General features: G+C 33.6%; 5 protein-coding genes across 7 annotated transcripts; 4 read left to right on the top strand and 1 right to left on the bottom strand.

Moving 5' to 3' along the window:
- The first annotated feature begins 2,495 nt into the window (after positions 1-2,495).
- LOC107612330 (13-hydroxylupanine O-tigloyltransferase-like) lies at positions 2,496-8,521 on the top strand. Its single transcript, XM_016314088.3, has 3 exons — positions 2,496-2,951; positions 7,486-7,940; positions 8,071-8,521. Exons 1-3 carry the CDS (start codon positions 2,496-2,498, stop codon positions 8,519-8,521), a joined length of 1,362 nt encoding a protein of 453 aa, XP_016169574.2.
- A 23,242-nt stretch (positions 8,522-31,763) lies between these two features.
- On the top strand, positions 31,764-38,008 carry LOC107613168 (glycosyltransferase-like KOBITO 1). Its single transcript, XM_088497215.1, has 11 exons — positions 31,764-32,519; positions 33,137-33,286; positions 33,415-33,467; positions 33,630-33,738; positions 33,832-33,966; positions 34,054-34,098; positions 35,096-35,283; positions 35,371-35,512; positions 35,873-35,919; positions 36,012-36,099; positions 37,275-38,008. The coding sequence occupies exons 1-11, from the start codon at positions 32,157-32,159 to the stop codon at positions 37,551-37,553; spliced, it is 1,599 nt and encodes a 532-aa protein (XP_088353341.1). The 5' UTR covers positions 31,764-32,156; the 3' UTR covers positions 37,554-38,008.
- Positions 38,009-38,941: 933 nt separating this feature from the next.
- Positions 38,942-49,411, top strand: LOC107611403 (uncharacterized). Its single transcript, XM_088497217.1, has 5 exons — positions 38,942-39,074; positions 47,528-47,634; positions 47,742-47,919; positions 48,310-48,688; positions 48,959-49,411. Exons 4-5 carry the CDS (start codon positions 48,463-48,465, stop codon positions 49,120-49,122), a joined length of 390 nt encoding a protein of 129 aa, XP_088353343.1. The 5' UTR covers positions 38,942-39,074; positions 47,528-47,634; positions 47,742-47,919; positions 48,310-48,462; the 3' UTR covers positions 49,123-49,411.
- On the bottom strand, positions 48,829-55,738 carry LOC107612887 (FKBP12-interacting protein of 37 kDa). 3 transcript variants are annotated; one of them, XM_016314661.3, is made up of 15 exons: positions 55,269-55,653; positions 53,917-53,945; positions 53,782-53,821; positions 53,608-53,675; positions 52,894-52,961; positions 52,747-52,783; positions 52,347-52,434; positions 52,136-52,200; positions 51,956-52,033; positions 51,282-51,329; positions 50,964-51,017; positions 50,265-50,426; positions 50,001-50,070; positions 49,616-49,671; positions 48,829-49,341 (listed from the first exon to the last, which is right to left on the bottom strand). In XM_016314661.3, exons 2-15 carry the CDS (start codon positions 53,941-53,943, stop codon positions 49,177-49,179), a joined length of 1,026 nt encoding a protein of 341 aa, XP_016170147.1. In that variant the 5' UTR covers positions 53,944-53,945; positions 55,269-55,653; the 3' UTR covers positions 48,829-49,176. The 3 variants fall into 3 exon arrangements, with proteins under 3 accessions (XP_016170147.1, XP_088353342.1, XP_020965372.1); XM_088497216.1 differs by having other exon boundaries at positions 49,177-49,341; positions 55,262-55,738; XM_021109713.2 differs by having other exon boundaries at positions 49,177-49,341; positions 55,276-55,710.
- Positions 55,739-57,390: 1,652 nt separating this feature from the next.
- On the top strand, positions 57,391-61,532 carry LOC107612888 (uncharacterized). Its single transcript, XM_016314663.3, has 3 exons — positions 57,391-57,660; positions 58,641-58,952; positions 61,208-61,532. Exons 1-3 carry the CDS (start codon positions 57,527-57,529, stop codon positions 61,260-61,262), a joined length of 501 nt encoding a protein of 166 aa, XP_016170149.1. The 5' UTR covers positions 57,391-57,526; the 3' UTR covers positions 61,263-61,532.
- Positions 61,533-72,089: the final 10,557 nt, after the last annotated feature.

Raw genomic sequence — 72,089 nt, 5'->3', positions numbered from 1 at the left:
TGATACCATTCTTCACCTTCAACATAAGCTAGACGCTTTTCTCTGAATATCTAAATGAGTGAAGTATCAATCCGGCCGCTGTCCATTTCCAAGAATGACAACGCGACCCCTCAAAATAAAATCGATCAACTTCGGTCCTTGTCCCCTAATTTCGTAATACAACGCGGTTCCTGTGGGTATTTTTCCATTAACTCTGAACGGAAAATGCTAATGTGTCAGGTTCAGAAATGGACAGGAGTCTAATTGTCTCCAAATTTAAATTAGTTAGGGGTTTATTTGTCCTTATAATTTTTTAAATAAATTTTTTTTAGATTATTTTTTATTTATTATATTAATATTCTTTTTTTAATAAATTATTAAATATATAGTATAATAAGTACAAACTAATTAATAAATTATTCAAATTTAAAAATATCATTTATTATCAAACTAAATAAATCATTCTCAAATATAATTTTTAAATACATAAATAATAAACATTAAAATTCAGTTAATACATTAATAATAATAATCCTATGATATATATTAGTATTATGATCTAGATAATTTTTCACAATAAAGTAAAAACTAATGAACACATTACTTGATATATAGTAAAATATTTTTGAGTAATAACAAGTTTAATTTTTTATCTCTTTAAACTAAATTAATAATTCTATTTAATATCTTTGTACTAAAATATACTATGAGCAAGCTACTAATACTAAATAAAATAATTAAAATATATAACCTTTAATGAAATAATTAAATACTAATTGAAATAATTCTATTTTTTATCTCTTTAATTGAATTTTAATATACTTAAAATTTTAATTAATCTATATTATTCTTATATTGATAAATCTTTATCAATCTATAACGTTATGATCATATGTATTATTAATAGATTAATAATATTATTGATACTTTAAATTTGTTGAGTTTATAAATGGTCTCCATATATATATATATATATATTAATTATTTCATTTAGTATTATTAGTAGTTTACTCATAGTGTATTTTAGTATAAAGATATTAAATAGAATTATTAATTTAGTTTAAAGAGATAAAAAATTAAATTTATTATTACTCAAAAATATTTTACTATATATCAAGTAATGTGTTTATTAGTTTGAAAAATTATTTAGATCATAATACTAATAGTATATCATAGGGTTATTATTATTAATGTATTAACTGAATTTTAATGTTTATTATTTATGTATTTAAAAATTATATTTGAGAATGATTTATTTAGTTTGATAATAAATGATATTTTTAAATTTGAATAATTTATTAATTAGTTTGTACTTATTATACTATATATTTAATAATTTATTGGAAAAAGAATATTAATATAATAAATAAAAAATAATCTAAAAAATATTGTTTAAAAAATTATAAGGACAAATAAACCCCTAACAATTTAAATTTAGAGACAATTAGACCTCTATCCATTTCTGAACCTGACACGTCAGCATTTTCCGTTCAGAGTTGACGGAAAAATACCCACAGAGACTGCGTTGTGTGACGAAATCAGGGGACAGGGACCGAAGTGGATCAATTTTATTTTGAGGGGTCGCGTTGTCATTCTTGAAAATGGACAAGGACCGGGTTGGTACTTCACTCTATCTGAATCAACATTTTTTACGCCAAAGTTCTAAAAAGCACAAGCAATAACTCATTAAAAAAATATTTTAATGATAATAATACTGGCCATAACTCTATGGCCACTAAAATTTTTTTACAAACAATTTTTTTTGTATTTATTAGTGACAATAAAAACAATTGTCATTATAATATATAGTAATAAAGGCAAATATATAATTGCCGCAAAAACATAACTTAAATTAAAGAATTAGTGGTCATTATATTATTGCCACTAAAAGTTTGTCGCTAAAACATGTTTTTTTTTTTTTTTTGTAGTGTAACATAAACACAAAAAAACAACACTAATCTTAAAGTCGGCTACCCTAGCGATGTGTCATGTCGAGTTCATCAGTCGGTTAATGTCCGCATTATGTGCATTCGCGCGCGCCATAATCGTCGAGTAATTTGATAAAATGATTAGAAAATAGTAGAAGTGGGATAAAAGGTGAAGAAATTGATGAAATATCTATCCAAATAATGTTGTAAACGGATTTTATATATATAGGCCAGCTCCTCTCTTATTTCGTCTACATTATAAACGAAATACATGCATTTTTATTTCGTTTACACTGTAAGCAAAATAAAAAATAAGATAAATTTTTGTAAAAAATGCTACAAATGATATATTTTAATAAATAAAATATTTTTTATTTATTTAAAAAAAATCCCATACACAGCAAACTGATTTACTTCTGTATATAAATAGTTCCTCTCCTTCTATATGCTGCACTGAATTTAATCAAGTTTAATTTATTCAGTTTACACTTTTCTTTCTATACCTTCTTAATAATATCAACATTTCAGTTTGTTCATCAAACACCAATATTTCGATTCTTACTTTAATTCCCAAAAAATCACATAATAATGGTTCTCCAGAAATCATCATCATCTATGGTGTTTAAAGTGAGGAGGAACCCAGCGGAGCTAGTGCCACCTGCTGGACCCACCCCCCATGAGCTCAAGCTTCTCTCCGACATTGATGACCAACAAGGTCTACGCATCCACTATGCAGCGGTTCATATCTTTCCTTTCAACCCTTCAATGGCAGGGAAAGACCCTGCCCATGTCATCAGGGAAGCGTTGTCCAAAGCACTTGTGTTCTATTATCCACTTGCTGGGAGGCTTAGGGAAGGTCCTAAGGGCAAACTTATGGTGGATTGCACTGGCGAAGGTGTATTGTTCATCCAAGCTGAAGCATATGTTACACTTGACCATTTTGGTGTTGATCCTCTTCCTCCATTCCCTTGCTTTCATGAGCTCCTCTATGATGTTCCATTTTCTAATGATGGAATTGTTAACTCTCCGCTCCTCCTTATTCAGGTTAAATTATTTACACACACGATTGTCGTATCATTATAAAAAAAAAAAAATGAAACAATAAAAGGAAATGAAACAATTTATAGAACAAAGAAATGAAACAATAAAAAGTAAAACTAATTTAGAATACATAGTTTAAAATTTAAAGTTTAGAATTTATAATTTATAATTTAAGATTTTAACTAGTATTTTTACCTGTAATAACATTACGATAATATAAATCTTTTAAAATTATGTCAGTTTTGTCATGACATTACAGATTATGGCACAAAAAATTTATAAAATCAAATTACTTTTACAAAATAGTCATAAAAGACAAAAGTTTTCATCAATTTAGAAAACATGAGACTCTGTAAATAAAAAAATTAAATAATAAGATTTTTAGTTATTATTTTCATCTTGAAAGAGTTTAATTCTTTGTTAATAATTAATTTAATATTTATTATTTAAAATTTAAAAGAATTTAATGTATATACTTTTACATTTGATTAGGCGTCAAGTCTGTTACAGAAATAAAAGCAATTAATTTTTATGCTTGCTATTTAAAAATAATATTTTTTCTCTCTATGTATATAAAAATATAATTAGATATTAGTATAAAAAAATTTATATTGATAGTTATAAAATTAACTCAATTTTTTTAAAAATAATTGAATCTTGATTCTAACTTTTAATCACAACATTAGTATTTTCTCCAAATTATATGTAATAAATATTTGAAGGAAGAGAAGTAAAAATATAGATTAGAAAAATAAGTAGTAAAAATTTAAAATTAAATAAAAAAATATACATATAATAATATTTTTAATTTAAATTATATTATCTTGTTGATTTTATTTTTTATAGAATAGAAAGGTAGAGAAAAATAAAGAATAAGAAAAAAGAGAGAGAAAGATAAATAAGAAGAATGAGAAATGGAGTTTGTTAATTTTAAAAAGAAAAATTTTATTTTAATTGTAATGAAAAAATATCTAGTGACATATTTTAGTTTGTCAAATTATTAGTATAAAATATAAATTATAAATTATATATAGAGTGGAAGGGATGGAGAGAAATAGAAAAAAAAGAGAGAAAGATAGATAAGAGAGTGTAGGAAGGGAGTTTATTAATTTTGGAGAAAAATATTTCCTCTTAATTTTAATAAGAGAGAGTCACACATTTTGGTTATTAAATTAGTTAGTAATATATAATATAGTTATATTTCAGTTTCAATTTTAATATTTTAATTTTAATTTAATTTAAATACAATTAAAAAATTTTATGTTACATATTTTGATGGTCAAATTTGTAATTAGTCATTGATAATAATATATAAAAAAGATAGAGTGGGTGAAGGAATGAGGAAGATACAAAAAGAAAGAGAAAGCAGGGAAGAATTTTTTAATTTTAAAGAAAAAAATTTAATTTCAATTGTAATGAGAAAATAGCATGCGTGTGATATATTTTTGTTATAAAATTAATAATATATAATAGATATAATAGATTTTTAAAGGGGTATAGAATTTAATATGTTAGAATTTAAAATTTAAGAGGTTAGGATTTAGGGTTTTTTACTTAAATAAATTGTTTGCATTTCAAAATTACCTGATTCCCCTAAAACAGATTTTGCAACGTGATTATCCTTTTTGTATTATTATATAAATCGTCCTAGGGTGCAAAGGGTTATATAAAACATGAATCATCTCACCCTAGAACGATTAATGCATGAACTTGTGAGGCAAAGTAAGAGTAAATCGTGGCAGGGCTTCTTGGGTTAGAAGTAGAGCATAAATCGTCCCAGGGTAGTAGGTTTTAGGTGTTAATGGGCTAAACCAAACTGGGCTGCCACGATTTATGTGTTATTGAGACCCTCAGGAGCCTGGGACGATTTATGTGTTACTTTGTAACACTCAAAGGGCTGGGACGATTTATGCCCAAGTTATAACCCTAAGGACTCAAGTCAACGGGTTAACGGTTCAACCGAAAATTCACCGGTTGAACCGATTGACCTGGTGCAATATAATTAAAAAATAAAATATATTAAAAATTTTCAAATTTAAAATTTAAATACATATTTTCACTAATAATCCAACTTCAACTTTTTAAAAAAAATTTGAAACTCAAGCGGTTCGGTCAAACCGGTCTTATCGAGTGATATCAGTTTAAACCATTTCATTCCGGGTTTGACCATACCCAACCGGTTCGTTTCCTCATCCGGTCAGATCATCAGATTGGACCGGCTCAGAACCCCATTGCCCGATTTTTCTCTCGAACCGGTTCGGTCCAGTCCGGTCCGAACTCAATAGTAAAATCAGCAAATTTCATGGGATTCTACCGTCAGAACCATCACCCTATCATGAGCGAATTCCATAATCTATTAAGAACACTGATTTCTAACATCTTATACTAAACCAAAAACTAACTAAATCACTGTACATGGTATCCGACAACGTCTTAATAAAAAAATATTCTAAGATGCATATTCACCCTATACAATATCATCCAACATACTATATCATCCAAAATTTAAAAACATTAGAAAATTTAAAATCTTACCTCTTGATCGATAAATCCGGCAACATGCGCAATGCCATTTAAGTGGTACATATCTCCTTGGTTCGCGGCCATTACCACCGCCAGTGAGATCCCCCAACTCCACCAACTGGCCGCCGACGGCCCACTGCCACCACCCCCGGTGCCACTCAGACGCCTCTGCCCACCACCAGCTGCACCTCCGCCACCGGCTGGTCCCACCCCCGAAAACAGTTCTCCCTCCAAACTTCCTCTCCGCTCAAATATGGTGGCTCCAAGACCTCCCTCCAATCTGATGATCTGACCAGATGAGGGAACGAACCGGTTGGGTATGGTCAAACCCGGAATGAAATGGTTTAAACTGATATCATTCGATAAGACCGGTTCGACCGAACCGCTTGAGTTTCAAATTTTTTTAAAAAAGTTGAAGTTGGATTATTAGTGAAAATATGTATTTAAATTTTAAATTTGAAAATTTTTAATATATTTTATTTTTTAATTATATTGCACCAGGTCAATCGGTTCAACCGGTGAATTTTCGGTTGAACCGTTAACCCGTTGACTTGAGTCCTTAGGGTTATAACTTGGGCATAAATCGTCCCAGCCCTTTGAGTGTTACAAAGTAACACATAAATCGTCCCAGGCTCCTGAGGGTCTCAATAACACATAAATCGTGGCAGCCCAGTTTGGTTTAGCCCATTAACACGTAAAACCTACTACCCTGGGACGATTTATGCTCTACTTCTAACCCAAGAAGCCCTGCCACGATTTACTCTTACTTTGCCTCACAAGTTCATGCATTAATCGTCCTAGGGTGAGATGATTCATGTTTTATATAACCCTTTGCACCCTAGGACGATTTATATAATAATACAAAAAGGATAATCACGTTGCAGAATCTGTTTTAGGGGAATCAGGTAATTTTGAAATGCAAACAATTTATTTAAGTAAAAAACCCTAGGATTTAGGGACAACTAACGACACACTAGTAGTTAATGGTGGAGGGGCCACGACAAATAATACGGTGGTGGTGCCTGAAATTGTAATGTTGGAAGGAAAAAAAGAAATGGGACGAGATAAAAGGATAATTTTAAAATAATTGAATAAATAGATAAGATATTTGTTAGATTGTTGACTCTTAGATAAGATGTTTGCTAGGTTGTTGACTCTTTAATTAGGTTGATTCTTTTGTTTATATTTTTATGGAAATATTTGGTAATTAAAAAAATTTAATTAAAATTAAGGGCGTCAATGGATCAAATCTGATTCGCATATCTGTGATATTTATTCGAATTCGATTCAAAAATTGTGGATATGGATTCGATCTGCAAGGCTATCAGATCAGATCAGACCCATACACTAATCAGATCGGATTGCGGATTTTGTGTTGGTATCTGTATATCTGATCCACATACCCGTCTATCCGCAAAAATAAAAAAATAAATAAGTAAATATTCTTTTTATGTTTTATTTCAATTAATAATTATCAGATATGTTGTATTATTTTAATTTATTATTTAAGAAAAATATGTTTAATATTATTTTAAGAATCAAAATATTTAAAAAATAAAAAAAATGAATTTTATTGATATTTTTTAATAAAAATAAACTTTTAAAAATATTTTGAGTTTTGCGGATATATCTGATATCCGATTCTATCCGATCCGCAAATGTGCAGATCGGATCCAAGATTAAAAACTACGAATATTTGATCCGATCTGATCCGATGATTTTAGTGTGGATCAGATCGAAATTTTGGTCATATTCGATCCGATCCGATCCGAGTTTACTCCTAATTAAAATCAACTAAAATTTATTTTATTTAGTATTAATTAATTATTGCAATAATTAACGAATATTAAATAAAAAAAATTGACCTTTTTTTTTCTCCCTAACAATATCGATATTTTTATTAGTCCATCATAATTTACGAAAACAATCTTATTTTTTACTGTATGAAAAAATAAGATTTGTAGTTTGTAACGGAGATAGTGTTCATATGTTATATGATTGAACGGATTGGCAGGTGACACAGCTCAAATGCGGCAGTTTCATCTTTGCTATGCGTGTGAACCACACAATGTGTGATGGAAGTGGATATATTCAATTCATAAAGGCCATAGCAGAAATAGCCCAAGGTGCATCTAAGCCTTCCATCATGCCAGTGTGGTGTAGGGAACTGCTTTGTGCCAGAGACCCACCCAAAGTCACATTCATCCACCATGAATACAACCAACTACCGCTCGAAGATGACAACAAAAGTGTCTCCTTGAAACCCTGCCATGCTTCCTTCTTCTTTGGCTCCAAAGAGATTGAGGCATTGCGCTGCCTCTTCCCTCGTCACCATGTTCAATCTTCCACCACCTTCGATGTCCTCACTGCATGCCTCTGGCGTTGTCATACAGCTGCACTCCAATGGAAAAACCCCAATCAAGAGGTTCGCTTCATGTGCGTAGTCAATGCACGTTTTGAACCTTGCAGGTTAAAATAACTACCTCTACACACTCTCCTATTTAATTTGAACAGGGATAACTAGCTATTAAAAGAAGGGTAATTTTTATTTGATTCTCTCTGATCTTTTCTTTTGCTATTACCATTATTTTTGTGATAGGCTTAGTCCTCCACTACCTGAAGGGTATTATGGCAACGCATTTGTGTTTCCTGCGGCAGTTTCTACTGCGGGGATGCTATGCGGGCAGCCCATGACCTATGCATTGGAGTTGGTGAAGAAAGTAAAGAAAGAAGCAACTGAGGAATATGTTCACTCTACTGCCGATCTAATGGCCATTAAAGGAAGGCCTCTATTCTCCTTGACAGGATCCTTTATCGTGTCAGACATCACAAAATCTGGGATAAGAGATGTGGATTATGGATGGGGTAAGCCTTTGTATTCTGGACCAGACAAGGCCGGTGTAGATAATATTCCTGGTTTGAGCTTCTATGTTCCATATACTAACGCTAAAGGAGAGCATGGTAGATTGGTTTTAATTTGCCTCCCAGAAGAAGCCATGAAAAGGTTTGAGAACGAGCTTAATGAAATGCTTCAGATCAAGGATGAATAAAATCCTATCAAGTCAATAGTGTCCAATCTGTAGTGGATGGTTGATCTGAATATCAAAATATGCATGCATGTCAACTTAGTTTCATAACTTGTCGCATGTGTGTCTGTTATGAGGGTGTGTGCCCGCGTGTTTTTTTTTTTTTTTTTAATAATAAAGAATTGATCTGATGATAATTCATATGTTTTAGAGGAATGTTAGGACAGCAACTTTTGTGATTTATAGTCATTAAATAGTCATCAATGATAGTTTTAATGGTGTGAAATTTTATCCAATGGCTCACTTTTCTTTACTGGTTACATGATGGCTAAAATTTAACAAAGTTGCTGTCACTTAGACTTTTCCTATATTTTATATTGTGATCATCTACTGTTGCTGCTGCTATTATTATTATTAAATCGAAAATATAGATAATTTATAATGAAAATTTTAATGTTAAGGCCATTATTGCGTACTTCCCTTTGGTAACAAAACTTAAAAGGGAAGAAAAATATTGGTATTTTCTGTATGTATTTAGTTTTAAATAATTATACAAGATAGTGCTACATATACATCGGCGAGTATCTTTGCAAATCTGTCATAATAATAAAATCAGTAGTAAAAAAATTTTACTAGCCAATAAGATGGTCAATTCCCATAACTAAGTTTTTAGACAAAAAACTAATATATGTTTTCGAAAAAATTAAACAAAAAACATATATAAAAATTACCACCGTAAATATTTTATAAAGTTATAACTAAAACTAAAATTTAACGATTTTTAATATTGAAATATTAAAAATAGTTAATATTTTTTTAATTAATTTGAGTTAATTAATGGTTATTTCACTCATCGTTCTTTTAAATAAGTGTCAGATATTCAAATTCTACCTTATGTGTAGTAATCTATTAACTATCAACAAACTCTTTAAATAGAGCTCTAATTCGTAGTAAATTAGTTAGTTTTAACCTGTTGAGTCGAACAATATTGTGGAAAAAAATAGTATTTATCTTTAAGGTCTACCAAATTAAAAAATATCATAAAAACAAAATAATATTTGTCTTTAAAACAGAACAATTACTCATTGATAGCAATATTTATGGATTTTTGTTTTTGTTAAAATTTATCTAGGCCAATTTCATTTGTTGATATCATATTTATTCTTGAAATCAAAGTAATATGATCAATATTTTTACCTATTAAAATTTTATATTTTATGACATAATTTTTAAGCTGTCAAATTTGTAAACTTATGTCACTACAAAAGCTATTGGATTAATTAATATTTCTTACTAACATCACTTGTACACTATTCTTGAGTATTATCAGTTTGTGTGAAGAAAAATTATAATAATTTTTATTATTTAATATTTTATTTTATTAAAAAATAAAATATGATCAGCTAGATTGATAAATATATTTTTTTACACTAATTTATTTAGCAATAATTGTCATTAAAAAATAAATAACCATACTATCTTACAATATCATGTACAAAATATTTTTTATTTTAAAATTAATTTTGGTTAATCACATAAAATTTAAAATATTTTTTATTTTTCACTTAAATTTAAATTTAAATTTAAAATTGATTAATAACTCTTTTTTTTAATTTTAATAACAAAATCAAAATTAGTTAGATACAAAACATTCAGTATTGGTTTTAATCGTTTTAATTTTAATTACTAAAAATTAAATTAATAATTAATCATAACTTAATAATCGATAATATATATATATATATAATAATAATAATAATAATAATAATAATAATAATAATAATACATATATATACATGTAAATAATAATATATAATTTATTTATTTTTTTGACAGGGCTAATATATAATTTATGGAGGATTGATTTATTGTCTAATTTTTTTTATAAACTTTCTAGTATGTGAATATAGTAACTTTATTTTTTATTATTTAATAAATAATCTATAATTTTTTATTATGTAATTAAACTAATTAATAACCTTTATTATTATTCTTTTACCAAAAAAAACATTAATTTATACTATTTATATTTTTTTAATACAAATAAGTAAATAAGTATTTGTACTATTATGTTTATTATCCTAAATGATGCCTTAAGTTGTTTATTTCGTATATTATTAATAATATACATAATATCGTGTATATCTTAAATTCATTAATTTACCTATTAGGAGGAGAAAATTTATGCAATAAATCATATATTATAAAGATTAGATGATTTATAGATAAATTTACTATATGATCGTTACAAAAAAAATTATTTATTATATATAATAATTCTTGATATATGTAATGTCATGTATATATTAGGATGATCTATTTTAATTATATGAGTGATTATTGTTATTTTCACTTTTTTATTATATTAGTAAATAATATTTAAAACTAAAAGAGATAAAAAAAGATCATTATAAACTTTTTGAATTTGAATAAAAAAATTTCTTGTAAGTATTTATAATTTTTATGTATATTAAATGTTATAATATTTAATAGTATATTATTTATTATAGTAATGATTCAAAATATTAATTCAAGATATACTTGGATCTAGTAAGACCCCAAACAAAAGTAAGATAAAGCCTAAGTTCATTGTTAGAATCCCAAATTCAACCTAGGTTCATTACTTTAAGATCTAATACAGATAAAATCCACTATATATTGGCTCATATTGAATCTTCGTTGCTAGTTAGGGATGTTAATGCATACTTTGTGAGGGCGTGGTGGGCTCCTTTTCCGTCTCTCACTCCCAATAAAAAATAATGTCTCTTGTCCTCTTTCCATTTTGTCGCAAGTCTTCATTTAATTAAACTCTCAGGGAACGCAGATACTCATGAGTATCTGACGTGGCGGAAATTGGCCGATTAAGAAATTAATATAAGAAATACGTTGTAAGTATAGTTCTTAACCAGCAAAAATCCGCTTATCAATTTAGAAAGGTTGTCACAAATTTAGAATAAAAATACTGGGAGTAGAAATCCCAGGTCGTCTCCCAACGACTTGACAAGAGAGTGCTATTTTATTAGTCAGGGGTTTCTCGAGAATTTTTTTAAGAGTTGAAGAACAGAAAAATAAAGGATTGTGAATTAAAGCAATGTAAATTAAAAGAGATATATGTATTCAGAATAAAAAGTCTTGACCGGGGGAATGATTAATTGGAAGTTCTATCCTTGTTGAATTTTCTCAAGTGTAGTATCAAGAGGTTGTTGTTTTCACCTAGTTAACCCTTACTAAATAAAGGAAAGTTAAGTGATTGAGCTAACTCTTATTCGCAAGTCCTAATCCTCTCCCTTGGGAAGGATTAGCATTAGTAAATAGAGAATTAGCTAACAACTTCTAATTTAACTAATCACTTGAGCATTCCAACTCAAGGGTCTCCTTTTAATCAACCCCCAAGTCAAGTTGGGAGTCTACTCCATTGACAGAAAAATTACTTGCACAGAATTAAAAAGGGAAAAAAAGGAAGACATGATAAATAATAACTAAAAATTAATTAAAAGTAAAAATAGTTCTTTACATTAATAAATCCCAAAATCATAAACATACTTATCCAAACAGGGTTAATGGGCAATAAAAGAGTAAAGGAATAGGAAACAAACTAGAATAATGAAACTTCAACGGAGGTAGTGACTCTTCTCAATCTCCAAGCAAAACCATAAGAAGCATAAAAACTAAAAATCTATGAATGTGAAGAAAACCTAGAGGAAGTCGTAATTTTCTCTCTAAGATTCAAACTAAAACTAAAAAACTATCCTAATGAGAATGTCCCCCGAGTCTCTGCTTGTCCCCTGGCTTTAGTATGTGTTTCTGAGCCGAAAACTGGGTCCAAACTCAGCCCAAAATCGCCCCAGTATTTTCTGCGTTTTCTGCACGTGGCGCATGTCATGCGTACGCGTCGATGGTCTTCTTCGCGTGTCACGCGTACGTGTCAGGTACGCGCATGCATCGCTGTGCTCTTTCGCCTTTCACGCATACGCGTCAGGTACGCGCACGCGTCGCTGTGCAAATCCCCAGATCACACGCACGCGTGAGCCATGCGTGCGCATCGATGCTCGCTGGTTGTCTCCTTTATTTCTTGTGTTCCTTCCATTCTTGCAAGCTTCCTCTCCACCCTCTAAGCCATTCCTGCCCTATAAATCCTGAAAACACTTAACACACAGATCACGGCATCGAATGGTATAAAGGGGAATTGTAAAATCATGCAAGTGGTATGAATAAGTGTGCAAAGACTTGATAAAAACCACTCAAATTAGCATAAGATAAACCATAAAATAGTGGTTTATCAGTATCTATAGATATTCTTTAAAAATATTAAAAAAATAAAAAATACATAATACAATAATCATAAAATAATCAATTCAATGTAATCTAACACGGCTCATAATATATTTATAATAAAAAATGATATTTTAAAAGAAAAATATAAAAAACATCTTCCAACATAATAACATAACATAATTTTTTTGGATAAAACTGCGTAACATAGTGATGGCCTTGAAAGACAGAGAAAGTTAGTTAGTGAGAGAGACACGAAATCGAAGATGAGAATAAGTCTGAAAGAAAGAAGAATGATTTGAATTTGAAGTAGAAATTATGGTTACTAAATTTAAGAAATGGATTTATGGATATATAAATTAGGATAAATAAATAATTTCATATTCGCATGGATTTAACGGGTCCCTTGGGACAGGTACCTATATCTCCATCTCTGTCTATTTACCTGGATAGGTCCCACCCGTGAGATTTCACAGGTCTCATGTAATCCTAAATCATGAGTAATCTCTACAAATACCTATTTTGACTTTTTTTTCATCATTCTTATAGTTAGCATTCGTTTGTTTGTGACATAAAGTTACTCCAACCACTTAGTAAATCCTCAAATAATCAAAGTGTATGCTATATCATTTTCATAAAGTCACATGTATCCTTATTATAACAATATTAATCGAAGATAAATGGTTAAACACTAATTGAGTCACGTTTTTCATTATATATATATATATATATATATATATATATATATATATATATATATAAAACTAATATTACCTATTATAACTGTGTAATCATAATATTTTAAGAAATGATGTATAGACAACTTAAATATTGATAAATTTAGACAACTTTAGAAAAAAGTTAAAAATATTAAAATATTATATATTAATCTATAAGATTTTTTTTTAAAAAAATTATTCATAATCTATAATTAATAATTTTGGAATTATATATATATATATATATATATATATATATATATATATATATTATTTACCTTATATATTATTTATTTTATTTTATAAAGATTTATACCTTTCTTTTGTATTAATGATGGTGACTACAGAGAGATTTTTACCATTAAATGATTAGAGAGAAATTAAAAACAAAATTAGTTCCTGAAAATTTATTTAATTAGTTTTATTTTAAATTTAGATTAAATTATATATTCTATTTATATTTGTTTATTTATCATAATTAATGTATATAATAGATAATATAATTAAACATATTTTGAAAGAAAGTATCCAATTTTACATAATTAAAAGATAATCATGAGATTAAGACTAAGACCAAAGTAAACTATAATAAACATACAAGGAGTAAAAGTAAAATAACTAATTAAAAATGAGTAAATGATTAAATTCGTCCCTAAAAGACCATCACTCGTTCTTTAATTTAGTCCTTGAAAGATTTTTTTAAATCAAATTCGTCCTTCAAAGATTTTAAGTTGGTCACATTAGTCCTTCCATTACTTCCATTGTTGATGACATCAAAGTTTATTGATATGACACATTAAGTAACACCACAATTCATACCTGGCAATCCTAATTAGCTTCTAATATGATAAGTTTGTGAAATTATATCAAATCAATCCTAAATTGAAAATTTTTAATACCTGAAAGTCCTCAGCAATTTGGGATTAATTTGATCTAATTTCATAAACTTATTATTTTAACAACTAATTAGAACTGTCAGGTGTGTGTTGTGGTGAGTGTGGTATCAATTAATGTGCCATATTAGCAAATTTTGATCGTCAATAACGAAAATGACAGAAGAATTAATATGACTAATTTAATGGGTCCTCTTGCAGAGCAATCACCGAACCCAGTTACCCGGACCTAGGTCACCGTCATAGCCTAGGTAAGTCCAATAACCACTGACTAACCTGGAAACTTCAATTCTTAACCGACATTCAAATTCAAACATTCTCGTTATCTTATCTTATCTTAACCAATGAGATAGGATAAGATGATGACTGCAAACTATATAAAGGGGGTCAAAGACTCTCTCAAGTATATTACACAATCCTAATCCATACTCATACCTCTCAGATCCATTCTGACTTGTGCGTCGGAGTGTCGCCACCAAGACCAGCCGATCCTCAACCCTATCCACAAACCGTGCAAGTGACTTCTTGTACATTGGCGCCATCTGTGGAAAACTCCCTAGCCTCAATGGCATGACAGAAGAATTCGAGGATCGATCCTCGAGCCATCACCATGAACCTAACCCACCAACCCACGAAAAGGCGGTTAACACAGGACACCACCTTCCAACTCCTGACCAACAACACACGCGAGACGACAACCATTAGCTCGGGAAGCCCAGAGCAGGCGACAGCCTAGGAGAAAAAGCAATCCAAATAATCCACGAACTCTATGAAAGGGTACAGACTGAGGAAGGCCAGGTTGCTCCCAAAGAGCGATACTGACCAGAACATGCAAGCCACACGACCTCCAAATCCCAATCACGACGAGAGATCAGGAACGAAAGGACACTCGATTAGCATCACAGTAAGCGCCGAGACCACAGCGCTTCTCTAGAGCTAGAGCACAAACGAGATGATGACGACAAAAGGCACCAATGAGATCCCAAACGGACAAGCAACAAATACGTGATAATGGGAGCCACCCTATTCACCGAAAGAATCCTAAGGGCCAAACTACCAAAAGATTTTGAAAAATCTACCAACATATGACGACACCAAAGATCCCCAGGAACACCTAACGGCCTTCGAGACTAGAATGAACCTAGAAGGAGCCGCCGATGTAGTTTGATGCAGAGCCTTCCTGGTAACCCTAGCTGGCCTGGCAATCAAGTGGTTCAACACGCTCCCAAACAGATCGGTCGCCAATTTTGGTGACATCTCCGGGAGGTTCATGGCACAGTTTACTACCAGGATCACAAAGGTAAAACACCCAATCAGGCTGCTGGGAGTCACCCAACGACAAGATGAACCCATGTGGAAGTACCTCGACAGGTTCAACGACGAGTGCTTAACGGTCAACGAACTCACGAATTCTGTGGTGAGTCTCTGCCTGACCAACGGACTCATGAATAGAGACTTTCGGAAGCACCTGTTGACCAAACCGGTCTAGACAATGCATGAGATAAAAAATGTGGCAAGAGAATACATCAACGACGAAGAAGTAAGCCAAGACGTGACCGCCAATAAATGGCACCATGGCACCACAAAGCAATCCCCACCCAGAGAAACCCTAAAAAAGCACTACATGCTCGTCTCCACCAACTAGACACCTAAGGTGGGAAAATTCACAAACTACAGACCACTGCCAACCCTAATCATCAAAATTTATCACCAGATAGAAAAACAAGGCATTCTCCCCAAGGCACGACAATTGAAGGAACGGACAAGCGGCAACAAAAGTCTATATTGTGATTACCACCGAGGATACAGACATAAGACCCAAGATTGCTTCGATCTGAAGGACGCTATCGAACAAGCCATTCGAATCGGAAAACTCCTCAAGTTTGCCAAAATTATCCAAGAACCCAAAAAAGCTAAAAGAGAAAGATTGTCAGAACATGAAGGAAGAAACCCTAGGACGATACTATAGGCACCCCAAGAAAGTTAGAAGGTCGACCCCACCATAATAGTAAACATAATCACGAGAAAAGACGCGCCGAAAAATTCAAAATCATCACTAAAAAAGGATCTCAAGTCCTAGTTGTAAAAAACCAGGCACCAACCTCTTCCTGTCTAGCAGCAATAACGTTCTTCCCCGATGACTGCCAACACGGAACCTCGGCGAAAGACACCCCCTTTGTCATCTTGGCAAAGGTCGGGACCGGACTGGTGAAAAGAATATTGGTCGATACCGGAGCTAATTCTAACATCCTCTTTAGGGGAGCCTTCGATAAGCTAGGTCTCTAAAATGAAAATTTGCAAAGCCATCGCAATGGGGTAACCGGACTCAGAGACAACTTCCTCAAACTAGACGGTTCCATAGTGCTACCACTAACCATCAGAACCGGAAGCCAAAAGAAAATCATACTATCCTAATTCATAGTCCTCAAATATTCCACCGCCTACAACATCATCCTAGGAAGAAGACGATCAACGATTATGCGTCGTCATATTCACCAAATTCCTCATCATGAAATTCCAAGCCGGCAATGGTACCATCGACACACTATACACGATGACTGGAAAGTTGCTGTAGAGTGCGACAACACCAGTCTAGCCCTCTAGAAACATTCCCGAGATGTGGCAGGGATCTTCCTAGCCGACCTCGATGCACGACAAGACAATCAGCCATGACCGAAGCTAGAGGAAGACATGGAAAAGTTACAAATAGGACAGACCAAAAAGGAATTCACATTCATCAATAAAAACTTACCCTTCAGCCTAAAAGGTGAACTCGTGGAGTTCAGGAAACGAAATAGAGACCTATTTGCCTTCATCTCGGCTGACATACTAGGGATTGACCCGGAATTAATGTCACACCGGTTGGCCGTAGACCCCAAGGCAAAGCCAGTAGCACAAAGAAGAAGAAAGATGTCCACAGACCGGGCCTCCAAGGTCAGAAAGCAAGTCAAGATCCTACTTGAAGCAGGCTTCATCCAAGAGCTCCCATATACGACCTGGCTGGCCAACGTCGTTCTAGTTAAAAAAGTAAACGGTAAGTGGCGAATGTGGGTTGACTACACAGACTTGAACAAAGCCTACCCAAAAGACGTTTTTCCCCTTCCAAACATCGATGAACTAGTGGACGTTGCCTCGGAACACCAATACCTAAGCTTCATGGACGTATATTTTGGGTATAATCAGATACCGATGCACCGACCAGACGAGGAGAAAACAACTTTTATGACCCCCGAGGACACATAATGCTACACAGTTATGACTTTCGAACTAAAAAATGCCAGGGCCACATACCAATGGCTAGTCACTAAGATTTTCAAAGGCCTCTCGTGAATCAAAATGGAGGTCTACATCGACGATATGTTAGGCAAAACACGAGCCGGCAAGGAACTCATTGACGACCTAAAACTTGTATTGGGTACGCTAAGGGAACACCAAATGCATCTCAATCTGACTAGGTGCGCCTTCGGGATAGAGGTCGGAAGTTCCTAGGATTCATGATTACACAACGGGGAGTCGAGAAAAACCCAGACAAGTGCAAGGCTATCCTCAAGATGAGCATCCCCGCAAACATCAAAGACGTCCAAAGACTAACAGGACAACTTGCTGCTCTTTCTCGCTTCTTTGGAGCCTCAGCTCAAAAAGCCATCCTTTTCTTCAGACTCATGAAAAATGGCATTGGCTTCAAATGGAAACCCGAATGCGAAAAAGCCTTCCAGCATTTCAAAAAGGTACTAGCTGAGCCCCTCATACTTTCAAAACCAAGAACGGGAGAAAACCTTTATCTCTACCAAGCCATAATGGACGAAGCACTAGCTGTAGCGTTCCGACGAACAAAAGACACAAAGCCCCGTGTACTTCATAAGTAAAGTCTTCCAAAATGCTGAGATACGGTACTCCAAAACCGAGAAACTCGCATTCGCATTACTCACGGCATCCCGACACCTTCGACAATACTTCCAAGGCCACCCCATCACCGTCCGGACGAACCATGCGGCGAGGCAAGTATTGTAGAAACCAGACCTCGCAGGGTGGACGCTCGCCTGCTCAGTTGAGTTGTCACAGTTCGAGATCAATTTCGAACCCAGGAATGCGGTAAAGGCCCATGCTATGGTAGAATTCATAGCCGAAATGACCCCGGGGGTGAACCCGCCGAAATGTGGAGGTTCCACATTGACGTCTTGTCAAACACCAACTCAAGGGGATAGGAATAATAGTGGAGAATGAGCGTGGGGTTGCGATCGAACAATCCATTCGATACGAGTTCCCGATCTCAAATAACCAGGATGAATACGAAGTCCTTTTAGCTGGGCTAACACTAGCCAAAGAAATCGACGCAAAAATGTTAGAAGTCTGCAGCAACTCCCAGATCATCAACTACCAAATGAACAGAGACTACCAAATATGGGACTCCATGTTAGGGCAATATCTATCTAAAGTCAAGGAGCTAACCTTTAAGTTCGACGGAGTGACCATACAGCACGTCCCTAGAGAATGAAACGCAAAGACCGACTTACTTTTGAAACTCATTAACGGGAAGTTGAAGGCCCTTCATCCCTTTGCCCACTGTTTCAATTCCCGTCGCCCTCCTTGTAGGTTGAAGAACAACCCTCCCCCGCTGCCTCAGGATTCACAATGACTTGGAACTTTTTTCTGATTGTAGCTCCATCGCTGTTGTGAGTTACGGGCGAGTTTTGTAGTGATGCGGGTCTCAATCGTTTATGCCTAGACTTGAAAATTGGGGACCTCACCGGAGTAGCCAAACTGAGCTTGAAACCTTGACTTCTCACACCTTTTTATATAACATATGACTTGTGGGAGTGGTTGCTCGCTAGGCCTATCCCTTTCTCTTCAACTTTTTTATTGGACTTGGGTAGAGCCTTTTTTGGTGTGGTTTTTTGTTGGGCCTTTATAGCAAAGCCCAATTGACCTTTACCCTCTTCTAGTGACCTTGGTCTAGCCTTCTTCATCCTTATTTTGAAAAATTTTCACGTTAATACCATGCAAAAATCCTCTGCAAAATCTACCTTTCCCGCAGCCGTTACAACATTGATGGTATTCTTTCCAAATTCAAAAATCTTATCTTCCAATTATGGTCCTCAGTCCCTTGCCTGGCTTATGCCGCCAAACATTCTTTTTCACCCTTATTGGCCACAATCCCAGCTTCTTCACCATTGCAACCAACCTTGCCTTCCCTAGTGACATGCCCAAAATAATTACACTTATCGCAAATGAGATGTAAGATCTCATATTCAACATTATAAGCATAACCATCGACAATAACTCCTAGCATATTTTTATTTTTTCCTAAACTTTATAGCTAGCTCAACCTTAATTGGGTTATCCACAGCTGAGGCAATTTGCATCATTTCTTTTTCTTAATAGTACCAAATATTAAGTCCTAAAATACGTATCCAAACCACAGTTGCATCGAAAGTATCTTCGCAAAGTTTAGAGTCCGAAGACCAAGGTTTAACTACTAGATAGTGTCCTAGAATTATCCACGATCCTCCTAACAACACATTTTCTCTATCTTTTTTTAGGTCAAATTTAACCAGAAAATAAACAAACTCAACATCCAAGACTTCATTGTTACCTTGAAGTTTTCATACTCTTTTCAGTTTATGAACAAGAGCCGTATAACTAAAGTGTTTTTCTCAGCACCTTAATCACAATGGCGTCTCTATAAGGCTTGGATAACGAATCTCTAACCTCCTTGGTGAAAGTCGTCATGGGAGGCGTTACATCATCTTTTTGCCCAAAACTACCGCCATGGTGTCACCTTCCAAGGCATCAGTTATTAGAAAGGCCTTGATCTCAGAAGAACTAACCACCTTATCTCAAAAGAAAACCATGTGATTCACGCTAAAACAACCATTAGAATACACTTCTTTAACATCAGATGCAACCCCCCGAGCACTCTCCCCTTTATTCACCTTAAAGGACGATTCTCATTGTGTTCTTCCCTCACGCCATTCTCTCTTTCCTCATCGTGTATGTTTTCTTTTTTTTTCTCTCTCTTTACTTTCTTTTTTTTAATTGTCATAAAAAAATAAGAAATAATTCAAAAAAACGAAAATAGCGATGCTAATAGTAATTATACAAATCAAAATACATAAAAAAAATATATTATTATATAATAGAATTAACATGAATATATTTTATTATTAGATAAATAAAATTATAGTAAAACAAAATCACACGTAAAAAAAAGATTAAAATAACAAAAATGATAAAAGAATGATTCTTACAAAATATATATATAAAAGACTGAAAAATAATAAATTTATAATAAATTAATTTGTATTTATTATATTCAATTTAAATATAACAAATTATCTTATTTTAATTTAGTCATTAAATTTATATGATTTGATTTTGGTTCATTACATGAATTTTATGATTTTTTTCAACGTAAATCATATAATTTGTGTGTGATATAATAATAATAATAATAATAATAATAATAATAATAATAATAATAAATAACAATATTATTTGATAATTAATATCATTATAAATCTATTGTTTTATATAGGAAATAATGATTTTTTTAATCTGTATTTATTATTTAGTGCATTCAATTAGAATAAGTAAGAGATCATATATTTTTTTGTGTATTTTATAAATTAATGAATTAAAATAACTGGTATAATGAGTTATAATTAATTGATTGATATAAATTATAATAAATTGTATAATATTTAAATAAAAATGGGGTCATTAAAATTTATTGTTTTTGGAAATTACTTAATCATTAACTTAATTCTTTTAGCCTAGTAATCTAACAATATATTTTAGAATAAATGCCTTTTCCAGTCTCTAACCATTTGTACGATGGACTTTGCTCCCCTAACAATTATAAAAACCCAAATCGGTCTCTAACTACCTTTATATTTGTACAATCCAGTCCTTGCAATCGTTTCTCAATAGGTCTGGTATGCACGAATCCCCACACTTCGTACACTGAACTAGCAAGTGCACTGGGTCGTCCAAGTAATACCTGAGCGAGTCAGGGTTGATCCCACGAGGATTATGATTTGAAGCAAGCTATGGTTATCTTGCAAATCTTAGTCAGGCAGATAAAAGAGTTGTTGGATTAGGTTAAACGCATAAAAAGAATAAAGAGATCTTAACTAGGTTGATATATTTATAATGATAAGAAGATGGTTAAGGCTTGGAGATGCTTTGTTCTTCTGGATTAATTCTGGTCTTACTGTCTTCTTCAACTGTGAATGATTTCTTCTATGGCAAGTTGTATGTGATCAACGCCGGTTGAGAGGTCGAGAATGCTCCTCCAGATCTGAACCCCAGGGTTAGTGTGGATCCATTCTGATTGAGGGTGAAACTCCTGCAGTCCATTCTCCTTAATGATCCTACTCAAAACGCCACAGACAAGGTCGAATCTTCCAGATCAGAGAATACTGTGCCTTTGGATTCTAGCCTCTACCACAAAGACTCTAATCTTCCCATACCTTGGCTAAACTGATGTCTCGAGAAGTTCCCAACGAAGTCATGGATTAGCCGTCTAAGAGATGAATAATCAAGCTGGTGGTTCAATGCTTTTCAGTTACGTTGTCACACGAACCTAAGAAGAAAACGGGTGGTTGTCAGGCACGCGGTCTTAGAATGAAGAACGAAGATATATCTTAGAATAGAGAATCAAACACCAATTGAAAAGAAACAGTAATACTTTTATTAAACCATAAAACTCAGCAGGGCTTCTCCCCTCAACCTAGGAGGATTAGAAACTCATACTGATAGAAAATACAATGATAAATGTGTAAAATGTGTGTCCTCCCCCTCCTAATAAGAGGTGTAAAAGTCTTTGAATACTAAACTAATGATTAAGGATTACATTAAGAAGGGTAAAACAGTCTTTTAGTGCTAAAATCCTCTTTTGGGGCCCACTTGGTGAGTGTTTGGGCTGAGTTTTGATGAGATCCACATGTTAGGAGGCCTCTAGGGCGTTGAACATTGGCTAGGAGGTTTTTTATGGGTGTTGGGCGCTGGTCTCTTCTCCTTTGGGCGCTGGACGCCAGAATAGGACAGGAGGTTAGCGTTGGACGCCAGTTTTAGGCCTTTAATTTTGAAGCAAAGTATGGACTATTATACATTGCTGAAAAGCTCTGGAAGTTAGCTTTCTCTAGCCATTGAGAATGCTCCATTTGGGTGTCTGTAGCTCCAGAAAATCTCTTTTGAGTGCAAGAAGGTTAGATCCAGACAGCATCTGCAGCACTTTCTCTGCCTCTGAATCAGACTTTTGCTCCAATTCCTCAATTTCAACTAAAAATTACCTGAAATTGCATAAAAACATACAAACTCAGAGTAGAATCCAAAAATGTGAAATTTTCACATTTACCTATGAAAAAACAATAAAACTTAAACAAAACATACTAAAAATTATATGAAAATGATGGCAAAAAGCGTATAAAATATCCGCTCATCAAAGTCACTTATTAATGTGTCAGTAATGTGTCCATGTGGGTTTCTTTCCTTCCTAATAGGGACAAATTACCTCCTGAACCTTTGGCAAAATGCTGTCGTTCCATAAAGTGGCTTATTCCATAAAATCCCTTGCTCTCCCTCGTCATTTACATATGGCCCTAATTCTGAAAATCTTTCATCTTCCCTCCAAAAGAGCGTTACATTGAGGACGTGCGAATGTGTTGTATCACTGTGTGAAAAGACATTGACTGCATTTTGAAGATTTTTTTTTTTGAAACGGTAAAGAATACTTCGTCTCCTTTTACTTACTTTATCTATTATTGTAGTCTAGTTGAATAGTGTGTGAGATAGTGACCATAAAATTAGTTTTGATGTCTTTACAAGTGTTATACATGGTGATTATGAATGGAAGTAGTGGAGTGTGGTACGTTGGTAATTTAAGCACTGTAATTGTTTGATGACTTAGGGTTTTTGCAAAGCTAAAGTAGTGGTTTTAACTTCAAAAGTTTCTATCGTTGTCTTTACTAATGAGTTAATAATTCTTAACTGATTGACATGTAGTTGACTGATTGATAAGTATATGTGGCATTATAGTTATTTGCTTTTGATTAGCTTTGAATTTTAATTTAGTTACTAAATTATGGTTAGATTTTTTTGCAAATGTCTGTATTTGTTGTCTCTTTTTTCATCATGGTGGGAGTTTAAAAAAGATTCAAATAGAATGTTATACTACATAGATAGAAAGGTTAAGAAGTTTTTATCCTTGGATGTTGATTTTGTCAATAAGAAGGACTTGGAAGAATTCTTCAAGAGATTAGGATATCTAGAATATAAAAAAATTTATTGGCTTGATCTGGGGATAAGAAACATGCAGTTTGGACTTCATATTCTTAAAGGGTAGATATCTACTCTTTTGGTATTTGTTTTAGGGATTTGTTTATGGTAGAAAAATAATTTTATGGTTCTTTAAGGACCTATTGATAAGATTTCTAATTTGTGGCCAATGTTGCAGCCATTCAGTATTTATGTATGCGATTTTGCTAGGTAGACAATAATTTTTGTAAACAATGTGAACAATAGGGTTTAAAATTAACTCAATAAAAAAAATACTCCACCTCTAAATTATCTCTTAAACTTTAACATTAGGATAACCATCTGCACACTTAGTGAATTGAACATCCAGCTATTGTTAACTGTGCATGAGTAAATCGAATAAAAAAAAATAACTATTCAATTAAGAATAATCAACATAATCATTTGCATACCTATTGGATTGAACATCTGACATATTCATTGTTTAGTATTCTCGTTATTTTCTTATACTTTTTCTTACGTATACAATCTGACCCAAAATATTTTCTAATAGTAAATGAATCTCCTATAATTAAAGCAATTTATTAATTTGTTGGCCTATATTCTTTATTGATAGCTATATGCATTGTTATTCGAAGTATAAAAGAAATGTTTTGTGAAAAAATATTTTTTTGTTTAATACTTTTTTAATACAATTCCGATGAATATTTTCTTAATTTCTTTTGCTATATATTTATTTGCGAGTAATAATGAAACTCATAAGAAACGAGTAAAAATAAGTTAAAATTAGACATTATCTTATATTTTTTATTAATGATTTGGATAGTTTTTTTTACTAGTCTAAAAGAGAATTATTTATTTTTTTTAAATATAACTCGAAGAAAATATATATAGGAATCACATGACGAAATTGATCAAATTAATCCTTATATAAAGCTTTTTTGTCTTTTTTTTTTTATAATCTTAAAATTTTTATATTTTTTAATGTTACTAATTTTTTTTTAGTTGCTCACGATCGATATTTCCTAACCTGATAGGTCAAGGACTAATCCATCACGAATTTGAGATTCATTTAAGGGTTTATCACTGGTTAATAAATTGCTATATACATAAGGCAAAATTCGAACCCCTAACACTTATATAAGAGAAAAGGACAAATAGGTCCTTGATCTTTTGCCCCGCAGACATTTTTGTCTCTAACCATTGAAAAATACTTTTAAGTCCCTGACCTTCACAAAACTTGGACGGATCAGTCCCTGACGGAGGCATTTGGACGGATCAGTCCCTGGCGGAAGCATTTGGACGGAGGGACTGATCCGTCCAAATTTTGTGAAGGTCAAGGACTTAAAAGTATTTTTCAATGGTCAGGGACAAAAATGTCCACGGGACAAAAGGTCAGGGACCTATTTGTCCTTTTCTCCTTATATAATCTCATTTTTTACACCTTAAAAAGAAATACAATTATCTTCAACATTATAATGTTTATGTCATGATGCTGGGTTGGAATTCTAACAAAATTTAAGGGATGAGAGATAACTTGACTACTACTAGAACATGCTATTTCTTATTATATATTACGTTTTTTTTAACTATATTACATAACCATATACTATATTTTTAATTAAAAAAATATCATTTAAAACATTCGATTATATATTATTTTTATATTTATTTAATTTTTTTAATTTTATATTCACTCTTTTTTAAATTAATTATTTTTTTAATTATATAAATTATTAAAGTAAACATTAAATTTTATTAAACATCTATAAAAAGTAAACAAAAAAGATTTTATTAATAAAGTATTTACTTTTTTAATTTATAGATGTTTAATAAAATTTAATGTTTGTTTTAATCATTTTGTACAATTAAAAAGACAATTAATTAAAAAAAGTGAACATAAAATAATAATAAATTAAATTAAATATAAAATAATATTTAATTAAATATTTTAGATTATATATATTAATTAGTAATATAATATATGATTATGTAATATAATTTAAAAAACATAATATATAATAAAAAATAGTTTAATTTAGCGGTATTTAAATTATTTTTCATTTCTCAAGTCTCTTTTTTAAAACTTACATTCAAATATAATTAAAAAATAAAAAATATATTTTTTTTGTCAATAATTTATTTTCTATAAAAAATTATTAAAATACTTATTAACAAATAATTTATATCCATGAGACGTTTAAATAAGTTTTTATTTCAAAAACAAAGACTCCGAATAAAAAAATAAAGTAAATAATCAAACTAAAAGGCAAAATATAAAAAAATATTTTAATTATAACACATAATTAAATATATGCATAACATCTTTAATCTGATATTATGTTAATATTAAATTAAAAAATATAAAAAAATTAATTATTTTAAGAAGAAAGAAAGAAAAAAAATTGTAAATTAAGTTTATATTATTTTATATAAATATATTTTTTAGATACAGGTTTAATTTTTGTGATACTTATATATAATTCTAATTTTAAATTATAAATATTAGTTTATTTATAATAGTTTATCAATAGGCGTTAACGTGCCAAGTAATTCAGTCTTTTATTATTAGATGTGTATAAAAATAAATAGAAACAACATTAATTAGGATAAAATTATCTATAATTTAATTAAAATATTTTTAAGTTCAAGTTTTAAAAGTAAAAATTAATTTTTTATAAATTATATATAATAAATAATATTTTAAGTATAATTAATAATATTTAATAAAATTTATTTTAATATATATAATTTTTGCTCTTATTTTTAAAAATTTTTGAGTATGTCACTAAATACAGCACAATAATCCCTCAATTTGAATAAAGTTTAATTCAATTATGAAAGCACATTCATCGTGTATATAATACTTTAAAATAAAATGTATATTTGCAAGTGTTTAAATAAAAATTGTATTATATAATAATATATTTTTAATAAAATTTACTACAACAACATTTTTTTAATTTTAACAAGAAATATAATTATTGATAGGGATAAGTATTGTTTTGATCCCTAACGTTGAGGGTCAAAATCAAAATCGTCTCTGATGTAATTTTTTATTTAAAATCATCCTTAACGTTACATTTTATTTTAAAATCGTCTTTTTTAATAATTTTTTTTAAATGACAAAAATACCCTTTTTTTCACCATTTCATTCTTCTTGTTCTTCTTCTTCCGGGAGAAGAAATTCTCTTGTTCTTCTTCTTCTTCTGGTTCTTCTTCCAGAAGAACAAATTCTTCTTCCATTAACAAATTAAAAATACAGATTCAACAAAAAAAAAAGAACACACAACTCAAAATCAGAAATTCAAGAAATCCAAAAACAAATTCTTCTTCCATTAACAAATTAAAAATACAGATTCAACAAAAAAAAAATACACAACTCAAAATCAGAAATTCAAGAAATCCAAAAACAAATCAACAATGAATCCAAAAAAAATAACAGCAATTCAGAAATCAAAACAAGAACAAAACCAACAATAAAAATTAGGGATTATGATGAACAAATCCATTATTCCAATCCAGATTCAACAAATCAATATCAGATTCAATAAATCAAATCTAGATTCAACAAATCAACATACAACAATGATAAAATCAGTAAATAACAAATTAAAATTAAATTAGAAGTAAAAGCAGAAGCACTCAAGCAGAAGCAAAAGTAGAAAGTAGAAGACGAAGCAGAAGATGCAGAAGCAGAAGATGCAGAAGCAGACGATGCAGAAGCAGAAGCACTCAAGCAGAAGCAGAAAGTAGAAGATGAAGCAAAAGATGCAGAAGTAGAAGAAGCAGAAACAGAAATCGAAGCAAGAAGCAGAAGCGGCGAGGCGGCGAGGAGCAGCGGCTGGGTAGATCGGCGGTGGCAGGAGCATGCATGAACGGTGGCGACTCACTCTACGGCTGGGTAGATCGGCAGTGCGAGCTCCTCTTCCCGGCGACGCACTCCACGGCGGCGGCAGATGCAGAGGCTGAAGTAGGACCACCGGTGGGCTGGGTATATCGCGGTGGCCTCCTCCCCTCCCTCCTTCATGTTTCCTTTCCCCCACCCCCAGCCCCCCCCCCAACAAACAAAAACGCGTTTCCTCTCCCCCTTCCCCCAAATTGCGTTCTTTTTTTATTTTATATTTTTTATTAAAAGAAGGGTAGTTTAGTAATAAAATAAATAATTTTATTAAAAAGGACGATTTTAATATGGAAAAAAACGTTAAAGATGATTTTAAATCCAAAATTACAATAAGGACGGTTTCAATTCTGATCCTCAACGTTAAGGACCAAAATAATACTTATCCCTTATTGATACGTAGTATGATTTGGGGACTCTTGTGGATGACAAAAATGGGCTTTTCAGTTCAAGCATTTGTGTGGGACACACGTTGTGATTGACAATAGAAGTTTGCGATGAATTGTTGCTATATTTAAAATGAGGCACCAAATTTTTTAAAATTCGATAAACTATCCTGGTACTTGAAGAACCAAAAAATTCTTTCCTCATATTAGAAGCTTCTTTATTTTAGTTTGAAGTTATAAATTTGTGTAACACTCTACCACATAGAGTCTTATACTATAGTCATAAAATTGAGATAGCAAAATATTACGACACCTAAAAATAAAATCATATATATAATTATATTATAGGTTAACATTTGATTCCGATGATGGTTAGGAGGTTCAGAGGGGTTGGATTGGGGAGTATTAGATAGTCTGCCCTTAGCTAGTTGTCTATTTCATTTTCATGGTTTAGTTATATGTTGAAAGTTTTAGGATTGCCTTCGACTTTCTCAAGACAATATATATTAGATATGTGGACGCTGTTACCATTATGAGAATCTCTGGTTCTCACCCCATGCGAATTTTATAGTTTTTAGATGTATGCAGGACTTGAGGCTCCTCGTTGAAGCATGCTGGAAGCTTCTGATTAGCAAAGATATATATATATATATAATAACCTCTAAAAGGAGTTAATACAGTACATGTATATACGGTGGAGATAATAAGTATCTATATAATTACATATAACCAAAATAAAGCCCCAAAAGATAAAGATCTTCGCTAATCAGAAGCTTCCAGTATGCCTCAGCGAGGAGCCTCACGTCCTGCATCTGAAAACTACAAAATTCGCATGGGGTGAGAACCGAAAGTTCTCAACATGGTAATAGTGCACACATATCTAACATATAATGTCTTGGGAAAGGCGAAGACAATTCTAGAACTTCCGACATATAATTAAAGCTTATAAACATAACTATACCATGAAAATTGTAACTCTTGACATTCTACTCTTTATACTTATGTATTATCCTTTTCTGTTTTTTCGGTTTGCATTCACGCGAGCAATGCACTTTTATTTTTACGACTTATTGTTTAAATTTTCTTTCAAAACTCCTCGAATATATATTCATTTCACCTATAATATATATTATATATATGATTTTATTTTTAGGTGTCGTAATACCTCCTACCTCAATTTTATGACTATAGTATAAGACTTTGCGTGGTAGGGTGTTACAATCTGGTTTGTGAAACTATGGATCTATTTATATTTTAGTTTCAACTTTTATGAAATACTTATAGTTTGGAGTATAATTTTAAATGTGTCACAAATTTGAGTATTTAAATTGTTAATTTCATATTCAGTATTTAACAATTACATAATACAATATAGCAATATCTCAATCTACTATTCTAAATTTTAATAACAATATAAGAAATAAATTAAACATCACTAAATTTAGCACCATAACATAAATTGTTGTCTTCCTATAAGCTATGAAATTCAGTCATAATATATTAATTGTCTTCTATTGACATAATTTTACGCCTTAAACTAAAGTATATTTTTCTCAATTTTAGTCCACTTAAAATTGATGAAATTAGAATTGTAAATATAATTTCAAGTAAGAATGTGGTTAGGGTTCTACATTTTAGTATTACCTCCAAATGATTTTTGAATTCTCTATTTGGTCCTCATCACTTTTGGTAACTTCAATCTTTCCTCTATCTTTTTCAAAAGGATCAACCACTTCATTCTAATTAGCATTAGTTTATATGTATATGAACCAATATATTCATCAAGTCAAGAAAAGTATTTGCAATGTGAAATTGCGATCTATAATAAGCAACACTTCATCATAACAGTAATGAATTTTGAAAAACAACAAAAGTAAAGGTTTACTTTAAAATAAGAGCAAAAAAAAAAAAAAAAAAACATGTTCGAATTCTGTATGGTGCTAGATTCAAACAATATTGTATATATGCCACAATAACATGGTGTTACGAATCTTTTCTTGCCTTGATTTACCTTTTTCTTTATAATCCCAGTGGAACCTAGAACCGGATTCCAGTGCAAATTGTTTCCAACTTCACTGCTTTCCTCCACGCTTGTGAAGAAGAATCTCTGCCTTCTGTAATCATAGTCTTTTTTAGGAGAAAATTACGTTTTTACACACAATAAAGACAATGAAAAATGAAAAAAAAAATCCTAAAGAACTTTGAACCACCAGATGATAACCCATTTTATGGAACAACAGCGTTTTACCAAAGGTTTAGGGGCGATTTGTCCTTCTTAGAAAGGAGAGAAATTCACATAAATACGTTATTGATACATCAAGAAGAAGTGACGGATCCAAAAAATTTTGTGAGTGGGGCAAAATAAATATAATATGATAATAATTTTTATAATTATACTTTGTTATTATAAAATATAATTAGTTTTTAAATTATCTAACCAACAAATTAAAATACTAAAATAATAATTTAAATAATAATATAAAAATTAAATTTCATTTTTTTAAGTTTTATATTTTAAAAAGATTAAATAATTTTTTTATTATCAATATAATTAAATGTCTATCTTTTTATATATGTTATTAAATAATCATTTAAAATTTCATCGCTAATAATTACGAAATCAATTTTTTATAATATTCATATTTAAATTTTTTTTTAACTGATGTTGTCCTAGAAAAAACTAAAGTTAACTTAAAAAAAATACTAATAATTAATGAATAAATAGTATTATTTTGATTTCTTATTTTATTATTATTATTATTATTTATTTAATCATTTTTTATTTAATAGTCAATATAAAAAAAGTCGCAAAGAACTAGGTATTCATTGAAAAAATTCCGAAGAACTAGATATACATTAAATATATATATATTCTAAAAAAAAATTTTAGATGTCATATTTTGATACAATTTTTTGTAAGTAATATTAAAAAAATAAAATATTTTTATTTTAAAAAATTTATAATTTTATGTCAAGTGAATTTTTAAAAAAATTTTTAATTGTGAATGACTAAATTTTTATAAAAAATAAAAAAAAAAATTTAGAGATCAAATTTTGTTCTAAATATTTTTATGCATCTTTTAAATATTTATTCAAACGTTGACAAAATAATTTAGATTAAATGAATATGTTATTTGTTAAATATAAATTTTTTTGTCCCTTTTAATAAATATAATATTTATTAGTTATTTTTATCGTAATTTTCATTCAAAGATTATTTTGTCTGCGCTTTAATTTTTTGGATAGTAAATTAGTAGTTACTTCTATTTTGAACAAATAATCATATATATATATATATAATAACAAATTTATTAGTTACAATTATAAAATAACAAATTTATAATTATTTCACTCATTCTTTTTAAAGGTTATTATAACAAATTCATTTGAGTTTTGAATTACCATTTTTTTTACATAATTGAAGTTAATAAGTGAAGTTCAATTATAATGGGGTTAAATTTAATTATATAGTGAAGGCAAATAAATTTTGTTACTATGTATTAATTAAAAAATTTAAACTTCACTGGGGACAACAAGTGACCTACTGAAAATTGGATTATACAAACATGAAAATAGATAAGAACCGATTTGAATTTTATAATTGATAGAAAAAGTAAAGTCTAATTGTGTAAATTGTTAGGAATAAAAAAGAATATTTATTTTATATTTTATTATATATTTTTAAATATAGATAATTAACTGATGACTAAAATAATAAATTATATTTAATAAATTAAAAAATATATTAAAAAATGCTTCTAAAAAATGTCATATAAGTTTTATGGCTAAGTGTAAAAATTAAATTTTTATATAATAGATTAGATCCAGCAGACAGATAGACTTCTCTCCAAAACAGCATTCTTCTTCCAAATAATCTGATATCATCCTCTACGTAAGCTATAACCATTGCAGCCATTGATCACAAATCATCCATGCTGGCAATCCATCCATCCATTAACAACAATAAAACTGGTGTTTGTAATTGTAAAGTAAAGGACTAACAAGATGCACGTAAGAAAAGATCCAATATCAAGTTAATTGAAAAAAAAATAGGACCAACTTGATTCGAAGGTTAAAATTTTGGACTAACTTGAGCATTCAATCTATCACCGTCCTGGCGTACTCGAAGCTATAGTCAGAGTCACAGTCACGACTCACGACTCACGACTCACGATTAGGTTATGTGACGGGTAAGCTGTTAGTTCTGGTGCCAACCACCGTGGATCAACGATGCCGAGCCACCACCAACTCCACGTTCCTCTCCGCAGTAACCCTTCCTCCTCCTCCTCCTTCGCCTCACTATCTTCCAACTCTTTCGTCTCGAAGATTCTTCTCCTCCTCACCCTCCTCCCAGTTTCCTTGGCAGCCATAGCATTCGTCCTCCAATGGCGAGGTGGCATCACAGATCCAGCTTCCCTTTTGTCCCCTCCTGGTTCTCACCACTTCCCTGGTATGGCAGACCCTTCTCCTCTCTCCCCCCTCTCACACTCCTCCTCCGCCTCCGACTGTCTTAATCTTGGCCGCACCTCTTCCCCCTCCTTCCCTTACTACCACAACTGGAAACTTGACTATGCCGCTAATATCAAACCTAAGGTTCATTCTTTTCTTTTCCTTTTTTACTTCCGTGATTTGTATTTTGGTTTGGGTTATGCCTATTTTGACTAAACTTTTGTACTTTCCAGTTCCAACTGCAGAGATTGGCTACCTGGTACTGTACTAGTTTTGATTTTAGGGTTTGGTACATGTTGAGTTTGTAGTTCTCAATCACTTCAAAGTTCAAATTTTGAACTATTTAAAGGTGTTTTTGCTTTTGCTGTTTCATTTAATCATGTGATGTGTCCGTTTTTGCTCTGTTTTGATGGGAAACGCGGGGAATTTTCATTTATTATTGTTTCATGGATAAACAATTTGGGATCTATCCTTGTTGAGTTGTACATCGCTCACAGTACATCATGAATCCTGATGATTTCTGTTAGTGATGATGCATTAAGCTATATATCTATGTTTGATAAGTTGTTTTGTAATTTGAAATCTTTGTCATTGTTGTAATTTGCTGGTACTTGCTAGTTGTTGATTTCTGGTTTTGCTTCTGAAATCTTGTTATCAACAAAGTATAAAAGGAAGATTGTTTAGAACTCTGTTTGTCTTATCTTACAAATTTCTTGAAAACATTGCTATTGATCTAACTGCATTTAATTCTTGATGTTCAGATCTGTATTACGACTAGTACATCGGCAGGGCTAGAACAGATTCTACCTTGGATGTTTTATCATAAAGTCATTGGAGTGACGAACTTCTTTCTCTTTGTGGAGGGTAAGGCTGCTTCTCCTGAAGTATCAAAGGTCTTGAAATCAATTCCGGTAAGTTAACTAACTTGGTACCTTATCCATATAGCAGAACCAGAGCAGGTCTTTGGATCTATTTTTGTTTTCTGATTTTCTAATCCTTAATAATATATTATTTTTATTTGGTTATCTTATTTCATCAGGGTGTCAAGGTTGTATATAGAACAAAGGAGCTGGAAGAGCAACAAGCAAAGAGGTTTTTACCAATTTCTTAACAACTCTTATCTGTTGAATTTATTTCTTTTAGTTTACAAATTGTAGATAGTTCTTGAGATTTTTCAATTCCTGAGAGACCCTAAATCTTCAGCTTCTGAGATAGTTTTGTTATTATTATTCTTTATATCGTTGATTGCATCAGCCGAATTTGGAATGAGACATGGCTAGCAGGTTTCTTTTATAAACCATGCAATTACGAACTTTTTGTGAAGCAATCCCTCAATATGGAGATGGCTATTGTCATGGCAAGGGTATGGTTTTGCAGCACACACTGTTTAATAAAAGTTATCATTTGGTGCCTACTTTAGATAATTATCACAATATTTTCCACGTTTAAACATCAGGATGCTGGTATGGAGTGGATTCTTCACCTTGATACGGATGAATTAATACACCCAGCGGGTGCTCGAGAGTATTCTTTGAGGCAGTTGCTTCTTGAGGTTCCAGGAAATGTAGACATGGTCATATTTCCCAACTATGTGAGTAGAATTTGCTGGTTCATGCTTCCTTCATGGAACTGGTAAGAACTTCAGTGGTGTAATAATGCTTGTGTCTATGGTTTTCAGGAGAGCAGTGTTGAGCGAGATGATATTAAAGAACCTTTTAGTGAGGTAAGTTGCTGAAGCTGTACATAGTCATTTGCCAGAAGTTTCTGTTCTACTTATTACTTAACAAAGAACCCTTTGGAGTACCTGAGTTTGTAGAATCAGTGAATAACAAAAGGAATTTTGACTTTTGGAATCATGAAGATCTATTTTTCTATTTGGTTTTACTTTTAAGGCTTAGTAGAGGGAAAAGAATCACTTAATTTAGTTATTGAAGATAGTCGTAAAATAGCTCCCTTGCCTTTTATATACAGCAGAAGAAAAGTTAGTGGGGAGGGCGTCAGTGAGGGACGATTCTATTATAGGAGAGAGAGTTGAGAATGTATATGAGAGAGGTGAAGGGAATTAGAAGAGGGAAGGAGGAATTTAGGCTGGGCAGGACCTTAGGAGAGTGGTAGCTTCTCTAATGCTACCTTGTTCTCTACTTTTTCTGTGTTTTATTCTTCCATTAATTCACTCACAGAGACTGGAATGGTATCACCCTGATGCCTTCCACCTCCTCTGTTCTTTCTTCATGCTCACTTCAACTCTCTCCTCTATACTTCTGCTCTTTACACTTTCTGTCTTTATTCTGGTGCGTATGCCTATTCTTAATATCTGTGGTACGAAGCTATTACACCTTACTATACACAGTACTGGTATACTGTATAGGTTCCACTTACCCCTTTCCACTTTCACACACACAAACACCCTGAACTTTTAGCATAGCTAACAATCACCTGTAATAGTCATAACTTAATTCAACAATGAACCTTGTAGCCATTACTGGACAACAATTATTGACCAGAATTAAAAGGCATAGATTGATTTCAACGGTTCAACCAATTATTGTGCAATGGAATGAATTTTAAATTACTGAATTTGTAATCCTTAGATTTTAATTGAGCAGTACTTTGTAAAGAGGAAACCGATAAATCATGTATTGGTTTCCTTATAAATGCAGTTGCATGTTTTGGCATTGATACTTCTATCTCCTTCATTTTCTCCTGATCTGTTGATTCAGGTATCAATGTTTAAGAAGAATTATGACCATCTTCCAAAAGATACATACTTTGGCAATTACAAAGATTCTGTACGTGGGAATCCAAACTACTTTTTGACTTACGGAAATGGTAAATCAGCTGCCCGTATACAAGATCATCTTCGTCCAAATGGTGCACACAGATGGCATAACTACATGAAATCCCCAAAGTATGTTCTGTTGATTCTTTATATTTATGTCTCCCCTTGATGTTTTTTCACTTATGAGTTCCATGATGTTCTCCTGAATTATGCTAGTGAGATCAAGTTGGAGGAGGCTGCTGTTTTGCATTACACATATGCTAAATTCTCAGACCTCACTTCCAGACGTGATCGCTGTGGTTGCAAACCTACCAAAGAAGATGTAAAAAGATGCTTCATGTTGGAATTTGACAGATCTGTGAGTTCATGAACTCTTTTTCCACCTTATTCTTTTACTTTCTTTTCTGTCCACTTAGCCATTTGGTTGAATATTGGGAAAAAAATGGATTTGTCTTACCCGGTGCAGTATATAATTAGATTACTATAGTTTGAATTTAAGGTTGACCAATCGTCACAGATTCTAGTTGCTAAAAAATAGGGAAAAAGGGTTTGGGCATGGTGGGGACTGCTTTCCCAACTCATAAGTTATGGCTCACACCTCTTAGTTCCCTCAATTGTTGGACCATTCTGCTCTGTGCTCCCATTTTTTTCCCCCCAGCTATGAGAATCAGGTGTATATTCTGGAATGAAATTTCCATTTATGCCATATAAATTTCAGGCTTTCATCATTGCTTCAACAGCAACTGAGGATGAAATGTTGAAGTGGTATGTTAGCTTAAATTCTTGATTTTTACACATGTTCTCCATGTCCTTTGCTTTTTCTACTAAAATCATTTAGTTTTTGCTTCCTACTCCAGGTATAATGAGCACGTTGTGTGGGGTGATAAAGACGTGAAGTTGAAACTGCTGAGGAAGGGGATATTGACTCGCATATATACTCCCATGGTAAGCATATTCATTATTTATTAAAAAACGTGGATCTTATATTTGATATGGAAAAGAATCTGTTAGAACCTGGTACCTCAACAATTTTAGAAGTAGAACCACCACAGAAACAGACCAAAAGTGCAGAAATCGATAGAACATGAGATGGAAAAGAATCTGTAATAACCTGGTACCTCAACAATTATAGAAGTAGAAAAAACTACTGAAACAGACTAACAGTTGCAGAAATAGTTAGAACAGTAGCAGAATTAGAAGAATATAGCAGAGAATTGAGATGAGATGAGATGAGATGAGATGAGTGTATTATTTATTGTAAGAAAAAGGGGGATAGTAAGATGCTACCTTCCAAGAGACTACCTTCCCCCAGGGCCTGATTCTAGTCTATTTTCCTAAATGATCTACTCGAAGTCTCGAATCCTCATTCTCATTCTCATTCTTCTCTCTATCAGAATTAGCACACATTATGTTAGGGACTTAGGTATTATGGGGTGTTCAAAGTCTCAGATCGGGTAGTATGCGATGCTTGATGTTGTATATAAGGAGAGTGGTTCTTCCCCCTTATCAGCTAGCTTCTAATTGTGATTTCCCACTTTCCTTAGATACTTAACACATTACTTCTCCAAAACCATACATTGGATATGTAACAGAGTCATATGAAAAGAAAGAAGATACTAACACTCTAATATGTCAGCACATTTGGAAAGTGATCTAATTTGAAGATCCATATTCTTTTTTATCACAATTAATTCGCATTTAGATAAAAAAAGATCTTTTTTTATTTTTTAACGTGTTTGGCAAATTTCTAGTAGTAAAAGTAAAAGCACTAGAAAAAAAAAAATCTTTTTTGAGAAGTTGTAATTTACATCTTTTTTTAAAAGATCTTTTTTCCTTAAAAAAAAAAGATGTTTTTCATGTAATAAATAAACAAAAAAGTACTTTTATATTGTTATACCCAAACATAATTGATAGATAAAAAGATCTTTTTGCATGAGATACTCAAATATAAAATTACTTTTACTTTTCCATAAGATCTTTTAAAAAAAGATAATTCGAAAAAAGGATTTTTTTTTAGAAGCTCACCCAAACAAAAAGATAACTACATGAATTGTATTTGTTCCCTTCCCCTTATATATCTTTATAACATAAAGTTGCTTTCCCAATGTATTCACATTCAGGTCATAATACAAAGTTTGAGGGAATCTGGGGTCTTCAGCTCAGTTATTGCATCTGCCCCAACACTTTCCAAAGAGAATTTTTTGCTCTCTATCGATAGTAGCAACTCATCAAGAGCTGATGCCTCTGCATCACTCCCTAGAAAGACGGTAAGGACCTTGGAATCTGAAGCTACCGCAAGGAGAGTTCTGGATATTGAATCTGCTGCATTTCATGGAATGGCTGTTCCGCCAATGTCTCCACCGGAAGTAGAAGATAATGAGCCCTATTCTCACTCTTGAAGTCTTGCTCAATCTTACACCATTTCCTTCCCCTTCCATCTATATATATACTATGTCCAATCATATGCAGCGGAAGAAGAGCAAGTTTGCTGCATGCTCTAGCTATCTAGAAACGTTTGATGCTTCGTTGCTATCCATTTAATGTACGAGATTCTTGTGGACATAGTTGTCTCTAGCATTGGACGGCCCCTTATGAAAATAGTTGGAGATGTATCAGCAGGAAACCTAAAGTGCAGCGGTGGGATTTCTTTTTTTAATCTATTTTTTGTCATACAATAGTAAGACTTGATTGTAAATGTGTGAATTATTTTTGTATGATAAATGGTTGCTTTATGTCGGATCTGAGCACATTTGTGGTTGAAATTTATCGTGGTGTATTTTCATGACCAGACATGACTTGCACTCAATGAACACATTCCTAAAAAGAATAATAACAATTTATAACACCTCTCTTCTAATTTTGGATTTTTCAAAGTCAAGGTTGTCTTTCTGTGGCAATAATAAACGTCCAGGCCTAAACATGAACATTCTCCATATTATGGTAGGGATATTTCGGATTTTATGCGAATGATAATATTAACTGGTAAGTTGTGGGAATATTCTATGTCGTGGTCCCGACAGGGCATGAAGTACTTGTAACTTGAGTTATAAGCTTCAATGATTTATACCTGAGTTTAGGCAGCTCAGGGAAGACGTTGTAGTCGGGGTAGATGAGACCATGACAACTCTAAAGGCTCAAGGCGTAGTTTTTGTCTCTGATCTTGACGTTTCCATGCTCTCTGGCCAAGGTTGTAGTCAACGAACAGATCGTTGATGTTCTCCCTTCTTGATTTAGTTTTAACTTTCTTGTCCTTGAACTACTTAACTTTAGATGAGAAAACTCCTTTTCCAACTTTTGATATATTGTCCTTCGAGAGTGAATCCTTCTAAGAGCGAGTCGGGGAGTTAAACACTTCATATTTGAGTTCGTCTTTTTTACATAAACCGTATTAAGCTAGTGCGTTTTAGATACAACTATTTTCATAAAAGGACATCCAAGCTTGAAGGCAAATTGATTAGATTCAAAGGCGTTTGGAGTTTGCTGATGTTTTGTCTCTGAGGATTAGAGAAATTGAATTGAGAGAAGACTACAACAGATTGTTGGTGCAAGAGGAGTTTTTTTTATACTAGAAATTTAAGTAACATTTATTCTGAAGTATTGAGATAGAGAGTGAGAGATTGACTATCATATTTGATTAAAATTAAAATTTCAGTCTTTTTAATACCTCCAACAAATAAGGATACATGAAATTAAATTTTTTAAAGATAAAAAAAAAAATTTAAATAATAATTTTTGTTTAAAATACCCTCGTTCCAAATTGTTAATTTCAAATTTACCCCTTTTGCAAAATCAGATTAGGACACATATATCATCTTCTCAGAGGAAAAGCTTCCAAGCATCGACAGGTGGAGCAGCTGTCCCATCGCCGTCGCCAGGACCACCTCTTCCTTCTCGTCGCCGTTGCAGCCACCGTAAATTAGGTGAGTCACCGTCGCACTTTAAAGTTCGTAACAATTTTCTCGCATCATCAGTTTCCTTATCCTTCCTTTTACGAATCCCATGCTCCTCTTTGCGTTCTGACACTTTTCTCTGCCTCCTTCATTTTTCCCTTTTGATATTTCGTTTCTATGAATTTTTTGGATTTAGCCGTACTTTGAAGATTTTCTCTTCAAATTTGCATCGTACTTGCTTGAGTTAGTGAGTTTAGATATTTAAATTGTGCTTTCTGAATTTGATTACTTTAATTATGTAGTGTCTGCTTAAGTGTCAAATTTGATTAATTCTTGATAATCATCATATCTGAGCTGAGGTTTGCTCTGGAAACAATATATGATGATGGTCGAAAGCAGGTTCTGCAGTAGCCAACAACAAGGGGTTACTGCCGTGTGCCACATTACATTTGCACTTCAGTTATTTTAACCAATTGACAATTGATTTCTATTACTCTTTGAGCATCGACGTTACGTGTTTCAAGCATGTAGTGGTAATGAATGAGTGACGACAGTTAACTAAGTAGATGTATTTGTAATAGATCTCGTGAATTCTGTGAGCACTCCAACTATTGAAAACCCTACTCCGCCACCATCAGAATGGTATGTACCTTCAAGAAACTTATTCCATTGAAATGATTATTGATACGGAACGTAATCCAGGATAAGATGGAAGATTAAAGAAAGGGACTCCTCTACCTCAATTTGATTTCCTAATGCAACAGTTAAGGGAATCACTCGACCTCACCTGTTCACACCCAAGTTTCTCAAAGAAACTCAAAGAAAATTTCATTCATTAAAATTAAGAAAAAAAATGGCTACCAGGTTTTAGAGGGTTTTTATACCTCTTAAATTTAAATCCCTAACTCATAAGTTCACTAGAATAAAATATGGGTCAAATCATAATTGGGTCTAAAACAAATAAATAACAAAAATAAAATAAACATAGAATAAATTCTAAGAAAGTGATGTCTCTTTTAATTCATCTTGACTAATAAGAGTCTTCAATGCATCTTGTAAAATAGTAAGACGTGTGGCTTTTGATAATCGTTAATCATTGTCTTACCCAATTCTTGATGCATCTCCTGAACACATGATTTAGTCATGTTTGCAAAACCTTCTTTTATTCTCTTAGTGAGGTAATGACCAAATCAGTACCCGAAAGATTCAAACGCTGACATTTTGGTACCTCACTATTGTTATTGACAAAATGGTTCTTAAAAGGTTTTAAAATTTGACAAGCGTACCCACGAGTTCATCGGAGCACATTTCCGGCAAGCACAGTGCTGATGTGGCCACCGTGTTTTGGTGACTTGGCAAACCACCCCCAAAGTTCCCTCCCCTTCCCTCTCCCTCCCTGTCGCAGCCCCCATCCCCAACGCACACTTCTCCCTAATCGCAGTCCCCGCCGCATCACAAGCCCCTCCCCAACGTACACTTTTTTTTCCTCCCTCAACACCACCATTCACAGCAACAATAACTTTAACATCAACAGCAACAACAACCTCCACCACTCTCTCTCTCTCTCTCCACCACTCCCCCTTTTCCAACGCACACTTCCCTCTCCCTCCTTCAACACCACCATTCACAGCAACAACAACCTCAACATCATCAGAGTTGCCCAAAATCATGAATTGTCCCAAATTTTTAGGTTAAATTATCATTCAAAAAGATTAATCACAATAAAACTCAAAAATAAATTCATATACAATAATCAAAATAAAATAAAATAAAACTTAATACAGACACCACCAAAGTAAGAATAGAAGAAGAACACCAGACACAGAGGGGGCAGGATACGATAGAGCCAAGATGGAACCCAGACAGAGGAGGCATGGCAACGACTGGGGGCTAGCAACAAGCAGATACAAGTAGTGAAGGCGACAGCGGTGAAAGCGTGCAGACAACGCAATGCTACGAAGGAGACACTGACGGACGCAGAAGACCCGACGACGAGATGGCGACAGTGCAGTGTCGATGACATTGGCCATGTAAGACTGAGAAGGTTGAGCTCTACTGCTGTTTTGGGGAGAGTGAGTTGAGAGTGTGAGACACTGTGTTGGGAAGGAGATTAGAATTCAAAGAGGAAAGGGAAGGGGATTAGGGTTTAGAAAGGGTGATTTTGGACTGAGGAGGGGGGAAGTGCGTTGGAGATGGGGAATTAGGGTTAGAGAGGGGGAGGGAAGAATTAGGGTTGGGGAGGGGGGAGAATGCATTCAGGAAGGGAAAGGGGGGAGTGCGTTGGGGAGGGGGAAGGAGAAGGAGAAGAATTAGGGTTAGAGAGGGGGAGGGAAGGATTAGGGTTGGGGAGGGGGGGAGAATGCATTCAGGAATGGGAAGGGGGAGTGTGTTGGGGAGGGGGAAGGAGAAGGAGAAGAATTAGGGTTGGGGGGTATTTGCCATGTCATCAAAATGCAGTGGCCATGTCAGCATTGTGCTTGCTGGAAACGTGCTCCGGTGAACTCGTGGATACGCTTGTCAAATTTTAAAATCTTTTAAGGACCATTTTGTCAATAACAATAGTGAGGTACCAAAATGTCAGCGTTTGAATCTTTCGGGTACTGATTTGGTCATTACCTCTTCTCTTAGTTGTTGTTCTTATAATTGGACCAATTGGCATATGACAGTTTTCGGTTTGTCCCATAAGGCTCATATCATTCCCTCCCTCCTGAAAAAGATTCGTCCTCGAATCTGCATCACAAGCAAAAGGAGATAGGTAAGAGACATTAAAAGTAACTGATACATTATACTCATCTGGAAGGTCAATCTTGTAAGCATTGTTATTGACCCTTTCGAGCACTTCAAATGGACCATCACCCCTAGGGTCTAACTTGGATTTTCTTTGAGTAGAAAATCTCTCTTTTCTCAAATGAATCCATACTTAGTCACCAGGTTCAAAGATAAGTTGTCTTCGACCTTTATTCACCCGTTGGGCAATCAACTTATTTTTCAGTTCAAGCGATTCACGTGCTTTCAAGTGCATTGTTTTAACCTTTTCAGCTTTACCTTCTGCATCCAAGCTAACAATATCACTCAAAGGCAAAGGTAATAAATCCAAAATAGTTAAAGGATTAAAACCATAAACAAGTTCAAAAGGAGAAAATTCAGTAGAAGAATGAGTAGTTCTATTATAAGCAAACTCAATAAAAGGTAAACAATCTTTCCAAGTTTTCAAATTCTTACCAACAACAGCACGTAATAAGGTTCCTAATGTTCTAATTACTACTTCAGTTTGACCATCAGTTTGAGGATGACAAGTAGTAGAGTATAATAATTTTGTGCCTAATTTACCCCATAAAACTTTTCAAAAATGACTCAAAAATTTGACATCACGATCAGAAACAATAGTTTGGGGAACACCATGCAAACGCACAGCCTCTCTAAAGAACAGATCAGCAATATTTGTTGCATCATCAGTTTTATGGCATGCAATAAAATGAGCCATTTTACTAAATCTGTCTACCACAACAAAAATGCTATCTCGACCTTTTTTTGTTCAAGGCAAACCAAGAACAAAATCCATAGAAATATCAACCCACGGATGCATAGGAACAGGTAAAGGGGCATACAAACCATGTGGTAAAGACTTAGATTTAGCCTGTTTACATGCAACACACTTAGCACAAAATTTTGCAACATCTCGACGCATGCGGGGCCAGTAAAAATGTTCAGATAACACCTTCAATGTCTTATGCACACCAAAATGACCCATCAAACCCCCATTATGTGATTCAAGAACAAGTAAGTCCCTTATAGAACAAGTAGGCACACAAATTCTATTACCACGAAATAGAAAACTTTCATGTCTATAAAATTTGTTAAATGCACTATGTTCACAAGAGGCATAAATAGCAGAAAAGTCAGAATCAGTGACATACAACTCCTTTAAAAACTCAAAGCCCAATAACTTAGAGGTAAGTGTAGTAATCAAAGCATACCTCCGAGATAAAGCATCAGCAACGACATTATCTTTACCTTGTTTAAAGGCAATAACATAGGGAAGTGTTTCAATAAATTCCACCCATTTAGCATGTCTTTTATCAAGCTCACTTTGTCCTTTTAAGTGCTTCAAAGATTCATGATCCATGTGAATCACAAACTCCTTAGGTAAGAGGTAGTGTTGCCAAACCTCTAAAGCCCGAACCAACGCATATAATTCTTTGTCATATGTTGAATATTTACGCTGAGCTAAATTCAACTTTTCACTGAAGAAGGCAATAGCTCGTTTTTTCTGCATTAAAACAGCACTTATACCAATCCCAGAAGCATCACATTCAATCTCAAAGGTTTTATCAAAGTTAGGTAAAACAAGAATAGGAGCAGAACACAAACAGTCTTTTAGGGTATGAAATGCAATGTCTTATTCCCTTTCCCATTTAAATCCAACATCCTTTTTTATGACCTCTATGAAAGGCGCAGCAATGGTAGAAAAATTTTTTACAAATCTTCTATAAAACCCAACTAACCCATGAAAACTTCGTACCTCAGAAGCATTCTTAGGCGTTGGCCATTCACGAATAGCCTTTATCTTTTCCTCATCAACTTCAATTCCACTCGCACTCACAACAAAACCAAGAGATATAACTCAATCAATACAAAAAGTGCACTTTTTAAGATTAGCATATAATTTCTCTTTTCGAAGCACTTCCAAAACAGTTGAAACATGTGACAAGTGGTCATCCAAACAAGTGCTATAAATGAGAATATCACCAAAATAAACAACAACAAATTTACCCAAAAAGTCTCGCAAAACATGGTTCATCAGACGCATACAAGTACTAGGGGCATTAGTTAACCCAAAAGGCATTACTAACCACTCATATAATCCATGTTTTGTTTTAAATGCAGTTTTTTATTCATCCCCTGGGTTCATTCTAATTTGATGATACCCACTTTTTAAATCAATTTTAGTGAATATGCATGCACCATATAACTCATCAAGCATGTCATCTAACCTAGGGATAGGATAACGATACTTTACCGTAATTTTATTGACTGCACAACAATCCACACACATTCGTCAAGTACCATCCTTCTTTGGAACCAACAAAACTGGTATAGCACATGGACTCATACTCTCCCGGATGTGACCTTTGGCTAATAACTCCTCCACTTGTCTTTGAAGTTCCTTTGTCTCTTCAGGATTACTCCTATAGGCTGGTCTATTAGGAATGCTAGCACCAGGAATAAAATCAATTTGGTGCTCAATCCCACGTAATGGAGGCAAACCACGTGGTACGTCAGTAGGGAAGACATCGGCAAATGCCTGCAACAAAGAGACAAAACTATTTGGCAAATTTGGGTTAAGGTCAGTGTCAGAGAATAAAATATCCCTAAATCGAACCATAAACAAAGCTTTCTTGCCTATTAAAGCACTCTTTAAATCTCTCTCTTTTGCAAAGAAACACAATTTGCTCTCAACTTTCTCAATTTTTTTTTGTATTTGTACTACTCTCATGACATGGACTCTTTTCTTTCTTTTCACTCACCTTTGGGCCTTTTGCTATATTCTTTTCTCTCATAGCCTCTTTTCTCTCAGATTTTTTTGTGATCTCACATCCCATGTTCCCCTTGGTATCTTGTTGAAGCTTCAACTGGTCAAGGTAAACCTTCTTAGGTGATAAAGGAGCAAGAGTGATCTTGCGACCATTAAAATCAAAGGAGAATCAATTTGTATAACCATCATGAAATGCTCGACGGTCGAACTGCCAAGGTCGCCACAATAATAAATGACAAGCTTGCATTGGCACCACATCACACAATGCCTCATCAACATACTTGCCAACAGAGAAGGCAATTGTCACCTGTTTGTCAACCTTGATCTCTCCACTGTCATTCAACCACTGCAACGTATATGGTTTAGGATATCGAACACATGACAAACCCAATTTCTCCACCATAAGTGTACTAGTCACATTAGTCCAACTCCCGCCATCAATAATTAGACTACACACTTTTCCACCCACCAAGCATCTAGTGTGAAAAAGATTGTGACGTTGCTCTAGACTTTCTTCTTTCACCTGCAAGTTCAAAGCACGTCTAACAACAAGAGATTCACCATGGACTGCATACTCAACATCACCATCAGAACAATCCTCCAAAGATGGCATGCTATTATGATCAGAGTCATCACCATGATCAGAATCAGACACAATATCATCTCCTCTAATAACCATCAATCTCCTATTTGGGCAATCACTAGCATAATGACCCATACCATGACACTTGAAGCATTTAATATCTCGATGTCTAGAAGTAGCAGAAGAAGAGTTAGAATTACCTTTCTTCTTCGTAGCATCAAGCAATGCATTGGATTCAACACCCTTAGTCTTTGTTGTGTCAGCACTACGAGACTCCCACTTTGGATTAGCATGCGATAATCCTCTTGGTGCTCTTCTTTGTTGTTGCCTCTCCACCTTCATTGCCATACTGACCAAATCCTCTATCTCCACATAATGATGTAACTCCACCACATCAGTAATTGCTCTATTCAAACCACCCACAAATCGTGCCATAGTAACCTCAGTGTCCTCTTCTATGTTGGCAGTAATCATAAGCATTTCCATTTTCTTATGGTAGTCTTCAACGGACTTGGAGCCTTGAGTCAGTCGATGTAACTTCTGATGCACTTCCCTGTAGTAGTACGAAGGCACAAATCGTTTCTTCATGAGGCGCTTCATAAGATCCCAAGACTCTATAGGGTGATCATCATTCCGCCGTCGTGTCTTCACTAGTTCATCCCACCAAAGCAAGGCATAGTCAGAGAATGCAACTGCTGCCAAACGAACCTTCTTTGCCTCAGAATAATTATGACAAACAAAAATTCTTTCCACCTTACGTTCCCACTCCAAATAAACTTCAGGATCATTTCTCCCTTTGAATGGTGGTATTTGCATCTTGATGGCGTTGATATTGCTATCTTGACTTTTATGTTGAGGTGTTATAACCCCATCAGAGTCATCATCAGAAGGTACATGATTCTGACGCCGATTCCGGAAAGGTCCTTGTTTAGCAATCTTGGATAGTGTCTGTGTCACCTCTTGCTTCCATGCTTCCAATTCAGTCAAGCGATTAGTTAAGTGTTGAATGGCCCTTTGCATCAACTCCATGTCAACTAAAGTATCTTTGGAATGAGCTGCCATAACAATGAACCTATAACAAAAATATTATAAAAGGACCTCACAATCACTCGCTCACGTGTTTCACTCAAAGATGGACACTCGTGTTTATTCTCAAAATTGGCTTTTACCCTCTATTGAACCTACCACTCTTGCCTTTTACCACTCTTGAATCTCTTTGACTGTTGCACTTTAGAAATCAAATAAAAATAAAAGATAGAGAAAATCCGACGCAACGATAAGAGGAAAAGATGGACAGAATAATAAAAGGGACAAAGACTTTGTTTTTTTTTTAAAGAACACAATGCTTCTCCTTTTTTTTTTTTTGCTTGAGTGCTGCTGTGTAAACTTCAAAGTATGTACTCTCAAGTATGTACTCTTTTTTTTTGGGTACTCAAGGTGTGTTGGCAAAAGAAAATTTACTAATAATAAGAAGAAATTTCAAAGTGCGTACTCTTTTTTTTTTTTACTAATAATGAGAAGAATAATAATAAAATAATAAAAAGGAAGGACGAAAAGAATAACGATGAACACAAAGGTAGCAAGGAAAGAAAATAACCCTAGGGAAAGGAATTAAAAGCCAATCAACAAGAAAAGAATAAGACGTAAGGATAAAGTGACTATGCGTGGCTGAAATTTTTTTTTTTTAAATTTATGTAGAACACAGAAAGGGTGAACGTAGACTAATGAAAATTAATCTAATATCTGAAATCTGATACCAAATGATACGGAACGTAACCCAAGATAAGATGGAAGATTAAAGAAAGGACTCCTCTACCTCAATTTGATTTCCTGATGCAACAGTTAAGTTAAGGGCCTCACCTGTTCACACCCAAGTTTTTCAAAGAAACTCAAAGAAAATTTCATTCATTAAAATTAAGAAAAAAATGGCTACCAGGTTTTAGAGGGTTTTTATACCTCAAATTTAAATCTCTAACTCATAAGTTCACTAGAATAAAATATGGGCCAAATCATAATTGGGCCTAAAACAAACAAATAACAAAAATAAAATAAACATAGAATAAATTCTAAGAAAGTGATGTCTCTTTTAATTCATCTTGACTAATGAGAGTCTTCAATGCATCTTGTAAAATAGTAAGACGTGTGTCTTTTGATAATCGTTAATTATTGTCTTGCCCAATTCTTGATGCATCTCCTGAACACATGATTTAGCCATGTTTGCAAAACTTTCTTTTATTCTCTTAGTTGTTACTCTTGTAATTGGACCAATTGGCATATGACAGTTCTCAGTTTGTCCTATAGGGCTCATATCAATTATACATTCAAAATTATCCCTTGGACGTTATTCATCTTGCTACTGTACAGGTTAGAGGACACGCTTATTGATCTTTACTTGTCTGGCTACAAGACAGAGAATAGCACAGCTGATACAATGACAGTGCCCTTGGAAAGAGATGATGGATCTGCTGATGGTTTGTCATATACCCCCTTGACGTTTTTAACTTAGAAAAATGTAGAACTACCCTGCTTCTAAATGATCTGTTTCCTGAATGTATGGTTAATGACAATACTTGTGAAGTGGGTGACAAGTGGATCCCAGGGCCAGTAGATGCAAATGGCATAGTTGATAAAACTGCTGTTGATGAAGGTATGGCTTACAGCGATACTTATGAACTGGAAGAGGGTGAGTGGATCCCAGATGCCGAGGACTTAAATCAGTTAAAATGGCACAGTTGATGCAAGTACCACAGATGAAGGTATGTTACAGATGTGTGCTTGTAAGCTTGATATTATATTGACAGAGTTCAACAACATATATCGTATTTTATGATATAGTAATTTACTAGGTTTGATATTTCCTCTATTCTCTTTACACCTAGAAGTAATTTGTAGAAAGATCATTATGTTGTGCACTGAGTATACTGTAAGTTAGTAACTGTAAATTGCTTATTTCCGTGAAAAATCAAATAACCTAACATTAGCTTGTTTCCTTGTTTTGTTTTCAGCAAATCTAGTTTGCTTTGAGTGTTCTATCAAGTGTTTTTCATTCTCTGCATGAATTCACAGCTGAATTTTTATCACATGGTTGGAACTTGGAATTACTTGCCTCTTTTTGTTCATATGCCTAATGCTGAATGCTGTTGTAGGTATCCTATCAGACGAAGAGAAATGGCGAGCTCAATATGGTCAAGTCATTGAATCAGAAACAGATCTGGTTTCGGAGTTTCCAGTTGTGGACATGTGGGATTGGGAAATGGTTAAAGGGTATTAATGTCTATCTATAAAAACTATGGCAGCAAATGAGATGTAAATACAGAGATAGGGTTGCTGAAAGAAGAAACTTGCATGGCGGTTTTGGCGTGGGCTATGGACAGAAGAATTCCGAGGGCAGTTATATTGAGACGCCATCGTCACCCGGTGCTAGCTGTACACAAGAAGCTGCATCAGAGGCCTTGGAGATGTCATTTGGATTTGGAAGTTATGCTAGAAAACTACTCAAAATTCAAAAACATGGGTTGAAAGCAGGTATGTTCTTACCGTCTACAAATGTTTTTAACTTACTGATGGCATTTATTTGTTTTGGATTAAGCCATTCACGATTCACCTAACATGCGCAACATTATTTCATGCTTACATTAAACAGGTTAGTTTTGTGATTGCAAGAGTAATCAGAATCACATTTTATAAAATAATGGTGTGGGTTATCAACTTATCATATAATATCTTTAGAATTTAGGGTTTGAGATTTGTCTACTGAAGTAACGTTATATGCTTACATCTAACAATAATGCACAGGGAGAAGGGCTTGGCAGTTCGACCAAGGGCCTGTTGGAACCCTGTTCAACCAGTTGGAAACATTGAAAGTGCAGGCTTGGGATGGCCTCGTCGAAACTGATAAAGATATTGCTCACTTGCCAATGCACTATTTTTCTGCTTATCATTCTATAGAGCGAGTATAGAGCTAAATATCGGAAAAAAAATGAACGTCTGCTGCAAACTTGGTGACAGATATACTAGTTGGCAGCTTCCTTAGGTACTTCCGGTTTATCACTCTCAATAAATTTTTCTGCTGCATCCGATCTCCCATCTTCCATCATCAAATTCTTTTGTTGGAGCTTTTGTTTCAGTTTTTGAATCTCCTGATCCTTATCTTGTAATTTTTCCTGCAATATTACAACCTGAGCAAAACAAATCCACTTAGTCTCCGCCTAAAATATCCTGGAGCTATTAATTTAAAACAATCAACCATGGAAGAAACTTGTGTCTATCTCTCGACATAACATGAATACACGATCATATGTTCAAAACAAAAATAAGAACATCCAAGTCCCTCATGAACAATAATTCTCATCAATTTTGACAAATAAGATGAAGCATGAAGCATTTTATAACTAGGCATGCATAGCAATCCTTTAAAAATAACAACAAAAAAGGAGGGAGGGAGAAGTTAACCGTTTGATTGGATCTTTCCACATCATTTGTCAGTCCTTGCATATGTTTCTGCAACCCTGTAGTCATCAGTGTGAAGGATTAACGCTACGTTAATTTCCAGTGTGAGATTATATATATAAGTAATCGAATACATAAATATTTTTCTCTCAGAAGATCCATTTTTAGACAAGAGGAACGTAAGGCAACCTCTTCCATCCGCAACAATTTCTAGCATAGATAATACATTTTTTATGATTAATTCTGCCATCACACATATCATTGTTGATTCCATATCTCAATATGTTAAGAAGGAAATTAAGATTACCAATGTACCTAGAAAAGCTAATACATGAGTCAAAGGATCCAAAAGCCAAAATATAATGAAATGGAATATCATTCAACAAACCTTCAAACTGGCTTCTGATTTGTGCATTCTGGGACTTCTGCAATGCAACTTTCATGGCTAATTCATGAATCTGCACAGGAAGAAAACAGAAGGGGAAAAGATGATAACATGACAATCAATGCATCAAAACAAAGAATACCGATTACCGAGTTTTATATTTATGTGAATACATGCAAGTGTAACATTAGTTCTAGTGCTAACACAGTACATCTATGGAGAGAAAATGGTGACAACAATATGCATAAAGCGGTGAGAGAGCAGCACCTTTCCCTCAGAAGCATGATTCCCAACCTCCTCATTTTCTTCCTGCAGAGTTCTACATTTAGCCATCAGCATCTTCCCCATCTTGCTTTGAGTAGTAAAGCTTACTGCATTTATGTTATCTTGCAACTCCTTCACTTTTTTCTCCTTTTCCTCTACTAAATTCTATCATCAGATGAGAACAGTTGAGAACATGTTAGGTAAAAACAAAAAAAAATATATAACCACTAATTGACATTATTACAAGGAGATATACATATAATTGGAATTGAGGACATGTGACGACTATGAATACACTAAAAAATATTAGAAGACTCTTGCCTATTCTAATATGCCACCTTAAAATCTTATTTTTATACTTTAAATCCATCCTCCACAAAAGAATTATTCACATACCCTAAAATATAACACCTGTCTATATTCTTCCATCTCAATTTTTCAAAAGTCTCTTAAGTTCTCTAGTGAAAAGGGGACGCAATTTCCGCTAACCATTAACACTGTTAATCATGGAGATAAGATGTTTTTTTACACTAAATCCTCTTGGCGCAACACATGGTGTGACATACATTTTGACCACCTCCATGTGCAAGTCACCAACAAAGTAAAAGATAGACCAAAGTTAATTCAATACAAGTCAGCATCGAGCTGCATATAGCCAAACTTCATTATACAGTAGTCAATATCTAATTAGAAGTAACAAACCTTTAAACGCGTGAACTCTTCATGAATAGCTGGATCTAGTAACAACCTTCTTGCCTGAAAATTATATTCACAAGATATCAAGGCACAAAGGACAAGCTTGCACAGATTTAGTTTAGTGAAGTAATATCCTAAAATCTTAACCTAGGCAAGTCATTAAGGCCAAGGTACATGTCACTATTCAAGTAAATGAATCAAAGTAAAAGCTGAAAAATAGCACACTAGTGTATTCCAGTTTTTTTAAGGAGCAACACAGCTTTTTTGCACAGGGAAAAGTGTATATCTAGAGTGTCACACTTAACATCCATGTTATAACCATACCTGCATTGAAGGTGGCTTGAGTTGTGCTTTTAGATCCCGCACAGCAGACTGAGTTTATAAACAGCAATAAAATAGTTAATTTGATCATGATAACAATAAGAGGAATAAATAAATAATAATAGAATAAAAAGCATATCTGGCTTTTTCGAGCTTGATCACAAGGTGTTGTAAGATTATACGATTCACAGGGCATCGTGATAGTTTCATCTTCATATCAATAACAACTATTAATAAAGTAAATGGCACTTTCTTATAAACTACTAAATGAAAACCCCACACTAAAGATAATTTATTGGGTGTACCCTATCTAGTACTTAATTAATGAAGAGAATAAAATGAAAAGTTTCAATCGGAAAGTCCACTGTGTTAAGGATAAATAATACCTAGCCACAATATCTAAAAGAATACACTATCTTCTCTGAAATTAGGTTATTTGACAATTCACATCCCTATATTTTGTAAAATGCCACTCTTTCAAACTACTTTCATATTTAACATTTGTAAATAGCTAACGAAATACAACTTGACTAGCATTGAAGAGTGGGTAAATTTGTTAGTGTTCTTAAAAGGGTGGAAATAAATTTTACTCAGGTGGTCAAAGTTGATGTCAGAAAGAAATGTAATTGCACATATACAGACATGCTATAGAAAAAATCTTATTTTGAGCATGATACCTTCAACTCTGCGATCTCTTGTTCTCGTTTTGCCAATGTTACAATGAACGCAGCTTCCTTTTTCTTTGCCTTTTCAAGCTGATAACAATAGATATATGTCAATGGTCAATGAAAATTGATAATTAATCAATGGATAGTGAACTACATCAACAGAAAAAAAGGGCAGATTAGATTCTAAACCTGCTCTCTTAAAGACTCTTCTGAGGATTTCAGGGCCTGAAGATAATCAAGCAACATTTTGGGCTCTGGAAAGAACAAACGTTAACTAATAGTTAATGGATAAATTTATAACAAAAAAATAAAGCAATTGTGTATAAAGAACTAAAACTTGAACAATTAAAATGCAGGTGTATATCACAATTAACATGCCAAAGACAAGGAGCAAACTAACCAGGAGTGCCACCAGCAGGTACACAAGGCTCATTTTGAATTGAAGAATGCCAACTTTGAATCTCAGATTTAGCAGCCTCAAGTTCATTCTGGAAAATTCACTGATCAAGTCAATGATTTATTTTTTAAACAATTAACTATGAAGAGTAGGCTGCAACAATACTTCGTCCACATGGTTACAATACAATAGTTATAAATGAAGCCTTGCCATTGAGAACCAATCATGAATTCATCTCTTAAATTACATGAATTGTAACTAAAGTCCACTTTTAACATGATGACAGATAGTAAATAAATAAAATAGTAAAAAAACAGAATAATAAATATTTAGACAATAACGTGTGCACAAGAAAGATAATGGTAACAGAGGGGGCAAATTCCAATAATGGAAGAAAACGTACTTGGCACGTTGCAAGTGTATCCTTACAGTTCTGAAGGCTGTCAATAACAAGATTCGAAAGAAAGGAAAAAGAAGGGTTAGGCACAAATAATTTACTGCAATCCTGGCAGTGTACAATGTCTAACACAAGCTGTATACTATGAGCTACCTCTCACGAAGTGACACGATCATTCCTGTTGTTACACCAGAAGCAACCTCATCGGTTTTTGATTTGGTCTGCATTACAATTTGCAGTTAGAATTTGTGTTTTAGTATTTTTCATTTGCAAGTAAGCATATAACTAGTGAGCCATCTTAAACACATCAACACACTTCACCTATGCTAACTTCCCTTACTCACCAATCAATACAATAGCAAATAAAAATCACAATCATCCCCATAACACTATACTACCCCGATTTTCATTGCGAGAAAACACAGCAATGTTTCTCAAGCTACCTCATTCCTCAAAGCCAATACTTACTCCACAACTATAATTCAGCTCTGCAAAAGAGAAAAACAACAACTAGTCCTATCCCCATTAGCTGGGGCCATACTTCATGAACCAAGCAATACCATTGTATAGAGTCATGGACAACATATATCTCACACAAGCCCTAAAAATCTAAGCTCCTTCTCAATAGTTTCATTCATCCATAAATTTCCTACGTCTTCCTCTATTACTATGGCCTATTTGCATACCCTCATTTGGATTCCATAAGCTTAATATCTCAGATCACGGTGCCAATAATAAATTCTAATAAACTATAAGGAAATAACACTGCACCATAGCTATCTATCACCTCTAGCTTTTAGCCTAGTGGTAAATGCTAGCATTGCAAAACAAATTCAATTCATGGATACAGTGTGAACGTTAGAGTACCTTCTTAGGCGCAAAAGGATCATTATCATAATCTTCATCGTCGTAATCCGGCAAAGGCCTCTTATTACCTATATTACACAAACGACGATAAAAATCCACCAAACACATCTTAAAATTCCGATAACGAACACCGTTACCTAAACCGAAAACAAAACTAAACAAACAAAAAGAAACCTGAATGCCTTGCAGGGAATCCGCCTCCGAAATCAAAATCCTGTGGAATTCAGAAGAATTGAGAGCGATTGAAAGGAAAACGCAAGAGAGAGAGAGAGAGAGGGAGGGAGGGAGGGAGGGAGAGAGAATACTCACATCGTCAAAATGCGCAGGAGAAGCCATAACTGCAGAAACAAAACCCTATAAATTACGATTCTGAGAGAAATTGAATGGGAGCTGAGCTGAACGGAGCTGAACTAGTTTTGGTTATACCGTGTGTTTTCACTTTTACTACCGAGTACGGAGTACCAATCTAAAAACATGAGAAAGTACCTATGAAAGTTTCCAATTACAATTTTTACCAAAGAAAAACCCAAAAATAAAAACACATTTTGTTGTTTCACCATTATATTATCTCAGAGAGGCTGAGCAATCGATACAGTTGGGAACCAAAGTTGAGTTCCAAATAAAAAAATGGGTCAAAAAATGCAACTTAACCATTTTTAATCCTAAGCTTCCCTGTATTTCCTATCATGGTCACCAACCCAAAAAATATCAACCATTTGACAAAGAATTCATAGTTTAGTAACAGTTTTCCATTAGCATCTATATTGGGCCTGGTAACAAGATAAATTCACAGCTTAGATATTCTGAACACATGAAAATACATGAATTGTGTAGATCATATGACCAATATGATTTCTTTCTTGATTTTTTGTAAAGTGGGTTCTGTTATCCCTTTCTCCATTTTCTTTTCTCTTCATCTTAATAAAATTCTTCTCTCATGAAAAAGAAATAGATAAAAATAAAAATCTCTAAATGGATGAGCAATGAGCAGTGACAGAGTCATCAATCCTCAATTTAATTAACAAGATTAACAAGATTTTCAAGTTAAGCAATGAGCAACGACAAAGTCATCAATCATCATCAATCACAGGTTCACAAGAACCCACGGAGTTGCGAGAACCGGACCAGTCATTGAACCGGTTAAGTAACGGGTTCAATGATTCAATGGGTTGAACCAGTTTAATTAAATACATAATAAAATTATTAAAAAATTAACTCCCCAATATGTGAATTCCTGCGAGTCAATCAAGTCACTCTCCAAAACATCCAAAATATGTATCCAACTTAAGAATTATAAGCATAATTCAACCAAATCATATGAAGCCATATAGTAAATTCAATGCAGAATTGTGGCAATGTTTCTATTTTGAATCAATAACAGCAAAACAACAATTCACCAAAACAAATACAACATATTGGATTTAAAAATCAATCTCAGCAGAATTAATTCAATATCAACGGACTGAATTCAAATAAAAATTCAAAACATTAATATCTCAAAATTCAGCAGAATCATCAATAATACATCATATGCATGTTCAGAATAAATTTCAAATTTCAGAGGGATAGAGTCAGGGAGATAGAATCAGGCAGAGTTAGAGACTGAGACTTGAGACATGAGAGGGTTGAAGGCTTGAAGCAGAGAAGAAGAGACTTGACACCTGAGACCTGAGAGGGTTGAAGCAGAGACAAAAGACTCCACGCGAAGAAAGAGAAGCAACGACGGAGAAACAACGACGGCGAGACACGGTGCGGAGCAGAGAAGCAGAAACGACGCCGGCAAGGAGGGTAGAAGCAGAAACGACGAGGAGGGGAGAAGCAGAAACGACGCACGGGGAGGAGGGGAAAAGCAGCGACGACCCACGGCGAGGAGCAGAGAAGCGGCGACGACCCACGGCGAGGAGCAGCGACAGAGAGAGCTCGGACAGAGAGGGCGACAGAGAGAGAGAATGGAGAGAAGGGTTCGGTGATGAGTTTGAGCTCTGAAGTGGGATGGTGGGTAGTGGCTGTTCTTCGAAGAGAAGAGAGGATTATGGGTGGTGGCTGGAATTCGAATTCGAATTGGCCGATTAGGGTTTTCTGATGGGGGGGAGAGAGAGAGAAAGAGAGGGTGTTATGCGCTGGGTTTTCTTTTTCTTTTTTTTCAAAAAACGGCGCCGTTTTGACTTGGAGGAATGAACCGGCCCAAAATAGCGGTCCGGTCATCTGTTACTGGTTAATTATCGGTTTGGTCGGTTTTTTATCAGTTTTTTGCAAAATAATTTTAGAAGCCAACCGGACCGGTCAGGAAATCGATTCTCGATTAACCTGGTTGAACCGACCGATCCAGTTCTCAGAAAATTGATAATTACTCAACCCAGCAATTACAAAGCAGCACCAAACATTAAAAAACATTCCAAAACAGTAACCAGAAATGACACTAAACCCTCGGAGTTTGTTGTTCTTCTTACGCTATTATTTCGTCAATTGCATCCTTAATCTCATCACTACCCTCTTTATTAAAACTTACTTTCTTTTTATTAGTTTTATTTTTTGAATCTCTTTCAATAAACCTTCTATTTGTTTTTCTACGTCATAAAGGACCTTAGAACACTTCTTAGTATCTCCCCCTATCTTCAATTCTTCGCCAAATATTTTTTCATTTATTAATTCCCCCTCCCCAAAAGTACTCAGACAAAATAAGCATTGATAATGCGATTTTTCATTTATATTTTGTAAAGCAACATATCTCCAAGCAGGATCAGTTTTTTCCCGAACATTAGAAGTTTGTGATTGACTATCATTAGATCTAGGAGGAAGAGAAGGTTCATTCGAAGCCGAATTATTCTCAGTATTATTATTCTTAGGTAGTTCTTGGTTGGTACTGTCATCCATATCTAAAAACTACCAGCAATCCAATAATATAATCCAATTACAATATCAAAGCAACCCATTCCAACCTAATAATCTCAACAAACAACATCCAAAATTATCTAAAATTATTCAACAATTATTTAATTATTCAATTATTCAATTATTAATCAATTATATAACAATTAATCAATGCCTCAACAGCAAAATTTAGCACCCAACAACTAATCAATTATCAATGCTTCAACAATTAATCATGTTTCAAGCAATCAATAGCAAGATTTAGAACCAACAATTAATCAATGCTTCAATAATTATTATTACAAAAAACAAAATTTATACTTAGGATTAGAAGCTGAAAGCCTGAAAAAATATAGAGCTGACAGTGACAGTGGCTGGCAAGAGACAACATAGTGGCTAAAAGGATGGAAGGGTCGAACAAAGCTGGCGCTGGCGGAAAGACACTGCACGACAGAAAGTGGCGCTGACAGTGACTACAATTTTCGAAGATCAAACCGAGCTGACTTCGCAACGGAATGTGGCTGCGCGAACAGAGCTGACTGACATTAGTTCCACGGAAGTAGCGACTGCGGTGGTGGCTGGACGGAAGTTACACCGGAAGCTTGAGGTGAGTGTTGCTTCTGCCCGTTAGTGGAAAATGAGAGTAGAGACTGGAGACTAAAGACATAAGAAGTGAGAGTGAAGACTCCAGAGGAGAGGAGTGAGTGGGTGACTAAAGTTCCTTTTCAGCATTTCAAAACAGCATTTTTGCCAAATTTCAAAAACTCACCGAATTATAGTTTGGTTTGACCGATCAGTTTTTCACCGGTTCGACGGTCCAACTCCAATTTGTAAATCTCACGATTTTGCCTTCTGTCCAAACCGTGTTTGCCAGCGGTTTCCGGTTCGAACTTTCATAACATTGGTAAACAGGCCACGAATGACCCAACGCGAGAATCACAGCCACCGTTTTGTCTCAATTACGTAAATGCCTTAAGTGGCAGAAGGCGGTAGAACAACTGAGCTTTCGACGCCGGCAGTAGCAGAGACTAGAAGAGGTCACTGCAAAATGTCGCTGGTCGATTACGCTTCTTCTTCAGACGACGACGTTGAGGAACCCACCGAACAAGAACGTAAAGAAGATCAGAAACCCCATCTTTCTCAAAACGATGCACCGGCGGCGCCACCTCCTCAACGCAACCCGTAATTTCGGTCTTCTTCCCTTCTTTTTGAACTCAGCATTTGATTGATGTAGCTTTATTATTTTTTAATTTTTTCTTATGGTAGTTTTATATTCTTTTACTTCGAGAGTGACAGGGAGATGAATTTCTGAATTATCATTCACCGTCATGCGTTACATTCGTATTTCCAAGTGCTATTAGGCTGAGTCCGAGAGAGAAATGTAACGAATACAGAAACTTGGTTGTGGAGTTGAAACGGAGGCACAATTTTTTTCTTGCTTAGGAGTCACAAAATTTCTCTATTTCTGTATTTCCTAATACCTAGAATAGAAAATTTCCTTCTCAGTTCCTCTGACTATATACAAGGAAAGAGAAAAGAGGGTGTGTGGTTGATGATTACCAAGCATAAACTATAATGCCAAGGGGAGTGTTCAGAGATTGAGGCAGAGGGAGTATGTGTAGTTTAGAAATAAGAAGCTGCTGTTAAGAAACTTCGAAAAATGGACAATCTGGTAGGAAAAAGGGTTTTTGGATTCTTTTCACTCTCTTATCTCTTTCTAACTCAGTTTCCTCAAACTGGTATATGAGTAGATTTTTTGGAGAGGTCTTTAGCTTTGCACTTGGTTCGAGTTTAGCTAGAATTCATGGTGGTTTATGGCTTTGTTAACTTATCATAAAATTATTTTCGTATGCTCGCCGAAGCTGTTCTTCTGTGTCTTTTTCAACTACCTGTCTTCTATAGATGTTAGATTTTGGTATTCAGATTGCCCTCTACTTTTCATATGTTTATGTTTTTTTTAAACCCTTTTGCTCTAATTTTATATGATGATTTCCTTTGGGTGAATTACAAAGAAGGAAGATTTTGGCAAAAAGAATTTCAATTTTAAGGCAATTGAGCGGTTATGTAGTTTTCAACTCATCATTGTAGCAACCAGAAACAATTCACCTGTATTGATGAACATTGTTCTCGTCAATAATTAATTGTGCAATTTTGAATTGTAGGAATAAATCTGGATCTACATCTGATCAGCAGCCAGAAAAATTATCACATTCATCTTCACCTTTGGTGGAGAAACTGCCAGATGCTTCACTTCTCCTGAATTCACCTGCAGCCTCAACTAATCTGATGAATGCTAGCAACCACTCCTCTCGAGTTGCTGCTGCTCTAGCTGAAAATGCTTCACGTAAGCGAGACTCTAATGGAATGGCCTCCTCTGCTGTTCGCAGCAAAGTTCCCCGAGGAAACATGGTTCATACTAGGAATGTTCCAGATACTTCAAGTGGTATGCTGGTTCCACCTCAGATTAGTGGAAGGTTAGCACTTAGCAGTGACATGTTATCGTGTTTTTTGATAATCCCTCCTTGATGATTTTTCGATCCTTTGTTGCTAACTTTTTCTTGAAGTTATGCTGATTTATTTGTCCTTTTTTATATCTTATTGAAAACAAATAGTTGATCCCGAATGAATGAAGGTTCACATTGAGTCATTTTTAGACTGAAATTTTAAACCTAGATGAGGTTAAGAATTCGTCTATACAAAAGAAAAAAACAACTAAAAGAGTTATCTACAAATCATTGTTTTTCAATCTTTCAACAGGAGCTTTATAGAACATAGATGCCAAATCTCTTGTCTTATCCTATAAAACTTTTGTCAAAAAATTTGTCATTGAGCATGCTAGAATTGCACATAAAGGAAATACTCCAAGGGTTTCATATATGCCACAATGAATTTGTCCCACACACACATCAGGGTACTTGCAAATAGGTTGTCAAGCTAGAAAGAGTTGTATTTGAGGAATGAGTTAGGAAGTGGGAAAAATGATTTACGAATAAAACTACCAGAGGATTCAAGAAACTGTAACCTTTTGTCAGGTCTAGAAGATAAAGAGATTTATCATGGAGCGCTAAGAGTATCGTAAGTTAACAGGATTCATATCATATAGGTAATAGAAGAAGTGGAAATCCCATGAGAAAGTAAGAATCGTGAGTGTTGTAAAAGGTCTGAATTGTGGATTTGCAAGGAGATAGTTGATACCCTTTACCCTCATAAGTTGCAAAAGCAACATGCAGCTGTTGCTTCTTCTTCCTTTAATTCCTTTCTTTCATTTGATTTTGGAAATGCAATCAACAAATTGTAGGTTCCTATTAATCAGTTTGTTATTCTTCAAGTTTACGTTGATATATTGATTTATTCAATGTCTTGTTAAACAGCCCAGTGTGTTTTGTCATTTGGTTCTGTTCACGTTCAATTTAGATATTTGCACACATTAGTTAGCTTAAATGATATGCTAATTAGTATTACTAATATAATATGGGTCTGGTGTGTTTTCTCAAAGGGAGTGAACAAGACAAGGTTGAAGGTAGTTTGGTGGAGGAGGAAGAGGAGTGATAAGGAGGTGAGAATAGGGGTAGGTTAACCATTATATTTTAAAAAAAAAATTCAAATGGACTACATATATCTTTTTTCACAAAAGTCATTTTCTACACTCCATTACTTTGACTCTATTAGCATTCGCCATGTAATTAGGACAAATTTCAATGGAGGTAACTGAAATTTATCCTAGTTAAAATTGGTATATTTCAACACTCTTTTGAAATTACTGTTCTATTCCTAGGTTTCTGTTTTAAAATAATTCGACCATGTACAATAAACTAGGACTTACAGAAGGGTTTAGGTTTACGGAGTTTTTGAGGACGTGGTTTGATCTTACGACAATTCAGTTGCAAATGGTTTAATATAAGGATTTAAATAGGATCCGAGGGGATTCTCACTTCTAATTTGCAATTTGTGCTCCGGATGACATTGTTTCGTTCTTAGACGAGAATACAAAGGGCTTTCGCAGTCCCCTCTCTTTTCTTAAGCTAATTGTATCCTGAACAAAAAGTACAAACAGAGAACGAGCTACACAACCCCCCCCCCCCCCTTTCCCTCTTCCCAAAATATCGTAGACACAGCCAGACCCCCCAACCCAAAGAAAGGGTTAAGGGGGGAATCAAGGACAAAAGCAGGCAACACAAAACAGTACTGCTCCTTAGATACATGAAAGAACTTAAAACCTTTTGGCTGTCCATGATTTATCTTTGAAGTTCCTTTTCTACTTACTTTCTGCTATCTGTATTTGTCGATAAAGCCAGTGTTGCCTCCTCTTCAGACAGCTTTTCCAACTTTATCCTGCATGAAGTCAGAAAGTGACCGCGGATCATGCAATGCATCCGCATCATCACATGGTCAAAGAGAAATTGTCTCCTCATTGAGTTCTTTGATAACACAGCTGGGTAGAAATTCGTTTTCAGAACAAGCATTAAAAGAGTTATCCAATTTCCCTTTGCTTGAGTTGTTTTTCCCACCTTTTGTCATAAATAAATCTATGGTTCATAAGGAGATTTATTGGTATTGCTAACTTAAATTTGAGTCTTTGGTGAGTTAAATTATTTATCTAGAGCCTATTCCTACAACCAAGCTGTATATTTATCTGCAAGTTTTAGATAATCCAGAAGCTGCAAATGTCTCTATTTCTTCAATTTAAATATTTACTGATATTCATGAATTTCTCATTTTATATTTCCAGGAAAAATGTCGTCACAGAAGACTTGAGCAAGCTATTTGTCAAAAAACACAGTTGACACTAATCATGATAAAAAGCTCAGTGGTTGGAATTTATGGGGAGAAACTAGTACCTGAAGAAGTGGTGGACTTCACTAACTGGTGTTTGCTTCTCTGAAGAATGTGTATTATTATGAGTATAAGAGTATTATTATGAATAGCCTTTGAAGTTTGTTTATTTCCTTAGGTTTGAACTGTACCAAACAAATCACAAATGTGTTAAGATTTTTGCATATTTGATATAGGATATATAATGATATAATGATATATGATGCTTTGTTATAACATAAGCATTCAAAAGGTGTTCAAGCCATCGACATTATCATGTTTCGGCCGACAACGATTTCCACTGCTTTTCTAAATTTCTTTTTTTATATAGTTATTTAAGTTAAAGCTGAATAAGAGTAGCATGCCATACCATAATAGCAAGTTAAGTTAGTGATCGTGTTAGTAAGATTAAGTTATTATAACCTAGAGAGGAGGGATAAGTCACGTAAATAAAATAATAAATTCCTATAGTAGTTTCTTATATTTACCGTTTTTTATCAATTTGGTTCCTATTTCAATTGCACTATAATGATTTCTGAGATTGAGTTTCAGATATTATAATAATCTCTGAAAGCAAATATAGTGATGATTTGGCACTTTTTTGTCACGCTGAACTAGTGTGAAACAACGTTATCGTTTGACACCCAAAAAAAGTCAAAACGACACCTTTAGAACTAATTGTTTCTTCGTCATACAGAATTTTTCCATTATCGGAAATACTCGCAACACATTTTTGAGAATTTGATTTTTCTAAAGTTTTCTCTATACTCTTTTTGTTTCGACATTTTTTTTAAGTGCTCTCATGCCACAATTGTAGCATTTGAATTGCTCTTTCTTTGTGACTTGGTCTACTTTGGTTTTCACTGGAACAATATTTCATTGGTTTCTCTCTCGTCAGTCAACAGTGTCTTTGCTTGCTTTGAGCTCTCCAATTTATCTTCCTTTATTCTTGCGCCTAAATTTTTTTTTCAAGAATTGTAGCAGCCATATTATGAGAAGAAAGATAATAAAAAAATTATTAGTTAAATTGATGATGAGTTGATTATATGAATCTGGTATACTTCGAATTAGAAGCTCTATACGTTCATTTTCTGCTATTTTGTAATCCAATTATTAGAGTTAGAAACATAGTGTATTTAACTTGTTGATGTGATCCATTACTGATGTGGATTTTCTCATTCGAAGGATATAAAGTCATCCCTTCAAGAATATCTTGTTGTGAAGTAACTTAGCTTCATATGATTAGGAGTAACAAGTAACAACACTACTTAAACTTGTGATACCCGACCCGTCATACCCAGTTAGGATCGATAATTACCCGATCCGGTATGGGACAAGTTTTTAGCGACGCGTGGTTGGGTTTTTGGAATACCCACCCCTACCCATCCCGGTATATATATGTAAAAAACATAACAAAATAATTAATAATATGTTGTTTGACATTGCATCATTCTTATATTTTTAGTTTAATTTATGTTATGTATGCAATCAGGATTATATAAATTTTGAAATTTAATTTTGTTTGTTGGATTTTAATGATGACAAGGGCGAGACGGATTAGGAGTCTTTTACTACCCACTAGTATGGATGGAATGGGTTCTATACAGTTTATTGTAGTATTTGAGATGGGGTCGGGTAGAGTAAAAATCTCTCCCTACCCACCTCATTGTCATCCCTAAGTATAATTTGGTGAGAGCATTCCAATTTTTTTTTTGGTTATATTTTTCTTTCCTACACGTGATCAGGCAAAATCAACCAATGCCTAGAGTATGTTTGCATCGACATTGTCATTCATCTTCTTTCATTTTTTATCTGTAATCTTAATGAGTCTACTTTCAATTGCTGCCACTCAATTTTCTTTTCTTATATTTTTAATTTTCATAAGAAAAATTATTCCCAATAAATTTCTAATATCATACTTTGCTTCTATTTTTAATAAATAGTAACTCGTAACAAAAAAAATTATTAATAAAAAATCTTTAACCCTGATACTACTATTAAATACTAAACAAATGACCTAGCTAAAATATATAGATGGAAAAATAGAAATAAAATATAGAAAAAACTAAATAACTTTCTTTGTCAATTATAATTTATCTTTATTATAAGGAGATTATAATAATTCTCTCATTTGACAAAAGGAGAATACATTTTTCTCTAAATATATAGGAACAAACTATTCAAAGAAAAGTATTTTTTTTTTTTTAGCTATGGTGACTTGATGAAAAAAGGAATTGAGAAAACTCAATTTATATGTGAGTCTCTGTTAGGTAAACTATCCGTAACATGAGGTAACTAATTCATCTCTACCTCAACCATCGAAATTTTATAGTTAATAATTTGAGTTAATACTCAAAATAGTTCCTGAAATTTGACTCCCGACGTAATTTAGTCCTCAAACTTTCAATTGACTCAAATTGTACCCTGAAATTTTGACCCGTACCTCAATTGGCCTGTCCGTCGTTTTTCGTCACTGGAAAGCTGACTTGACAATTTTAAATGACACCTGTCACTGTAACAGTTAGATGACGTGGCCAAAATTTTCAAGACATCAATTTAATGCCTCACAATTTGAATATAAAACCTAGCGCATCCCCAATTCCTCTAAATTATAGTAGTCTCTCCAAGAGTTGGAAAGGATGTTAGGGAGCAGCAGTCAAGGCTCAGGTAGTTCTAGTAGAGCTCGTTCGCATGGTAGTTGGGTAAAGAATGCACACCGTGACAAAAGTGAAAAGGTTCTGCATTGGTGTGGTTGTAGATTGCGTCCTATTTTTCGGTGGTTTGGGACGGATTCTAATCCAGAGAGACCATTTTATGGATGCTCTAATTATAATGTGAGTTGATTGAATTGTTGCAAGTTGATTGTGTCTTGTTTCTCAAATTCTTGTTAGTTTTGTAGTTGTTCTTTCTCTTAATTTTTTTTTTAGATTTTTGGTTTTGTAGACTGTCGATAAGAGATGGTGCGGCTTTTTTAAATGGGTAGATGTTGAAGAAGAAGAAGCTATAGTTGGCAGAAATAAAATTTCAGTTAGTGAATACCATTAAAAAATATCCCTAGGATGAAAAATTAGTGCAGTTGAAGCTGAAATTAGAATCTTAAAAATGTGGAATATTATGTTGTTTGTGTTTGTCATTATTTTCGGATTTGTGATTGTAGCTTATGGATTAGGTGGGATGAAATATATATAAATGTGATATCAATTATGTGAATGAAACATTGTTATGTATTTAATGACAAAATAAAAATGGGATTTTATGTTTTCTTGGGTAATGATGTATCCCATGAAAGTTGTTTAAAACTCAGAATATATGAAAGAGGAGGTATAAAATTTGACAAAATACGTTATTAAAAAACAAAAGATAGTCATTCATCTAGTAATTCATAGTCATTAATCATTGTCAATATCACAGTATTAGCAATAGCAATATCTATAACATACTTTAAATATCCTACATAACACAATTTTAAAATATGCTAAGCCAAAACAGATTATCCTACATAACAGAGTATCAAAATATCAAAAAAATATAGTTTGATCAAATGCTCTCTACAAAATATGTCCTATACAACTTCTAGTCAACATTACAAATCGTTTTCTATTTTGTTGTTGGTGGTTTGAAGCCCGGGGTGGGAACGAATTTCATAAACTCTGTCAAGCGTGCAGCTGTCCCAGAACTTGCTCCTTGCATTGGGTCAATCTTGAAAGTTGTTTTCCTCTTAGATTGCAGCTTGTCAGGCCTTGTCACCTGTTGTGGAGGTGGAGGTAGGTCTGATGGAGAGACCTTGTAAAATTGTTAACATAATTAGTGACCAATACAACCCAATAAAAACCAATCAATATATAATCAAATAGTATCAATCAATTAGATCTAACCAATATTTAATCATGCCAATGAGTTATAACTCAAATGACATAGTCTCCTCATACTCAATTAAGAGGTTGCGGGTTCGAGTCTCCTATCTTTGGTAAAAAAAAAAAAAACCAATATTTAATCATGTATTATAAACCAATACAAACCAGTTAACAATTAATCAAATATTAGAAACTAATCACTACCTGTTCTTGATTTTTGGCTGTGAATAAATGGGTTGGGTGAGTACAATGTTCCTCCACTATTTTCTCCTTGCCCTTCTTTCAGGCAGCACCTGGAGCATGCTCCAACTTAAATTCTCTCAACCTTGATGCAGATAAGTCACCTTCAATATCTGATTCAGTAGAACTGTCTTGTAGTCTAGACTTATATAGGTTGTCTTCTGCAGATTCGTAGGAGTCATATGAGTCACTGTCACTGTCATTGCTGTCATCGAGGCTTATATAGGCTGTCTTGCTATCAGTACCCTATTTTTGTCCCATCACTTTTTCTTTTAGTCTAGCAGAGGATCTGGTTGCAGTAGAAATTAATTTGGATGAAGTGGCTTTAGATTTGGGTGCTGAGTTAGGTGTTGGATTGGGCTTGGATGCTTATTTGGGTGTTGGATTGGGTTTGAGTCTAGACTTGGGTGTGGACTTAGTTGTATTCGATGTAGACTTGGACTTAGGTGCTAGTTTGGGTGTGGGTTTAAGTGTCTCTTTAGATGCTGGTTTGGACTTAGGTATATCCTTAGGTGCTAGCCTGGGATTAGGTGTGGGTTTAGGTGCTGGTTTTGGTTGGGGTATCTCCTTCAACGGGAGGTGAAAATAGATTGAGGTGGGGGATTAGATGTTGCGTTGGAAGGGTCTTCAATTGTGCTGTTGATGGGTGATTTGCTATGGGAAGGAATGGTTGGTGTATCATTCTTTGGGTTAGGTGTGGCCCCTTTGACATCCTTCTCTACACCAGCGGCATTTGGTGTTAACTCTATCAATTCAGATGCTTCTTCATCTACTATGGGTTGAAAAACTCTATGCTCAATTGCTCATAGTATATGTGTACTCTTTCCTCATTGTTCTTTGCATAGAAGCATATTTTTACCAGCTCTTTATCATAACTTAGTGTCCGTAGTCCACTCTTCATAGGACTACTAGGAACAAGCCACCAACACTCAACCATGTTATCATAACCTAGGATCTTGTAGTAATCTCTCAATGAAAATACATCTAGTAAATTCTCATCCAACCCAGTCAACTCATCAGTGTAATCATTATCATAAACCAAACTGCCATTTGGTTTGGTGACAAAATTATTTTTATAATGATATACAATCATTATACCTTCATCAATCTACAAATAAGATTCAAAAAGACACAATGATTAAAAATTACACTAACTTTAATATATTGAAAATAGTAATTCAGATTATAGACAGCTCAATTGGGGTCTAGCAATCCTTTCTCAAACCAACACAAATTATGTATCAAATATGTAATTTATATTGCAAAGAAAAAAGTGGAGGTGGCATATATCCCAGGCTCAACACAACCACATAAAAATTTGAGAGGTATACAGAGATAGAGGCACTATAACTATGTATAGGTCAATGAGTACATTTATTATGCACCACTATAACTGGTTTTATATTTTTGCACCATACTTTTTCAAGTTCTATGCTTGCATTGATGGAGATTCTGGACTAGAGTAAAAAACAATATCAAATTCAATATGCAAAGTATTTGGATGCAATCAACATTCAGAAGAACTCATACTCTCAATTTTATTTTGTTTCTTTGCCTAATGTCAAACTCTCATTATGTATGAATATGATTCCTTCCTTTCTTCTTTTTGTTAATTTTATCAGAATTTTCACCTTCTCTTCTGATCTCTACTCAAAATAATTACTTAATTTTATATTTATTTCTAATATCTAAATATTAATACTAGATATTCACTAAATATAATTTAACAATGCTGGCACTAACACTTGCTACTTTTAACTACCATACTTTAATAATAATAATTATAAACTCTTGTTTGGAATTCAGCAAAAAAATATTTTGCTTTTGGAATTATTGATTAGATAAATCTAAAGAAAGGGAAAAAATTTATAAGGTAAACATAGTGAGATATTTGAAAGTGAAAATTTTTTTGAGAGTTCAGTAAAGAATATCTTATGAGATCTACCAAGACCAAGTTTTTATAATAATAAGAACTCTCACTACTGATTTCACTAGGCATGTACAGTAATACCCTTACTCTAACAATGATTGCTCCAGTAATAAATTTTTTATAATTTCAACCAAAAATTTATAAACAAAGAATTAAAATGGGATATGAAGGAATAAGAATGTCATTTTAAAATGGTTATGAAGAATCAATGACTGTTCAAATGGACAAAGAATTAAAAGATTCAATTGATCACAGTCACAAACATACAAATAAAAATAAACCCTAGCATGCAAGAATCCTACCATCACAAAAAACCATAATCAACTAATGTCCCCCAAAGATTCACCGATGAAGTAGAGCAAAAAAAAAAACGAAAAACAAACCTTAACCAACATTTTGCAAAAAACATAGCATTGTATGTTGAGAGCAACGATTTTGTTACTAACCTGTTTTTGAAGAAATCGTAATTCTCAGGTACTTTGTTTTCACTGGGGGGAGGGGGACGAAACCAGTGAGAAAACCTTCAAACTTCAGTTATAACCACAACAATGAATCTTTTTTTACTAGACGTATACAAGAAGAGGAGGAGGAAGAAGAAGGGTCAATTGAGGTTTCACTTTTGAAGTGGTTAGCGTTTGGATTTTTGTTTAACCCCCTCCCTCATGTCACACGACGTCGTTTTTGAATATTTCCTGCCCCAAGCGTTAAACGACATCGTTTAGACAGTGCCATGTATCATTTAAAATTGCTAGGTCAATTTTCCGGTGACGAAAAATGACGGAAGAGCCAAATTGAAGCACGGGTCAAAATTTTAGGGTATAATTTCACAAAATTAACTTTACTAATTTTATAAATAGAATATACTACTCGGTATTTTTTTAAATGAAAATTATATTGATAATACTCTTAAAACATATCATTTTTATAGAGAATCACTTTAATACAATAATATCTTTTATTAAAAATATTTATTTTTGTAAATACTACGTATTCCTCTTAAAAATTGAATAAATCTCTATATACAAGTTAATTAACCAAATAAGTCCAACAAGTTATTTAAACTCGCGCGCGCACATTCTTCTTCGCTCCCCCTGTTTCTTCTTGCTGCACGTTCTTCTTCTTCTTCATTCTTTTTTGTTATTTTTTTCTTTCGTTATCGTCATCACCAACACCACCTCCTCCTCTTCCTCTTTCTTTTCTCATTGGAATTTCTTCTCCTCTTTTCTTTTTTTCGTTCTCTTCCATCATCTTCATCATCATGATTATCATCGTTATAGTTATCGTCGTTATCGTTATCATCGTTATTATTATCGTTATCGTAGAATTTTTGCCATATTGATGTCGTTGCCTGATCCAAAATTGATTTGGATGTGTTTTTGTTGATAATTAAGTTATTTTTGTGTTATTTTCGAACTCAGTTTGTATGTCGTAATCATTAAAGAAAATATTTCTGTTGTAGCAAAATTTTGATGTAAAAACTAAGAAATTTATGCTATTGTTAAGAAAATTTGGCGTATTTTTATTCTGATAAGTTATGTATAATTCAAAACTCTTTCACTTCCTCCTCCTAATCTTTTGCTGCTGTTTTTTCTTCTTTTTCATCATCATCATCATCTTTTTTTTCTCATTCATCTTTTTCTTATTTTATCTTCTCAAGTTTCTTCTTTTTTACTCTCTTAACAAGAATAAAAACAAAAAAATCAAACAAAGAAGAAGAAAAAATACATAGTACTGCAAAATTACTTGAAAGAGGATGAACCTACATTCATTCAACCAAAAGAAAGAAAGAAATAAGAAAAAAAGAAGAAAAAATGCATTAAAAAAATATTTTTGGGTATTTATAGCAAAATTTCGGTGTAGGAGTTCTGAATCTGTTCCATTCTCGTTTCGATGTATTTTGAAAAACTTTTGGTGCATTTTGGAAATTTTTCGATGTATTTGTATTCTATTAAGTTCTGCATAATTCAAAATTCTTCTTCTTTCTCCTCCTCATCTTTTGCTGCTGCTTCTTCTTCTTTTTCATCATCATCTTCTTTTTTTTCTTATTCATCTTTTTCTTCTTGTTTTACCTTCTCAAGTTTCTTCTTGTTTTACTCTTTTAACAAGAATAAAAACAAAACAAAAATCAAACAAAGAAGAAAAAAATACATAATGTTTTAAAATCACTTAGAAGAGGATGAACCTAAATTCATTCAACTAAAAGAAAGAAAGAAATAAGAAAAAAAAAAGAAGAAAAAAATGCATTAAAGGAAATATTATTGTGCATTTATAGCAAAAGTTCGGTGTAGGAGTTCTGAATCTGAATTATTATTGTGATGAATCCGTTCCATTCTCTTTTCGGTGTATTTTGGAAAATTTTCAGTGTATTTTAGAAAATTTTCGGTGTATTTGTATTATGATAAGTTCTGCATAATTCAAAACTCTTCATCTTCCTCCTCCTCATCTTCTGCTGCTCTTCTTCTTCTTATTCAATATCATCATCATCTTTTTTTTTCTTATTCATCTTTGCCTTCTTGTTTTTTTTCTCAAGTTTCTTCTTATTTTACTCTCTTAACAAGAATAAAAACAAAAAAATCAAACAAAGAAGAAAAAGAAACACATAATGCTGTAAAATTACTTGAAAGAGGATGAACCTACATTCATTCAACTAAAAGAAAGAAAGAAATAAGAAAAAAAGAAGAAGAAAAAATGCATTAAAAGAAATATTTTTGTGCATTTGTAGCAAAATTTCGATGTAGGAGTTTTGTGATGGGCGAAAAATTGCCGATTAAGAATTTATAATGGAAATAACGTTGCAGGTACAGTTTTTAACCGACGAAAATTCTGCTTATCAATTTAAAAAGAGTTGTCACAATTTAAGAATAAAATACTGGGAGTAGAATTCTCAGATCGTCTCCCAACGAGTTGACAAAAAGAGTGCAATTTATTGGTCAGAAATTTTCTGAGAAATTTTAGAGTTGGGGAATGAGAAATAAATTATTATAAATTAAAGCAATAAAAATTAACAAGAGATTTTATGTAATTGAAATTAAAAGCCTTGACTAGGAGAAGATTAATCGGAAGTTCTATCCTTGTTGAATTTTCCCAAGTGTAATAGTAAGATGTTGTTTCTACTTAGTTATCACTTACCGAATAAAGGAAAGTCAAGTAATTGAACCAACTTTGATTCACAAGTCCTAATCCTCTCCTAGGAAAGGATTAGAGTTAGTGACTAGAGAGTCAGCCAACAACTTCCAATTACAAATTAACACTTGAGTATTCCAACTCAAGGTCTCCTATTAATCAACTCCAAAGTCAAGTTGGGAGCCTACTCCATTGACATGGATGTCATTTTCGTAAACATATAAAGGGAGTAGAAAGGAGATATGGTAATTAAAATTAATTTAGTAAAAGCTATTTTTGAAATAATAAATTAAGGAAAGATGATATTCAAACAAATAATGAAATTAAATGTAAAATTAACTCTTGCATTAATACTTTCCAAAACCAAAGATATCCATATGTAACTCTGAACAAAGTAAATGGAAAATAAAAGAGTAAGGAAATAAGAAAACAAACTATAATACTAGAGACTTCAACGGAGGTAGTAACTCTTCTCAATATCCAATCCAAAAGCATAAAACTAGAAATCTATGAATATGAAGAACCCTAGAGGAAGTAGTATTTTCTCTCCAAGATTCAAAACTAAAACTAAAACTAAGTGAATGTGAATGTGTATTGAGTCTCTGCTTGTCTCCTGACTCTAGTCTGTGTTTCTGGGCCGAAAACTGAGTCCAAAACCAGTCCAAAATCGCCCTAGCGTCTTCTGCAATTTCTGCACGTGGCGCACGTCACGCGTAAGCGTAAGTCACGTGTACGTGTCGATGGTCTTCTGCGCGTGTCACGTGTGCGCGTCGATATGCGACTTCGCTGGTCACGCATACGCGTCAGTTACGCGTACGCGTCACTGTGAAAAGCTCCAAGTCACGCGCACGCGTGAGCTAGGCATGCGCGTCGATCCTCGCTGGTCATCTCATTTATTTCTTGTGTTCCTTCCATTTTTGCAAGCTTCCTCTCCATCCTCTAAGCCATTCCTGCCCTATATAGCCTGAAAACACTTAACACACAAATCACGGTATCGAATGGTATAAAGGAGAATTAAAAATACACAATTTAAAGGCTTAGGAAGCAAGTTTTCAATCATAGAACTAAATTGGGGAGGATTTGTAAAACCATGCAAATTGTATGAATAAGTGTGCAAAGAATTGATAAAAACCACTCAATTTAGCACAAGATAAACCATAAAATAGTGGTTTATCATTCTGAATATGAAATATTATTGTAATGAATATGTTCCATTCTCGTTTCGGTGTATTTTGAAAAACTTTTGTTGCATTTTGGAAAACTTTCGGTGTATTTTGAAAATTTTTCGGTGTATTGTATTATTATAAGCTCTGCATAACTCAAAACTCTTCACCTTCCTCCTCCTCATCTTCTGATGCTCTTCTTCTTCTTATTCATGATCATCATCATTTTTTTCTTATTCATCTTTTCCTTCTTGTTTTACCTTCTCAAGTTTCTTTTTATTTTACTCTCTTAACAAGAATAAAAATAAAAAAATCGAACAAAGAAGAAGAAGAAACCCATAATGCTACAAAATTACTTGGAAGATGATGAACCTACATTCATTCAACAAAAAGAAAGAAAGAAATAAAGAAAAAAAGAAAAAAATGCATTAAAAGAAACATGTTTGTGTATTTATAGCAAAATTTCGGTGTAGGAGTTCTGAATCTGAA

This window comes from Arachis ipaensis, chromosome B8, assembly GCF_059453495.1.
Source record: "Arachis ipaensis isolate K30076 ecotype BB chromosome B8, ASM5945349v1, whole genome shotgun sequence".
In the NCBI taxonomy this organism is placed as follows: domain Eukaryota; kingdom Viridiplantae; phylum Streptophyta; class Magnoliopsida; order Fabales; family Fabaceae; genus Arachis; species Arachis ipaensis.
This window is presented reverse-complemented; position numbering and strand designations above follow the sequence as displayed.

What these genes read in the sequence shown, in the direction of transcription:
- LOC107612888 (XM_016314663.3), top strand. Translation starts at nt 57,527, where the DNA reads ATGTCGCTGGTCGATTACGCTTCTTCTTCAGACGACGACGTTGAGGAA. An exon ending in CCACCTCCTCAACGCAACCC is followed by an intron (nt 57,661 to 58,640) that starts GTAATTTCGGTC and finishes TTTGAATTGTAG; the next exon opens with GAATAAATCTGGATCTACAT. An exon ending in CCACCTCAGATTAGTGGAAG is followed by an intron (nt 58,953 to 61,207) that starts GTTAGCACTTAG and finishes TTATATTTCCAG; the next exon opens with GAAAAATGTCGTCACAGAAG.
- LOC107612330 (XM_016314088.3), top strand. Translation starts at nt 2,496, where the DNA reads ATGGTTCTCCAGAAATCATCATCATCTATGGTGTTTAAAGTGAGGAGG. An exon ending in CTCCGCTCCTCCTTATTCAG is followed by an intron (nt 2,952 to 7,485) that starts GTTAAATTATTT and finishes ACGGATTGGCAG; the next exon opens with GTGACACAGCTCAAATGCGG. An exon ending in GCACGTTTTGAACCTTGCAG is followed by an intron (nt 7,941 to 8,070) that starts GTTAAAATAACT and finishes TTTTTGTGATAG; the next exon opens with GCTTAGTCCTCCACTACCTG.
- LOC107612887 (XM_088497216.1), bottom strand. Translation starts at nt 53,943, where the DNA reads ATGGCTTCTCCTGCGCATTTTGACGAT. An exon ending in ATACACTTGCAACGTGCCAA is followed by an intron (nt 52,435 to 52,746) that starts GTACGTTTTCTT and finishes TGAATTTTCCAG; the next exon opens with AATGAACTTGAGGCTGCTAA. An exon ending in TCAAGCCACCTTCAATGCAG is followed by an intron (nt 51,018 to 51,281) that starts GTATGGTTATAA and finishes TATAATTTTCAG; the next exon opens with GCAAGAAGGTTGTTACTAGA.
- LOC107613168 (XM_088497215.1), top strand. Translation starts at nt 32,157, where the DNA reads ATGCCGAGCCACCACCAACTCCACGTTCCTCTCCGCAGTAACCCTTCC. An exon ending in TGGTCATATTTCCCAACTAT is followed by an intron (nt 33,967 to 34,053) that starts GTGAGTAGAATT and finishes TATGGTTTTCAG; the next exon opens with GAGAGCAGTGTTGAGCGAGA. An exon ending in TGTTGGAATTTGACAGATCT is followed by an intron (nt 35,513 to 35,872) that starts GTGAGTTCATGA and finishes TATAAATTTCAG; the next exon opens with GCTTTCATCATTGCTTCAAC.
- LOC107611403 (XM_088497217.1), top strand. Translation starts at nt 48,463, where the DNA reads ATGAGATGTAAATACAGAGATAGGGTTGCTGAAAGAAGAAACTTGCAT. An exon ending in AAAACATGGGTTGAAAGCAG is followed by an intron (nt 48,689 to 48,958) that starts GTATGTTCTTAC and finishes AATAATGCACAG; the next exon opens with GGAGAAGGGCTTGGCAGTTC.